Source organism: Prionailurus bengalensis, chromosome A1 (assembly GCF_016509475.1).
Source record: "Prionailurus bengalensis isolate Pbe53 chromosome A1, Fcat_Pben_1.1_paternal_pri, whole genome shotgun sequence".
NCBI lineage: Eukaryota > Metazoa > Chordata > Mammalia > Carnivora > Felidae > Prionailurus > Prionailurus bengalensis.
The window spans coordinates 7,064,747-7,134,903 of NC_057343.1; the positions used below are offsets into that span (position 1 = coordinate 7,064,747).

A 70,157-nucleotide genomic window follows, 5' to 3' on the forward strand; every position below is an offset into this window, starting at 1 on the left:
AAATCAGCTCCCTTAACCTCATCTCCAGTGGGGGAAAGAATGACAAAAGGCTGGAAAAGCCAAGCAGAACCATCATTTCATCCATTCTAGCTGCAAACGGATGAAGGTATTTCTCTTTATATAGGAGCAGGGACCTAGGCAGGAGAGGCGACAGCTGTCCCTACCTGTGCTCAAATCCCTATGCCTCCCGAACGCAGGGGACAGATAAGTGAGATCGTGCATGTAGAGTGCTATAGAAATGGGCCAAAAATTGACCTCAGTGATTGAGAAGAAGAGGGGGGAATGGTATTTCAAAGTCAACCTATAGGACACAGGGAGCCCATGAAGCATGTGAGGGAAAGTTAGAAGATGAAAACGTCACCAGCATGCTAGAAAAGCGATAGTTTCATCTTTTAAAAGTTCAAGGCAAAAATTAATGTTTCCTATGAACTGCTTTAGGGACCGAGAGACGTTCCACCGAGCGAAATGTCACAACACGTCCCGCTGTTGTTTCTGCTGCTTCTTGGCATTAGTGGGAAACACACTGACTTAGCTCGGAAGGACCTGTTGGCATCTACGACGTGCCAGGCCGCGTGCCGGATGGCAAGAAATAAGGCTGGGAGGCTTCTCTTGCAAGGCTTGAGGTGTTGGGACTCTGTCCTGAAGCTAAGGGACACCGTGGCAATCCCTGGCACGCGGGAAGGACCCGTTGGCAGTCATGCGGAGGAAGGATTGGAAAGAGTGAGCCTGGGTGCAGGGCGCACCTGGAGATCGGGTGAGACGATGGTGGGCTGGACCGCGAGGCTGGCAGTGGCGGTGAAGGGAGCGTGAGGAATTCTGCCCCTAATGTAAACCCCAAACCCCTGAATGTGTGCCTCCTCGCCTCTGCCACAGGTGTGTCTGGTGGGGCAGTGCACAGAGCTGGTGGAAGGACTTAGCAAACACAAAAACCTTGCATTGGGCTGTGGGTGGAAACCGCACTGCTCAAGCACCTGTCCCCGTGAGTAATCAGAGGGCAATTAGACGTCGCTTGTCAGATGGAATCTGGCCACTCCAGACTAAAAAGGATTTGAAGTGAGAGGCAGTGATTAAGCCTGGCCTGTGGCGGTACCCCGGTGGGCCAGTCACAGCTGCGGGAACACTGATGGTCAGACGGAAGCTGGAGGAGGGCGAATTAGAGAAGCCAGCTTGGAACGGCATGGTGAGCACACAACCAGGGAGGAGAAGGTACTGGGTTTAACCCCTGAACACTGGATCGCTCCGGGGGGACATGCAAAGAACGGGTGCCGAGAGAGGGCAAGGAATCTGTTGGCACAGCACAGCTGGGAGCAAGGACGAAGCTACAGGTGACAGCCCGGGGGGACCTCTTTGGACTGGCCAATTAGACAATCAGTGACTCCTCAAGGCTCCTTGGGAGATGGCCAGTAGGGCGAGAATGTGGCCGAGGGGTGGAATCTCTCTTGCTCAACCCGAAGGCAAAGCGGAGGGACCTTTACCTAACCGTTGACTTCCAGCTCACTTTGGGTTGACCTTGGCCAATGTAATGGTGGCCAGCCAGCCATTCATTTTTTGTTTGAGCCAACAGTTGAGAACCCAGTGTCAGGTGACGGATGTGTAGCGCTTTGTGGTGTTCACACGGATCGCAGGAATGATGGCGACAAGAGCTAACATTCGCTCCGAGCCATGCGTTTGGCCACATGCTTTATATGCGTTTTCTTGTTTAATCCTCACAACCTGTGAGGTAGGTACTGTGGTCCTTAATTGACTGGTGAAGAAACTGAGGTACGGAGAGGTTAATCAACCTGCCGAGTTCTCCTTACAACAGCCCCGTGAGGGAGGTAGGGCAGGGTCTCCTCTATGTTATAGATGAGGCAAACTCTTCTTTGGGAAGAGTTTTCCAAAGTCGGACTTGAGTGGTTAGTGGTGATTGGGGCCCCACCCAAAGGTCTTTCTCACCACAAGCCTAGAAAAAGAAGAAAGAGAATGTGGTTCTACTTCTTTAAGGTAAAGGTATGTTTCAGGCAGGATGTTCTGGTTCCTTGCCTGAGCCAAAGGGCAATGGCTCTAGCTAACCACCTTGGCCGTGCTGGACCGGTCCAAGAGAACTCAACCCTGGAGATAAGGGTAAAACTGGGATAAAAAGAACCACGCGTTGAAGGTCTTCCAGAGCGGGACACATTTGGGCTATTTTGTCCAGCTATCACCACAACTACATCGATTCTTGTCACACCGCGCAACTGGCTTGGTTAGGAAGAGACTTGTACGATGGCTGGATGCCGTGTCAAGGTCCCCTCTCCGGTCAGGACCCTCTTTGTTCCGATGCTCTCTCCTTGTGTCAGTTCGGGACCACTGAGCCTAGAGTAATCTCGTGCAGTGCAAGATTCCGACTCTGTGTCGGTTATACTGCATCACAAATTACCCCCAGACTCGATGGATTAAACCAACACATAGTGATTACCTTACAATTTCTGTGGGTCGGGAATCTAGGCATAGCTTTACTAGGTTGCCTGCTGCAACCTAGTAGGGGGCCTCTCCCAGGCTGCAGTGAAGGAGTCAGCCAGGGTTAGGGTCTCATCTGAAGGTTTGACCAGAGAAGGATCTGCTTCTATGCCCATATGGTTGTTGCCAAGATTCAGTTCCTCTTCAGTCCTGTTGGACTGCGGGCTTCAGCTCCTACTCGGCTGTTGGCCAGAGGTCACCCTCAACTGTTTGCCGTAGGCTTCTCCAACATGGCAGCGTGTTTCGTCAAAGTGTACAGGCCAAGAAAAGGAGGAGAGCCTGCTGGGAAGACGGGAGTCCCAATATTTTGTAACCTCATCCTATCCCATCACCTTTGTTTTATTCTTTGAGTTAGATTCTTTGAGTTAGAAGCAACCCACAAGGTCCAGTCCGCACTCGAGGAGAGGGGTAATTACCCAAGGACATGAATACCAGGAAGCAGTGATTACTGGGGGCTGTCACAGAGGCCTGCCAACCACAGGTGTATCTTGAGGGTGAAAGGCAGAAGTCAGCAGCAAATGGGGGAAAAAATTAAAGACTGCTATTTTTGGGGTTGCTGAGCCCTGTGCTGAGCACCACACAAGAATTAACTGCCTCATATAATTCTCACAACAACCCTGTGGCATCTATATATTATTATTCCCATTGTACAGATCACACAAAGTTCAGAGGGATTCAACAACTATCTTAAGGTCAAAGAGGAAATGGTAGAGCCAGGATTCAAAGTTGGATCTGCCAAACTACAAAGCCCATCCATCACGGAGTTTCCTTTTTGCCTGTGCATTCAGATGTCTCCTACTTGTCTCCTTGTCTCCGGTCTCATGGCCACCCCCTTGAGCCCGGACCTCCCGCTCTGTTGACAATAATACACCATAGGGTGCGCCTTTCTGACTCCAGGACTCTCCCTTCTAACCCTACTCTCTTTTGCTTCAGTACCATATTTGTTAGTGGTAGAAGGTCTGAGTATTGTTGCAGTAACTGAAGGAGAACCGGGGAGATCTGGAGGAGTTTGGGGGAAGAAAGCTCTGAGCAGAATCCTCTCCCCGTGGTTGGGGCGTGGCCCCGTTTGATCCCCAAATACTCTTCTTCTGACGGGATCGTCGCTGACCATGGCAACTAGAAGGATCAGGGCCTTCCTTGGCCGTAACTGAAGATGGGAAGGCAAAATCAACGTTGATGGGCCATTTAATAAGTGCAGGGGGCGAGAGAAGGGAAGAAGCCATGGGTTCAGTCAGCTGGGGGCATGGCGGTCCCATTCATTGGGACCAGAAGACCCTGGAGGAGGGGCGGGGGAAGAGGAGAGAAGTTGTGAATATGCTGAGTTTGAGGGTCTGTGGGTGTTAGACAGTTTTAAGGGTCTACTGTTCATTTTGCTGGGTATGATAATAGAATGAAGATATAATTACAAAATTATAATAAGCAGGGTGCCTGGGTGGCTCAGTCGGTTAAGGGACTGACTCTTGATTTCGGCTCAGGTCGTGATCTCACGGTTGTGAGACTGAGCCCCACGTGGGGTTCTGTGCTAACCCTGTGGAGCTTGCTTGGGATTCTCTCTCTTACCCTCTCTCTCTGCCCCTCCCCTGCTCTCTCTCTCTCTCTCTCTCTCTCTCTCAAAATAAATGAATACACTTAAAAAAATACTCCAGCAGACTCTTAAATACAGAGAACAAACTGAGGGTTGCTGGAGGGGTTGTGGGTGGGGGGGATGGGCTAAATGGGTAAGGGGCATTAGGGAGGATGCTTTTGGGGATGAGCACTGGGTGTTATACATAGGGCCCGAATCACTGGAATCTACTCCTGAGATCATTATAGCACTGTATGCTAACTAACTTGGATGTAACTTAAAAAATAAACACACACATAAAAATAAAAAAATAAAGGGGCGCCTGGGTGGTGCAGTCGGTTGAGCGTCCGACTTCAGCCAGGTCACGATCTCGCGGTCCGTGAGTTCGAGCCCCGCGTCGGGCTCTGGGCGGATGGCTCGGAGCCTGGAGCCTGTTTTGGATTCTGTGTCTCCCTCTCTCTCTGCCCCTCCCCCGTTCATGCTCTGTCTCTCTCTGTCCCAAAAATAAATTAAAAAAAAAAAATTAAAAAAAAAATAAAAAAATAAAGAGAAAGTCAAAAAAATACTCTAGCCAAAAAAAAAAAAAAAAAAAAAAAAAGCAGGGGGGAGGTTGGGGCTGGGGGCAGTTAGCATGGCAACAAATGAGGTCCATTGGGGTTGTCTGTACCCTTCACTCTATTTTTATGTAGGCTTGTAATTTTGATGATGATGAAGAAAATGATGATGGTGGTGATGGTCAGGGAAAGAGGAGGAAAGGCACAGACTCTTCCTTTAACTTGGCTGTGAAGGGAAGAAGTGAAATCATGCAATGGTTAGGAGAGGCATAAGGACACAAAGGAATTTTGTTCGGTTGGTTGGTTTTGTTGTTTTAAAAAACATTTTTTTTTAGTGTTTTATTTAATTTTAAGGGAGAGAGAGAGAGAGAGAGAGACAGAGTGTGAGCAGAGAGAGCCAGAGACACAGAATTGGACGCAGGCTCCAGGCTCTGAGCTGTCAGCCCAGAGCCCGCCGCGGGGCTCGAACCCACAAACTGCAAGATCAAGACCTGAGCCGAAGTCGGACACCTAACCGACTGAGCCACCCAGGAGCCCTGGTTTTGGTTTCAAAGATGAGATACTGGAGCATGTTGATTGGTGGAGGGAAAGCACTCGTGAAGAGAATGTACAACTCAGCCATTGCCGCAAAATTGCTACCTAATAACTCCTCCCACGACCCAATGGCTCGCAATCATTTACGGTCAAGTTGCATAGACCGGCGGAGGGTCAGCTGATGGTAGGCTGACCCACGCTGGGTTCAGCTGGGATGACTCAGCTTTGTTCCTCACGTCTCCCTTCTCCCTTGCCAGGCTCAAGCAGAAACGTCCTTTGTGGCAATGGCAGAAGCCTGAGACAGCCACACACAAGTTCTCTTGTGGCCCAAGCTTGGAACCCGCACGCTGTCACTCTCAGAAGGCCAAAGCAAGTCTCCCAGCTGAGCTTAGCGACGAGGAGAGAGAAAATGTCTCCAGCCCCCTTCATGGGAGGAGCAAAGCCACGTGGCAAAGAGTGGCGAAAAAGCTGGGGCCAGTGAATGCAATCATGTAGCTAAAACAGGTATATCAGAATTCTGTCTCTGTTACCCTTTTGGCTTGACCTACAAGAGGCATAGTCTCATCCCTTACAGGCTGACGCCGTTTGGGCTTGGGGAAGAGAGCCTGAACGTCAGGTGGGCCTGAGCTTCTCTTTCAGGAATGAGTAGCCGTGGGGAGAGAAGGGGCCAGACCACGTAAGGTCGGGGCTGCTTGGGTTGCGCCAAAGCCTTTGGAAAACTCCAGTTACAGGGGCAGAAACTCAGAGTCTCATCGAAGAGCTGATCTGCAGAGAAGAGTGAAGAGGCATGCAGCCCAGAGACGTGGGGCTGTGAGGGCATGAAGCCTCGGAGAGAAAGGGGGCAGGAAAAAACATGCACACACGGGCACACTTATACATAGGATAGGTGCACACGCAGGCACCCACGTCCACGGGAAACCAGTAGTTTCCCGGACTAGTCTAACAGATGCCCGGAGAGAGGCTAAGGAGGACAGCAGACCCAAGGAGCGATAGACTGAGAAACAGACTGCAGATGACTGTGATTCTTAGGCCTTTTTCTGCAGTCAGTGCGGAGAGATTCCCTTGAACGCTTTCCCTAAATCTCTTTTCACGTCGATTAGTTTGAGTGGGATTATGTTCCTTGTGCAGAAAGATTCCTTGGTGAAGACGTTCATGCCGAACCTTTAAGATTTCACTTTGGGGCGCCTGAGGGGCTCCGTCGGTTGAGCGTCCGGCTTCAGCTCAGGTCATGATCTTGCGGTTCGTGGGTTCGAGCCCCGCGTCGGGCTCTGGGCTGACAGCTCAGAGCCTGGAGCCTGCTTCGGATTCTGTGTCTCCTTCTCTCTCTGCCTCTCCCCTACCCATGCTCTGTCTATTTCAAAAATAAATAAGCATTAAAAAAATTTAAAAAAAATGATTTCATACAATGGCTCATGGCTGTGCTCATTTAACTAACAGATAATGTTAGCACCCAGGGCACACAAGTCACCTTGCTACTGGATATTCAAAATATGATTCGGACTCTGCCCTTATGGAGATTAAATCAAGATGGGGTAACAGGAAATTATATGCCTGAATAGTTAAAGATAACCCAGCACCTTCGAGAACCGTCTACTCAGTGCTACAGAAGGAAAGGGTTGTAGAAGTTCAAAGGCAGAAAATATGGGTGGGGGCTTGAGTTATTAAATAAGGCTTATCTAGAGGAAGTAGGATCTTATCTGGGCTGAGAATTGTGTCCAAGGGAGGAAGGAGCCTGCCGGGGGGGGGGGGGGGCGGGGGGCTGAACTCAGGGCCCCCATTTCCCACCTGAGTGCTGTTACTTGAACTACAGGCATAATAGCTAAGAGGACTCAAAATGCTTTGCAATTACCAGTCTTGCACACTGAAACCCATAAAATCTTAGATGTTTTAGGGAGGTGATGCTGGCAGCCTCATGAGAAGGGGTTTAAGGTGCCTAGGTCCAGAGCACAGAAAAGCTAGACAGAGCATGAGAAGGGGAATGGACAGGACAGGTGTATAAGTCAGCCAGGCCAGTGACGGGCGGACAAAGGAGGACGACCTGGGACTCTGATTTCACAAGCGTGGGCGGAGACCCCAGCTGTCATCATTTCCAAAAGCTCCTGGGTGACTCTAACGTGCAGCCAGGGTTGAGAACCACTGTTCTAAAAAATATATTTTTTTATGTTTATTTATTTTTGAAAGAGAGAGAGAGAAAGGGGTGGGGGGCAGAGAGAGAGAGAGAGAGAGGAACAGACAGAATCCGAAGCAGCTCCAGGCTCTGAGCTGTCAGCCCAGAGCCCGACACGGGGCTCGAACGCATGAACCGTGAGATCATGACTGGAGCCGAAGTCAGACACGTAACTGACTAAGCCACTCAGGCACCCCGAGAACCACTGTTCTAAGATTTCATGAGTGGGAGACAGAATTCTACTACTGTTGCCTGGGAGGGAGAGAGGGAAGGAGGTGTAAACAGAGGGAAATGGTAAGATTGTTTGCTTGGTGTTAAAATAAAAAAAAAAGTGCATTTGTCACTTAGAAATGTGGGACATTGGAAAAAACGCACTGGGGAGCAAACTGCAGAGAGCACGAGGTGGAGCAAAGGATCTGTTCACAGGAAAGAAAGAGACAGAAGAAACAAAGGCATGGCCTGGACCCTGTAGCTGCTTAACATGCAGTGCTGTTGGGAGAACTGAAAGTTGGTGGTAAACGGGGCTAGCACAGGGGCATGTAACAAATGCAACTGTCGGTTCATATAATGTCATTCATTCCCCAAACGGCGGTAATTAACAGTCCACTTGAAAGGCGAGAAAGATTCAAAGAGCTCAGGGAGGTACCCTGCCACGCCCATGCACAGTAGGAGCAGAAAGCCAGATCCAACACAAAGGAAACCATTTGAGACTCTGGGAGTTGTCAGACCGAGGGATGTGTGTGACCTTGTCCCATGGAGCGGGGCTAGAGCGGCAATCAAGAAAAGCAACAGGTGCACCCACTTCCCGGACGCCCTGGTACAGTCCTCAATGACATTCTGAGACAGGCGTTATGATCATCATCTTCACTGTACAGATGACGCGACTGAGCTCAGGAGCGAGTACGATGTGAGGATCCCAGATCAGGGCTGGGCGGCAAGCCCCGGGCTTGTTTTCAAAACTGCGCTTCTCTGCAGAGACCTGTTCATCACCTTCTGATAAGGACCCGCTTAACGATTTGGAATGATGCAAGATGTGAACAAGCCACACCCGGTGGATCATCAGACAACCCATCCTGTCATTGTTACCCTCATCCAAGGACATCCTTAAACAAGTGATCCTGGTAAAACCAAGACACCTCCATTCACTCAAGCCTCTGAAACGGCGCTTCTCAAATTTGAATGTGCACCACACCCCCTGGAGATTGCGCTGATTCAAGTAGGTCTGTGGTTCTGATTTCTCATGATGCTGCCCGTCCGCAAACCACACTCGGAGCAGCAAGGTCTCAGGGCACTGGTTCCCCAAATTTCCTGCACACCGGAATCCCTAGGGAGTTTCCAAAAATTGTGGCTTAGTTGGTCCGGGGTATGTTCTGGGCTCACAATTTGTAAGAGATTCTAAACGTGCCGACAACTTTTGGAACCAAGTAGAAAGCATGCAAGGAAATCTATCCACAAAAAAGACAAACTAATAATGTAATTTAAGTTATGCTTTATAGAGAGTGGTGGCGGGCGGAAAACAGGTCACAAATCAGGGGCGCTGGGGAAGCGGGCCCCTTACAGCCCATCAGGGAAAAGCGCCTCTCGCTGGGGAAGAGGAAGCCGCGGCCGCAGGCACCGCGAGCAAGCTCCACCCAAAGTGGGTGGGCGCGGCCGGCGCGCGGCTCCCCGGAGCATGCGCAAATGCGGCGCCGGCGCGGGGCGGGGCCTGTTGTGCGCGCGCGCGCCGGCGCTCCAGTCCCGCCCCTCCGGGGTCGTGCTCCCGGAAGTCCGGCGGGGTCGCGCGTGGGAGCCTCCGGGAGTGGAAGGAGCGGGGTCCGGCGGCGGCCGCGCGCAGCCGTTCGTCGCCCGCGGCTCGGCACGTGGCTGAGCGCCCGCCGAGGCGTCCTGGAGCCGCAGGCCTCGGTCGCCGAGGCGGTGTCATCCCTGACCATCGCCGACGCCTTCACCGCGGCGGGCGAGAGCCCCGCCCCGCCGCCCTCCGCGCTCAGTAGGAGGTTCATCTGCTCCTTCCCCGACTGCAGCGCCAATTACAACAAGGCGTGGAAGCTAGACGCGCACCTGTGCAAGCACACGGGGGAGGTAACGGGGCCGCCGGCCCGGCCACGGAGGGGTGTGGCGTCCGGGCCCGGGGACTCGGGATGGGGTGGCCCGCCAGCTGGGCTCTGTCCCAGAGGCCCCGGGGCAGCGTGTGGCTGCACAAGCCTGTGCGAGACCTTTGCAGTCTTGGCAGCCTGGATCACAGAGGCGAACCAGCTCTGCCTTAGGTTAGGGAGGAGCCGAGGAGAGGTAGACAAGTTCTGAGACCCAAAGACAGCCTTGCCATGGGCTCCAAGCACCCTGGGCCGCTGCTTCTCGTTTGATCTTGAGGCTTGGTCCGTCACCGTCTCCTGATAATCTGTAAATAGGTGCAGAGGAAGGATTCATTTATTCGCATGCTTTCTACGCCCTCGACCCCCAGCAGACACCTGCCTTAATCCCTGGCCTCCTGGAACTGGAAGGGTGTGGGGGGGTAACGTCTTAGTACTGGAGGTTCTGCAAGCAGCATGCGTTCATTCCTTCACAAATCAGGACCTTTTTAGCTCTGACGAGAGTAGTCGACAAAACAAAAGGCTCCTGCTGTCACCGACCTTGTCCTTGAACGGGGACAAAGGAGTAAGTAAATTGAGGGCTCCTGGAGGATGGTCAGGAAAGGTCTCTTTTGACCTGAATGAGAAGGAAGGGATCCAACCGGGAAGACACAAGGGAAAACAGTCCCGGTGGAAAGAAACTGCAAAAGGACCCGTGATTGTGATCGAGTTGGGGACCGTATAAGAGGAGGTCGGAGAAGCAGGTGTGGTGGGATCATTTGTAGGCCAGGGTGCAAATAGGGTTTGGAGTTTGGGTTTTCTTTTGAGGGCAGTAGGAAGCCTTTGGAAGATGGCAGTTGGGGAAAGGGAAGCTCATGGAGGCCAGGGAACCTGCCCAGTTTCCCAGTGTCAGTTCTCAGCTAAAGCCCTTTACTTCTTAATCCAGGGACCTGCAGCCCCCGCCTTTGCTCCCAAACCTACCTAACTTCCGGGCCGTTCCTTCGTGTGACCTCATGGCTCCCTACCCTCTCTGCCATTGGAAGGTCGACCATTTCCTCCAGCTCTTTTCTTCGCGGACCGTTTACACTGCTTCTTTCTGTCCCGGACTTTACCCGTGCCACCAGCTGTCGTGGCAGTCTTGCCCAGTGACTGGCTCCCCTCGGAGCAGCCGCTGTGTTCTCCTTCCTGTCCTTTCTCTTGCCCATTCCGCCCCTCAGCTTCTGGGTTCTGAAACCAGTATGTCCAGGGAGAGAAGCACGTGGTCACTTTTATGTCCCTCTCTGAGAAACCCTGGGGCAGCGTGAGCCTCCCGTCCCCTCTGTGGATTGCCCCCAGAGCCATGGCCCAGGGGACGGACAGATTGTGTCCTCGGGGCATGGGAGCGGTAGCCCCGCACCCCCCTCCCTCAGCTGCGCCTCTCTCAATGAATTGCACTTTCTTTAAAACAAAAACGACGACAACAAAAAGAATGGCAAATATTGTGCAAAATTCTGTGGATCTTCCCCTGGTAATTCAGTTCTTCTGTCTTCCCGTCTAGTTGTTTTGTTACTAACACTGACATTTGAGGCCTCGGTACCTCCCCCCTGGACTGCCATGGGGCTATGTTTTTCATAGGTAAATAAACCACACTGGTTATTTGGGGGATGTGTTTCGACTTTTCCTGTAGGTTCAGAATGGAGACCCCCTCCTCCCACCTCCTGGGTCCCAAGCGGTGGTCGCAGTGAGGCCGTGAGCGTTTTCCTATGGGTGTGTCAGGCCTCTTAGCACAGACCCTGGGATTGTCCGGGATGAGAGGGAACCCGCGCCTTCCTCTGCCGTAGGCTTTCAGCGGATAAAAGCACGCAGTGGTGGCGATCTGTGCACATCGGCCAACGCTAACAGCACACAAGTCATCTGTAAGGGGCTTGTTGTGGACGCTTGCTGTCCGGTTGGGAGCACGTGAACGGTGCTGTTACCGTGAAGGCCACCCGCTAAGTTCGCGTGTGACTGACAGGGCAGGATCTGCTGCACCGACTTCGGGAGGCAGTTGTGGCCTTTGTGTAACTCAGTGGAAACCATCCCTGGAGGCAGAGTCCCTGCCTGGCTAAAATGTCCCCTACACGTTTTAGGTCTTTAAATGGTACCAGAGATACTAACGGGGGCAGGAGTGACACGTTTTTTTCTTTCCTTCCTGCTAGAGACCGTTTGTTTGTGACCGTGAAGGGTGTGGCAAAGCCTTCGTCAGGGACTACCATCTGACCCGCCACGTCCTGATTCACACGGGGGAAAAGCCATTTGTGTAAGTAGAGAACAGTCTTACGGCCTTTAAAGAGGTTGCTTTTGGCACACAGACCTGGTAAGAAAGTAGATTGTTAACTCGTGAGGCCAGGGATGTGCAGTGTCCTTCATTTGCATTTCCTGGTACAAGAGGAGCCTGGGTTTCGAACGCGTGGAACAGAGGAGGGGTGTGTGGGTCACTCGTGAGAACTTCAGGAGTGAGTCTGTCTGAAGTCCTCTTAAGTTGGCATCCTCTCTCCTCCCTTTAACGTGTGTACTAAGTGGGACACCCTCCTCGAGAAACACTCCGCTCAGACTAGATGGGGTCATGGTTCCCTGGCAGATTCTTGGCCCTGCATTGAACAGGGTCTTTATGAACCAATACGCTGCTGGGAGAGGAGACAGAAGCATAAAGGAGTAGAGCTTTTAATAGCTGATCTTGTATTTCTTCAGATCGAGCCGCTTCACCTCTCCCATACCAGGCTTAATTGTATTGTCCTTGGAGTTGCTGATTATCTCTGAAAAGGGTGGAGGTGTTGCTTGTCTTTTAAATCAGCTTCTTTAAAGTAGTGGGTCTCAAATATAGGGAGTGTGAGAACCACCTGGAGAGCTTGTTAAGAAAAAACAGAGTATTGGATCCCACCCCGGAATTTCTGATTCAGTAGACATGGGGTGGGGCCTGAGAATTTGCATTTCTAGCAAAGGCTCAGGTGATGTTGATGCCGTTGGCCTGGCACCCACACTTTGAGAACCACCGGACAAAATGTTCCGTGAAAACACGGAGTTTTCATTGGAAAAAGAGTAACGACTTTATAGATGCCCAGAGCTACATCCAGGAGACCACGTCGAAAAATAGCTGTATGGCACGTCCTGCAGATGTTAGAATTTGGTATCACAAGTGTGTTCTATGAGACAGCTCCTTGAGCAGTGAGGTTTTCTAATGATCTGAGTTCCCTTCATCCAGGATGACGAATGTGAAGTGTCTCATGTCTCACTAAGGTCCAAACAGTCTGAGGAAGGGGAGCTGTCAGTTGTTGGCACGGGATCGTCTTCACTGCCCTTGTCCATGTGGAGAGCCACCTCCATCTGACCAGCGTGCTGGCCAGCGGGAACGGGACAAAGTCCTGAGGGGGCAGACGTGTTCAGTTCAAGCACACGGCGTATCACCGAAACAGGTGACCCTAAGTGAAGCTTAACGTATTTCAGAATGTGGTTCGACCAGCCCAGCAAAGAGTAACGAAGCGTGGTCTGGAAAATGGGGCCGGGAGAGAGTCTTTGGCCTAGAAGTTTCCCTTCGGGGAATTTATTCTACAGATACACTGGTGGCTGAATTAAATGCCGCTACGAGGTTCTGTGCACAGCATTGGAATCAACCCGTGTGCTCATCAGGAGGGACTGAAAAGTGTATCAACACGGTAGAATCCTAGACAGCCGGAAAAACAAATGCAGGTACCGTCTGTGAAGCCGTGGGTGAGCGTCCAACGGCATAGTCATCAAAAGACCACAGTTCGGAAGAGTGGACAGAGGGCTGCCTTTTTGTGCATAAAAAGGAGGGAGAAGAACGCGGGAAGAATCTGCATTTATATCTGCTTCTATCTGTATAAAGCCGAACAGGTCGCCTGTCCTGGCTGGGAGTAGTGGGGAGTCCCGGGGGGAGGGGGGGGGGAGGAGGCAGGGGTGAGGGGTGGAAGGAAACCTGCACCTGTGTCCCTTTTTGTGCTTCCTGGTTTCTGAATTGAGCTACTGTATGCTCCTTAAAAAACTGGATCTTCAAGAAGAACTGGGGCTGGACAGATTCCCAGGGTGAATTGGAAAGGGAGGGTTCCCTCTGGAACAGGGCAGCTCGGTGTTACTCCCTTCCGGCTCTCTCTCTGGCCTCTTAATTCCACGTGGCCCAAGTCTCTTGAAGTGCAGCCTGAGCTCTGCTTCCTTCGGCCTTCCTGTCCCTCGTTCTTGTTGGTGGCATCCCTGGCCACCCGACGGCCCTCAGCTCAGCGAAGGCGAGGCAGCTTCCCTGGACGCCCGTCCTCGCGGCCGTCCTCTGCAGCCGGTGGGTCGTCAGGTTCTGTCCCTTCTCGTCAGACCCCTGCCCCTCCCCCCGCGGCCGCGGTCGTATTTCAGGCTCTGACCCCGACCTGAATGGTGTTGTCTCTGCTCTAGACGGCTTCCCTTCTTAAAGCTGTGCAGGGTTTAAGTGTTGCTTTTATAACGAAGTCCAGGGTCTTAGCATATTGTGCAAATGACCTTTGCGATCTGGCCTTTTTGTGATCTTGCCCCATCTGCTTGAGTCTCAGACATAAAACCCGGTCCGTGCACCACCCTGCAACTTTGTCCGCGTCTCCTGTGCCCCTGCGCCTGCTCTTTGCTCCCGGTCGGGACATTTCTGGGCCCTGTCCTCTTGCCCCACACTGGTGTTGGGTTAAATGCCTGTGTCAGGATTGAAGTCAAGAGTGACAGAAAACCCAGCACAACAGAGGCTCAAACAACACCGTCTCTGTTTCTCTTGTGTAACAGAAACGCAGACATGGACAGTTGGGGGTGTTCCACAGTCAGTAGGACCTGGGCTCCTTGGAACTTGTCACTGCCGTCCTCATCTTGGGGCTTCGATGTCACGGTCCAAGATGACCTTTGGAGTTCCAGCCATCATAGGCGTTCCAGCCACCAGGATGGGCGAAGGCGCAAAAGAGGCGTGCCCCCTTTTAGACACTTTGTGGTCGTTGAGCCGGATGGGCCAGAAACAGCCGTGTGGCCACCCCTGATTGCAGGGGAGGCTGGGAAAAGTTCTATTTCTGTTGACCGTGTACCCAGCTAAAAGTCAGCCTTCCGTCCCTGGGATCAAAACCACCACCCGTTGGCGTCCGTCGTGTTCTCTGCCGCAGCCTCCCGCACGCTTCCAGTGGGATCTCCCGCTGCCCCCGCTCACGGTCAGCCCCCTGTAGACGGCACAGCACCCGACAGTGTCACCCCGTGTTTCCTGGTCCGTGATGGCTGAGATTAGGGCCGTCATAGAAGTCCTGCTTCGTCCCTCAGGCTGAGGACTCTCACAAGAAGAGCACACATTTAAAACACAACTTCACAAAGAATTTGGATAATTCAAGGGCAAGATATAGAAACACTCATTAAGGGGAACCAGGATGGCTTGGTGATATGCCAGAGAGCGTTATGGTTGGTGGTTTTGCTCTAAATACCCATTTCTACCTCTGAACAGAAGCTAAAAGTAGTGTTTTTGAAGGTTTTTTTTTCCTTTGGAAATGCAATTTACTTTGACATTTCAAGCAAAATGAAGGTTTTCAGATTCTAAATTAAAAAACAATTTCGCTTAAACATGGAGTTAAGCCTGAGCAGGGTTTGGGTTTTGGAAGTAATGTCTTGCACCTTTTGTGTGCCGGCTCATAAAGGACGTGTGATGAACGTGCTTGGTTTCAGAAGCCTGGGTGAAGATGCATCTTGTTCCCTGGTAATCCCGTGAGAGTGAGGCTGACACTTCAGCTTTAACACTTTGGAGTTGGTTAAAGTCTGTTTTATACTGTACTTTGGACAGTAGTTTCTTTAAATTTTTTTTTTTTTTAATTTTTTTTTTCAACGTTTATTTATTTTTGGGACAGAGAGAGACAGAGCATGAATGGGGGAGGGGCAGAAAGAGAGGGAGACACAGAATCGGAAACAGGCTCCAGGCTCCGAGCCATCAGCCCAGAGCCCGACGCGGGGCTCGAACTCACGGACCGCGAGATTGTGACCTGGCTGAAGTCGGACGCTTAACCGACTACGCCACCCAGGCGCCCCTCTTTAAATTTTTTTAATGTTTGTTTATTTTTGAGAGAGAGAGAGACCGAGCACAAGTGGGGGGCGGGGAGAGGGAGACAGAATCCAAGGGAGGCTCCAGGCTCCGAGCTGTTGGTGCAGAGCCCGACGTGGGGCCCGAACCCACGAACCGTGAGATTGTGACCTGAGCTGAAGTCAGACGCTCAACCGACAGCCACCCAGGCCCCCTGGACAGTACTTCTATAAAGGAGGAGGATGTGTACATCTTAAAACTTCTCTTCCCTCGGTTTGTTAATATTTTGATTTATGCAATTTCTTACAGTTGTACAGCTAGTGGCTGTGATCAGAAATTCAACACAAAATCAAACTTGAAGAAACATTTTGAACGCAAACATGAAAATCAGCAAAAACAATATGTAGTAAGTATGAATGATTTTCTGTGCTTAAACTCTCTGCATATTTTTAGGCTTATTGTCTAATGTTCCTAAAGGGCTCATCAACCAGATTTTGTCTGGCAGATCCCTGAATTTAGCCCAACTGCTAGCTATCATAATAATGGCTTATTTTGAAAGCATCCTTTTTTTTTTCTTTTTTTTTTTTTTTTTTGCTAATGAAGTTTATTATGGTAGACTGCCCCAAATGAAACCGTTTTGCTGTTTCCAATGTGTTAAATCTTTAAAGCTTCCTGGCATGGGATTTGACGGTAACTCGGGGGGGAGCAGGCAGCAAGTATAAAATCTTCACGGTGTGTTTCTCCTGAGGGAATTCTCTTGTGAACCACTCTTTGATTTTTTCCAAAATCTAACGAACCTTTATCAAACAGTGCACTTTTGAAGGGTGTGAGAAGGCCTTTAAGAAACACCAGCAGCTGAGGACCCATCAGTGCCAGCACACCAGTGAGCCACTGTTCAAGTAGGTTCTCCACATGGGTGAGGTCTCTTGCATTTCAGGTGGCAGGACGATTGACACGCAGGGGCGCCTGGGGGCTCAGTCCGACTCTCGGTTTCAGCTCAGATCATGATCTCACGGTTCAGGAGTCTGAGCCCTGGGACGGGCTCCGTGCTGAGAGCACAGAGCCTGCTGGGGATTCTGTCTCTCTCTCTCTCTCTCTCTCTCTCTCTCCTCTCCCCTCTCCCCCTCTCCCTCTCTCTCCCTCTCTCCCTCTCTCTCTCTCTCTCTCTCTCCCCTCTCCCCTCTCCCCCTCTCCCTCTCTCTCCCTCTCTCTCTCTCTCTCTCTCCCCCCCCCCTCCCCCTCTCTCTCCTTCCCTCTCTCCCTCCCTCTCTCTCTCTCTCTCTCTCTCTCTCTCTCTCTCTTCCCGCCCCTCCTCAGCTCATGCATGTGCTCTCGCTCTTTCTCAAAATAGATAAAAAGTAAAAAAAAAAAAAAAAAAAAAAGATTGAAATGCAGAGGTGGGATACAAGCGTTCTGAAGCCACGTCTTAACATTTTTCTGTGCAGCGAACGCCCACGTCTATATCGGGGGCACGTCAGAAGTTTAATTTGGCTTTTATTTGCTAAAAGAAATAGCTAACGTGTTCCAGAATAATTTGTGAGATTGGTACAGTTGTGGTTAAGCTTGAAGGGAGCGCTGAGAAGTGGCTTTATTCAGTCGTATGAAATGTCACGGTGCAGACACGAAGCGGTCCCTTCCGACAGAGCCACAGCGATCGGGCCTGTCGGCCTTGCATGCGAGGGGCCTTCAGGAGGGACAGGAACGGCGACGGGACACACGGGGGTGGACTCGGGGAGGGTGCGAAGGAGCACCTGGTGAGGTCTTGAGGAGCACGGGCTGGCGGTGCTCCTGGCCCACGCGGGGCCGGTGGGCAGCCACCGAGGGCTGTCGCACGGAGCTGGGACGTGCCTCTGCACCGGTCGCCAGACGGGTGCACCTGACGCTGCCTGCTCGCCACGCCGGCCCTCGGCCGCGGCGTTAAAACTCGCAGAGACCATGCCCAGTGCCTTAGGGGTTCACCCAAGCCGTGTTTTTGTAGCCAGGAAAACAGTGTATCTTTTCAGAAGCATAAAGATGAAAACTATTTAATTTGATCACATCCTTAAAAAAAAAAAAAAAAAAAAAAAAGGTGCTGGCACTTTTCTCTTAAGTTTATTTTGTCTCCAGGCTGGCCAGTCACCTGAATTTCACCTGTGATTCGGTCTCGGTTTTAAATCTCCTTTTTACGATTGGTTTGGTCGTGGGGAGAGACTCTGGAGCGGAAAAGGACGAAGTTCACGTCGACCCTGAGGGGCTGCCCCCCGGAAACGGATTGGCTCACGCCTCGTGTGTCGTTCACCCAGGTGTGCCCATGAGGGATGTGGGAAACACTTCGCCTCCCGCAGCAGGCTGAAGAGACACGGGAAGGTCCACGAGGGTGCGTACGGGGGCCCCTGTGGCACCAGCTTTGAGTAGACACTAACCGCGCCGCGTGCCGGCTGGCCTAACGCTTTGAGCGGAAAGCGCCTTCTCTTCTGTTCCACGGCCACGCTGAGAAACTCGGCACTGTCCAGGCGGGGGCGGCACGCCGCAGCTCGAGGTGTTAGGCTCTCGACCGGAGGCCCGCCTGTCGCCTGTTCACGCACCGCTCTTGTCGCCGTTGGCAGCGAACGCTTCGTGCCCTGCGCGAGTGCCTGGCGGTGCGTTACACTTCTGAGTGCGGCGCTCCAGCCGAGGTTGGCTTCGCCACCGCCATTTAAACGTCTTCACGACCTGTGTCATTCTTTTCCTTACTGGCGCTCGCAGGGCTTGGGGAACAGTTTGAGGTTCCGGAGCAATCAGGTCGTAACTTCTTTCAGGAAGACAGGATTAAATTACCTGAATCTGTCCTCCGTTTCCACGAGGGATGCTTTTATATCTGTATTCCGATTTTCTGAGTATAGAATATGTTTTTGGGTTGTTGTTTTTTTTTTTTTAAACGAGAGAGTAGTAGGTGAAGCCTGAGAGGTGGCCTCGCTCCTTTTGGTTTCACTCTGGTATCTCGTGGGTGAAACACGGGCTGGCCGTTACCCGGACTGATTCTTCCAGCTGCGGTGCTTTGCACAGTGTCCACTGTCGTCCGCAGCGTTTCCTCTAGGGTCTTATTTTCTCCCTTAGTCGCAGCCCGAGTCTTTTCTGCAGTGCAGAAGCTACCAGATGGTAAGACTTGAGGCGGCCAGGGATGGGCACACAACCACCGAGACTCGGTGTTGGTGGTCTGGCGAACGCAGAGGACCCCAGAGCTCTGAGGAAAACAAGAGGCAGGCACAGAGCAGGGAGGGAAGGGACCGTGAGCCAGCGGCCGGGGAGTGACGGCAGCTGGGAGCCCACGCGCGGTCTACCCAGCTCCCTGACCACAGCGGGAGAGGGCACGGCATCCTTCCGTGGAGTCTGCTGAGGTGAAACCCTACGTGCAGTGAACACCTTGCTGTGCGATCGTTGGGTTTTACTGTAAAACAAACCTTAGTTTTTATTCCCACCTCCAGCGGCTGACGGAACAGAATGGTATTGGGAGGCAGGAGGGCAACTGTATAGGCTTGTAAGTTTCCTTTCCAATGACGAGCGGTGTTTACGCTGAATATTCACAGAAGGCGATGCACCAATCTGCTTTTTCCTACACAGGCTACGTGTGCAAAAAAGAATGTTCCTTCGTGGCAAAAACGTGGACAGAGCTTCTGAAACACATGAGGGAAGCCCATAAAGGTGAGGCAGATGTGCGTGGCGCAGTGTGACATTTGCCCCTACGGTTTTGGAGAGTGAAGTGCTAGGCGTGTGCCTTAAGACAAAGGCGTTCCCGTGACGTTTGTGAAGCTGGTACCTCGGTGGCCCGGCAGACGCGCGGGAGCCGGGGTCCCGGGTCGGGGAGGAGCCGCCGTGCAGTTAGCGGCCGGAAAGGCTCCGGCAGGGGGGGCGGCCTGGGAGGTGGTGCCTTCTGTGCTGGAGGCCGAGGAAGGACACGGGTCTACTTCATCTTGTCCCCTGCCCACGGCCACCAGGCTGAGAACCCCTGCTCCCTGGTGAGGGGACGGAGTGACTCCACGTAATACCAGCACGTGGGAGCATCGAGACCGGCTTCCAAGCAACAGACACTGCAGCCGGTGTTCGCATTTATGATCATCGTGACCTTTTTGGCCCCAAATACCTGCCTTACGAGCTCAGCGTTAATTTTCCCGCGTGGCGATACCCGGGGAAATGGGTTAAGTGTGTGTCTGCTCCACCAGAGGCCATAAGATGTGAAGTCTGCCAGAAAACCTTTAAACGCAAGGATTACCTGAAGCAACATATGAAGACTCACGCCCCGGAGAGGGAGGTGTGCCGGTGTCCCAGGGAAGGCTGTGGTAGGACCTACACGACGGTCTTTAATCTCCAGAGCCACATTCTCTCTTTCCACGAGGAAAGGCGCCCATTCACCTGTGAGCACGCCGGCTGCGGCAAAACGTTCGCAATGAAAGTAAGTACTCGCCCTCACAGACGCGGTCCTCTAGACGGGCGGCCTCCCGGCGGGGTTCCTGGGAGCCCTGGGTCCCAAGACGGTGTCCCGGGGCCTGCCGATGGGGAAAGCTGGGTGACCCGGACCTTCCCCTCTCGCCTCAGCGGGGGTGGTTCTGAAGTCCGCACAACAACCGGATTCGCCCGTGCCAGTGGTTCTCAAAAGTGTGGCCCTTGACCGGGAGCTTCTGCATCACCGGAGAACTTGCTAGAAATGCATATCCTCCCCCCCCCCCCCCCCCCGAATCAGAAACTGGGGATGGGACCTGGTAATTTGTGTTTTAACAAACCTTCCAGGTGATTCTTACGTATCTACATTTGAGAACCAGTGGCCTGTGGTACCACATGCCTATTAGGTGTCCTTTTAGACTCACCATCTAGGGATTGAGAAGTGGGCATCAGGACATGAGGGACCTTAGGACTGGAGTCTAGTCTAGATCTGGGCGAGATGTGAACAGGTGAGCACGTGACACTCACTGGAGGGCCCGTGCGGTTCGGCAGGCTCTCTGGCCGGTACTCTTCCAAGCGTGTGCCGTGCGCCATGGTTAAGACGGAACACACAAGTGAGGCAGGCCCAGCGTGGGTGCAAACCGACAGGAGCTCGGAGCTGATCGCGGTCAGCATCATTATCAAGGGCAGGGAGACCGGTCAGGTGTTCCGTTGGTGTTTGGAAATGCTGCTGCCTAGATTCAGTTACAGGAAGCTTCTTCAGCCTGGAGTAGCTCATCCAGAACTGGCTCCCCCTCCTCCCCCTCAGGAAGCAACTCAGAAGCCACTGGGGGGGCGGGGGGGGGGGAGGGGCGGCGGCGAGACTGTCTAAATTCCGAACCTGAGTCCTCAGGAAAGGTAGTGATGAGGTGTAGGATGTGAGGACGAATTCTGCTCTGGTGGGAGAATCTTTAAGTAGAGGTCGAGTCCCTCAACGGTATGTAACAGAAAGAAGGTCGACAGTTTATTTAAAGAACTCGTAAAGTTCTCATATTAACAGGCACCCAAATGGCAGCGTTTCAAAAACATAACTTTTTCTTTTCCCTTCATCGTAGCAAAGTCTCACTAGGCATGCCGTTGTGCATGACCCTGACAAGAAGAAAATGAACCTCAAAGTAAGTTAACTGGGGCCCGCTGTGGGTTTTAAACCCAAAGTGCCCCAGCCGATGCAGTCTCGGGTACTTTCGGCTCGTCACTGCTGTGTGAGCTGCTCTACTGGGAACGCGATCGCTGGGCTTCACTTTCTTCTAAGGGGGTGCGGGGTGCCTGTTGGGGGGTACAGCTATTAGGTTAGTTGTATAGTTTGATTTTGCGTTCTCATTGTCTCGCTTTCTTATTTCCAAAGGTAAAACCGTCTCGTGAAAAACGGAGTTTGGCCTCTCGTCTCAGTGGATACATTCCTCCTAAAAAGAAACAAGGACAAAGCTCATCTCTGCCTACAAACGGAGAGTCACTGAACTGTACTGAAGGCAGGGTGCTCTCGACGGTCATACTTACCCTCAACTGAACACCAGATTGCTTTGCTTAAAGGACCACAGACCAGCCAGCTCAGTTCTTTCTCCCAGAAGCGTATTTTTCTTTATTAAAATCATGGATGCACAACATCTGATTCTCTGTTGTTTCCATTTTCTTTGTTCAAAGGGTCCTCTTTCTGGGCTCCTTGAGTTTCTCTATATGCATTCTCTTCCTTTTTGCTTAAATGACGAAGAACACACATTACAGCTTTCCCTCCCCTAACAGGTTGTGGGCGGGTTGAGAAGGTAGCTATCCCGGGCATAGTTTGGAGTATTTGGTTACATATCTCCTCCTAGAAGGGGAGAACGGCCAAAGATTAATTTAAAACCAATGTCTTCGACTCTTTCTAGTGCTAATGCTCTAATACCCATACGAATCTGCATTCTTGATTGAGTTGCTGTTATTTAAGTGATTAGCTCAATCAAACTGTGCCTTTCTGGTTAAGCAGTCATTGAAACCTGTACCATAACCAGGCAGTTTTACAAACTCCATGTAACTATACTCCTGTACTAAAAGTCGATAGTTTAAAATCCCCGCTGTCAATGGCCCTGAGGGGCTGTGTTTGGCTCCAACTACCCTCTCGGAAAAGAGAAGTACAGAGCGGTGGGTTTGGGCATGGGCAGAGGACCTCCTTATCCCCACAACTGTCAGTCCTGTGCGGTTCCTAACACTCGCTCAGAGTCATTTGGGAAACACACCCAGTTCCAGAGATCCAGGATCAGCTGGGCTGGGTCCTAGGTCTCGGTGATTCTAACACGAACAAGGGTGGAAACCACTGGACTCATGCTGCCTTTTAGCTGCTGAGTTCTCGGACTCTAAAAGTGAAGTAGATACTCTGTAGACTGACCCTGGGAGTGTAAACTGATACTTTTCACAAAGGCCATTTAACTTTATATGGAAGAATTCTCAGAGGCGTTCATAAATCGTAAATAGACTTTAAAAAAATGAATCTATGTTTTTCTACTTAAATGTTAGATACTGTACAATTTGTCAAAGAGAAGAGTATACATTACTCTTTCACTAGATTACGAAGCGCAGTGTTTTCACATGACGATACTTATGCTTCAGTGGAAAAAATATATGGAGCGGATGTTTGCATTTTGAAAAGCAAATTGGGAAGCTACTGCCGTCACGGTAGAATTCGCCAGCTACTCTGCCTTCACGTTACCCAGACTTTCTACGATTGTTCTTTTAGATCAGCAAACAGAATGAGCAGTTTCTCAGACCTGCTTTCACTTACCATTTTATTTTCTGGCTCTACGTTCTTCCCTTTCTTTATAGTAATTTGAACTCTGTATTTTTTCTCAATCCATTGCTGAATCTGTTTACTCTTTGTGTCCAAATCATGTCGTCCAATCTTTGAAGAAAAAGTTAGCTCCTTTGTCAGGGTAGGGCCTAGTTTAAAACAGAGACTTTTTTAGGACTGTTGACTGGTCCCTTTGGGGGACCTGAGCTGGGTCATGCACACTTCGTGAGATCTGCGGTTGCCACAGGGGCCCGGACGCTCCTCTTCCTGACTTAGTCTGGCAGACTGGTGAACGCTTTTTAAACAAGGAAAATAGACATAAAGATACCAGTTTTTACCTGTCAAGTATCTAGATATGAAATGCTTCCATTTATTAGTACCCTCCTTTGATGACAGTACAAAAGAATGGTCCTTTAAAAGGAACAAGTTTAGCTTTATGATAAACTTAATTGGCCTTATTTTTCTTTCTGACTGGAGCAGCGTTTAGGAAGTACTCTCTTCTCAAAAAATTTTTTTAAATGTTTATTTTTGAGAGAGAGAGAGAGAGAGCATGAGCCGGGGAGGGGCAGAGAGAGAGGAAGACACAGAATCTGAAGCAGGCTCCAGGCTTTGAGCTGTCAGCACAGAGCCCGACGTGGGGCTTGAAACCCCAAACCATGACATCATGACCTGAGCTGAAGTCAGACGCTTATCCGACTGAGCCACTCAGGCGCCCCTGGGAAGTACTCTTCTCATCTGACTCCTTTAGTGGTGCCCTTCTAGTGACAATGGGGTCACCCAGACTGCATCAGACGAGAGCGAGCTCTCTCTGTCCTGTATCCAGCAATGGAAATCCTGACTTAGAAAATTGCAGGGAAGGAACAGATTCCTTAGTAAAAGCTTTGGAAGATTCAGAGTTTTCATACGGGGGAAAAGTTAGGTTTTAATCCACACAACAATCTCCCTGGGAGCACTAACCGCATGTGAAAAAATACAACTTTAAAATAGAAGACAAGACCGGGTATGTTTGTGACCTCAGGCTAAAAGGATTTTGTTAAGGAACGGCTGGGTGACTCAGTTGGTTGAGCATCTGACTTCGGCTCAGGTCACGACCTCACGGTGTGGGAGTTCGAGCCCCGCATCGGGCCCTATGCTCCAGCCTGGAGCCTGGACCCTGCTTCAGAGTCTGTGTCTCCCTCTCTTTCTGCCTCTCTCCTGCTCATGCTCTGTTAAACTCCCTAAAAAATAAACATTAAAAAAAGAAGGATTTTGTTAAGGAAAATAATTGATAATTTCCTATATCAAAGACACTATGGTGTAATTTTGAAAAGGGCAAAAAAAAAAAAAAGAAATCTAACTAGGATAAGGTTTTTTTGCATCACACGGAGAATCTTATAAATTGGCGGGGGTGGGAGGGGGGGACCACGCAAGTAGAGGAAGAGGGCATGTGAACAGGCAGTTCACAGAAGAGGCAACTCAAATGGTGAAATGAAACCCAAAGAAATAATAAGATCGGGTTTCTCACCCATTGGCAGGACAAAAATTAGATGAGAGTACCAAGTATGGGTGAGGATGTAGAGAAAGAGATTTCACATATTGCTGACAATTTGCCCCACAGACTCTGGAGCCACTGACAGACGTGCCTTTGGTCTGGAAACGAGCCAGCTCTGGTCTGGAAATGAAAGGCTGGAAACGAGCCCAATGCCCATGGAAAGGCCCTGACCAATCCATGGTATCTGGTACATTCTGAGGATTCCATTGAGTAATTATAAAAAATTAGCTACAGCTGTTACATAAACCTAGCTCTTGAAGACAGCATAACATAATTGTCATGTGTACAGAATCATGCCACATACCACGGATTTGTATGTCACTGAAGTTTAACAGTACAGACCCACATTCATGTCCACGGCGGCAGGGAGGGAGGACGGCACAGGAAAAGGGAGCACGAGGACTTCGACTTTCCTGTAACGTTTTGTTGCGTTTAACAACCTTTAGTACAACAACGTTAACGCTTGTTCATTTTGGATGGTGGGTAACAGGTGTGTATAGTTTTCGGTATGCTTTCTAATTCCCAAAAGTAATTTTCCTAAAAGACCTCCTTTTAGGAACACCTCCTGGCTTCCTTCAAGCTCCCGCAGCTGGTCCTACGTCGCCACCGGAACAAAATGAATGCCTTTAACACCTTAGCGCTTCAACTATCTCTGCAAAGAGCACCCCCGCCAAAGCTCTCCAAGCTTCTCGGTGCGGTTCAGCGTTTTTTGTGCGATGCAATGTGATGCCCTTACCATCCCGGTTGGCCTCTTCTGAAGACTTTTTGTTTCCCAGCCAACATCCTTGTTGAATGTGGTGCCACAGAACCGAGCCACAGAGAACCGTGTGATTTTCCTAAGACACACAACCTCGCTGTGGCAGCTCTGGGACCCGTCTCCTGCCCCCTGCCCCAGAGTGTTTTCCATAAAACAAGCTTTCGTAACGGTCAGCACTTATTAGGACTCATGAAAAATTTTCACTTGATGTCTAGTTCCTGGCTCCATAAGGCATAAAAGACAAGGCCGTGGCAAGGTGATCGGTAAATGTGTAAATGAGCCTTACTACCAACAGGGTGTGGAAGATGCTCTATGAATCCCTTCGGAGATCAGAAAGGGCTTCCGGCCAACTGGCCAGGCGCCTCCACGTTAGAGATGAGGGGGAAAGACGGGAACAGGGCCCCCACCCCACTGCTTCCGAGGCTCGTTTCATTCCGGCCGCCAGAGGTGCTGCCGCCCCTGGGCCAGGCCAAGAGGAAAAGGGGTCCCGTCGTTCTGGGGTGCCTCCCTATTTCCCCCCCATTTTACACGAGGAAGCGACGCCGACCACAGGGCATCGAGGAAAAAAGACGGGAGGAGGAATGGATGGAAATGAAGCGAGAGCTGGAGAAAGATGCGGGAGATGTGGGGAGGCCGTGAACTACGCCGCTGCTCACACCCCCGCTGTCACCAGGCACCTCGGCAGACGCCCTCTGCGGTCCCCGGGGCTCAGGGCGTGGGCAGCAGGTCACCTACCGGGTTTCGGGTGGGCCTTTCCCAGCTCCCGGAGTCGCAGGCGCTCCTCGTGGATCTGTGCCCCCGTCAGGAGCTGGTACTGCGGGGGCTCCGCGCCGCTGTCCCTTGTCACGAGCCTCAGGTCCCGCTCGTTCATGAGCCTGATCACGTCTGCTCGGTGCATGTTGCCCAAGTCGTTGCCCGCCTCATCCAGCACGTGAATAACCCGCTCGTGAATTTTTCTTCCGACGTTGCTAAGAGCTGGTTCATTCTTCTTTTTCTTCTTCCTCTCGTCCTGGGTGTCTGCAACAGTACCGGAAGCTTTTGCGTGAATCGGGCAGGACAGTCTCGGGCCAGAAGCTCGGAGGGACGGCCGTGCTGGTGCGGTCTGGCGCAGGGTGTATGTACCAGGACATCTAATGCAATTATTTCCAGTCTTTACGGTATGCAACGTTAGCCTCTTTAGAAGAAGAGTGGCCATCCTAAAAAGTAGGGAGAAAGGTTTGTTACCGTGCCATCATTTCATCCCCGTGGTCTGATAACGGTGCACGGAGGGCGTGTGTGGGGCTGCAGGCCTGTGTCATCTGCAAACATTGTGGACCCGTGCACAGGAAATTTCCACCAATGACATGGACTGTCAGGTGACTGTAGTCACACTAGGTCACGGTGGTCCCGGCTCCAGTGCAAGTTACTGTCAGAACAAGCCGTATTTGCACAGTGCTTTCGTTTTCCATCGTTTCCTCCCCCAGTGCTAGCGCATTTGATCTATTTCCCGAGCTGCCTCATTTGATCTATTTCCCAAGCACTACAGTGCTGACTCTGAGAGCAAGTATCATCCTACAGGTTTACTTAGAAGGCAGTACATAACATCCTCGGCGATTCATAAATACCAAGTCATAAACTGTGAATGCAGTCAGCTGTTGAGAACTTATCAGTGTATCTGGAGGTATCCAGAACACAAAAGCGCTATTCTGGGAAAGCTGGGAGCACTCTGGGAGGACTCTCAGAGAGGAAATATCCCGACAGGAATCAAAGTGCCGCCCTCATAAACCGAACGGATGACTCACGAGGTAATAAGGGGTGACGACCAAGCGTTAACTAAGCGTTAGGCACACGGGGTGAAGCTGGTTTACTGCATGGGAATAATCGCTGCTCCTATTAACGGCATTTTGGCTTTTCACTTGCTTCTCTCGCCCACTAAGTGTCTCTCTCCTTCCATTTGCACGTTAGGCCAAGCCCCAAGGTGCGGGCTGGAGGGATGAGAGGACCCACTCGCATCCTCTGGGGTTTGCTGAGTAACACAAGAACTCAGGGAGGGGGCCCTGTCCACGACAAAAGAGGAAAGGACGAGGTGCCTTCAGCAGTGCTTCTCAAAGAATGGTCCCCAGGTCACCTGCAATGAGAGTCACCTGGAGTGTTCCCTAGAACCGGAAACCCCCTCTGGTCGCTAGCTTGGATCTCACTGGGCTGTACGACCACCGATCCTGCCCTCATCACCCCCGCCTCACGCCTCTGGTGGCAAGTGATACGACCAAAAAAAAAAAAAAGACACGGTAAATAGAGTGAAAGTGAAGGGATGCACGCAATCTCACCGTCCTAGCTGGATAACACCCGCCACGGGCTGCCCTGGCTCCGGCCTCTCCCCTGACTCCCCAACTTGTAGAGTTGCCTGCCGCCCCCGACCTGTCCGCTAAGACATCGGACGTCACCCACAGGGAACACCACCGCCCCCGCGCTCTCGCTCCTCCCTCGGTCTTCCCTAGCTCATGGAAAGGCCGCGTGCCCTTCCGGCTGCTCAAGGCCCCAGACAGCAAAGGCGTCCTTCCCTCGCCTTTTTCTCTCAGCGATTCGTCGGTCCGGCTCTGTTCACCCTCTACAAACCTCCGGGATCCAACCCCCCCCCCCCACCTTCCCTATTGCTATCACCCCGCTCCGAAGACAGCATCCTCTCTCACCTGGTGTACGGGTCCTGGCCCCCCGCCGGCACTCGGCTTCTGCCCTTCCCCCCCTGTAACTGATCACCCACGTGACGCCCAGCGGTCCTTTTACAAGGTACACGGCAGATGACGCCCCTCCTCTGCTCGTCACCCTCCACCGGTTTCCATCTCACTCCGGGGGACAAAGCCAAGCCCCTGAAGGGGCCGCCAGCGGCCCCCAGCCACCTCTGCCCGCAGCACCTGCCCCGCCTCCGCGGCGCGGTTCCAGCCTCGATGGCCTGTGAACAGTCTTCCCCCGGGCGCATGTAACGCGGGTAGATCCGCCGCGCAGCCGGCTGCGTGCTTCGCGAACCCGGGGGCTCGGCCCCAGGGTTACTGCTCAGCGAGGCCTCCCTGCCCGCTCTGTAGAATACCGCACCCTCCATCGCTTTCAAAGCCATTGCCTTGCCTTTACAGACGTCCCCTGCCGGACATACTATCTGGTTATTTGCACACATGTTCACAACCAGTCCCATTCTGTTCGCGGCTGCCTTCCGAACGCTAGAGCCCAGAGCCCAGCGCAGCCTGGACGTGCTCAGTGAATGTCTGAGACAAGGGGAACAGCCGGGACGGACCTCTGCGTCACTCCCTAGCACTGTGCTGGGGTCCCCCGGCTTCGCATTCTGGCTGGCACTTCACGTGTCCGCTGACCTTAGTGAGATCTACGGCCAACGCTCCACCCCCGGTGAATGGGATGAATTCCCTTTCGGTCATTACCTGGTTGGGCACTCCCCCCACCCCCGGTCCTTGTGCTAAAGGCTCTAGGACAGGAGCAAATTGGATTTTAAATAGCTGCCATAGCACTGTTTCACCAAAAAGCCAGGTATTTGTTGCTGGAGGAAGCCCCCAAACCCAAAAAGCTGGACAGTCTGAAGAGACCAGAGATGACCTTTTTTCCATTTATTATCAGGAAAACAGCCGCAGCACCAAATTTCACAGTGAGTTAGGACGGCCCCGGCAGTAACAGATGAAAGCTGACGCGTCGTGTGTAATGAATCCTCAATACATTAAAACAGATAATATTAATTCCAAATGTAGGATTTTTGACAACAAGTAAGCAAATAACAGACAAGGCATAGGAAAAAGATGCAAAGACATTTATGAAGACCCTGGCTGTCTGTGGTCGAAGACCCAAGTGATTTTGTCCCCCTATCCTTCTTGCCATTTTTTTTCCTCAATCTTTTACAGGGAAGAAGTATTTCTATTTATGTATTTAGTTTTAATTTTATTTTAAGTAGGCTCCACGCCCAATGGGGGCTTGAACTCACGACCCTGAGATCAAGAGTCACATGCTCTACCCACTGAGCCAGCCAGGAGCCCCTGGAAGAAGTATTTTTTATACTAGTACATTTATTTACAAAATAAAGACTATTTCAGAATAATGATGGGGAATTGTTTTGAAAGCTTTAAAAACACTTTCCAAGAAGAGAAAAGGTAGAGAAATACCGTAGCCACGTTTTTCTTTAAGTTCTTTACCATTACTTACATTTTAGAGAGTTTCAAATTTCCTGGATTTACACAGCAATTAAGCTCCAATACGAGCTCCATTTTGGCTTTACGTCGGCAAAGCTGAACAGGTACACATTCCTTCAAAATAAGCTTTTCATAGATTAAAAACATAAATACGCAGTTAAGAAAAAAGAGCTGCGAGATTACTCAATCTGAACCGCAAATCCCACCTTAGGTTCAAATAATTTAAAAACTTGTCATTAGGAAAAGTTTCAAACATGTCCCGGAAGAATAGTATAATCAAACCCTAAGCATCCCTCACGCAGCCTCATAATTAATAGAATGTGGCCAAACCCGCCTCCTCTCGTCCTGGGCTATTCCCCTCCCCCCACCCCCCTTGCCAGCCACCCATGAACTACTTCAAGGTAAATCCTATCTTGCCAACAAATACTTCAATATGTCATTCAATATGTCGTCTCTAGGAGGTTAGGACTCTTTCATCTGTTTTTAAAATTTATTTTAGAGAGGGGGCGCCCGGGTGGCTCAGTTGGCTGAACGCCCGACCTCAGCTTAGGTCATGATCTCACGGTTCGTGGGTTCGAGCCCTGAGTCGGGGTTTGTGCTGACAGTGCGGAGCCTGGGGCCTGCTTCGGATTCTGTGTCTCCCTCTCTCTGTCTCTCCCCTGCTCATGCTCTATGAGTGGCTCTCTCTCAAAATTAAACATAAAAAAACATTATTTTAGAGACAGAGAGCTCTTGAGCGGCAGGGGTGGGGGTGGGGAGGGGAGAGAATATCTTAAGCAGACTCCATACTCAGGGCAGAGCCCGATGTGGGGCTCGATCCTATGACCCTGGGATCATGACTTGAGCCGAAGTCAAGAGTGGGATGCTTAACTGACCGAGCCACCCAGGCGCCCCTCTTTTATCTTTTTAATAACCATGATAACGCTACCCCAACTAATGATCATTCCTTTAAACATCCAGTTTTCTGATTGCCCCGATAATACTTTAATATCGTTTGTAGACATTTCATTCACGGGTCGGTAGCATGGACAGACTCCCACTGGCCAAATGTGCGGTAATTTCACCATTAAAGAATAATGGCTGAAAGTTATTTCAACACACCGAATACGCAAAAATCTATCAAAAAGAAAGATCGTTTGCCAGAGCCCTGCGTGACTATTACCCTGACTCCTCACTGTGAAAATTGGTCAAGAAAAAGAACGAAGCGTCATCCTACCTCTTTAGGAAGAACTACAATCAGTAATCATCCCCAGTTGGTGAAGGAAAAGCTCTTCGTTAGAGGAGAATGCCAGCTAATAAATGGAGCAGAGAAGTAATTTACAAATCACCATTTTGCCACCTTCAATCAAATCACGGATTCAGGCACGGATGGAGGCAAAATCATGAGGTAAAAAGCTAATGAGGAAACGAGGTATTCATATGGTGCCGAAGGGCAGCGCAAAGATTACCTGCAAATCGAAATGGGGAAAACACACTTTGGCCGTCACCCTGCCTGACCTAAGGCCAGACTCAGCATCCCGCCGGTGGGAAGAAGCCAACATCCTAGGGCATGCCTCCTTGTGCAGTGTGGCACCTGTTCGGTGCCTTCTGCAAAGCAGTCCTGGCTGGAAAAGGTCTAACAGGAACCTGGTCTAGCCTCTACACTTAGCTTCCAGTTTCCAAGGAATACAAGGGCCAGACTCAGAGAGGAACAAATCAGATGACAGCACAAGGAAACAATCGGACAGATCCAGACTGTAGGACAAGACAACTGGCTCGGTGTCTTTAAAAAAAAAGTCAGTGTTATGGGGAATAAAAAGGGGGGGGGGGCTAATCTTGATTTAAAAAGACAGAGGAGACATAATGATAAAATACAGTGTGTTTGAAAAAAGCAACTGAAAAGGTATGTTGAGATATAGGGGACAAACTCTCACCGCTGTTGTTTAAAATAGTGTTGGAAGTTCTAGCATCAGCAATCAGACAACAAAAGGAAATCAGAGGCATCAAAATTGGCAAAGACGAAGTCAAGCTTTCACTTTTTGCAGATGACATGATATTATACATGGAAAACCCGATAGACTCCACCAAAAGTCTGCTAGAACTGATACATGAATTGAGCAAAGTCGCAGGATACAAAATTAATGTACAGAAATCAGTTGCATTTTTATACACCAATAATGAAGCGAAAGAAAGACAAATAAAGAGACTGATCCCATTCACAATTGCACCAAGAATCATAAAATACCTAGGAATAAACCTAACCAAAGATGTAAAAGATCTGTATGCTGAAAACCATAGAAAGCTTATGAAGGAAATTGAGGAAGATACAAAGAAATGGAAAAACATTCTGTGCTCATGGATTGAAAGAATAACTATTGTTAAAATGTCAATACTACCCAAAGCAATCTACACACTCAATGCAATCCCAATCAAAATTGCACCAGCATTCTTCTCAAAGCTAGAACAAGCAATCCTAAAATTCATGTGGAACCACAAAAGGCCCCGAATAGCCAAAGTAATATTGAAGGAGAAAACCAAAGCAGGAGGCATCACAATCCCAGACTTTAGCCTCTACTACAAAGGTGTAATCATCAAGACAGTATGGTGTTGGCACAAAAACAGACATAGACCAATGGAATAGAATAGAGACTCCAGAATTGGACCCACAAATCTATGGCCAACTAATCTTTGACAAAGCAGGAAAGAATATCCCCAACAGAAAAAAGACAGTCTCTTTAACAAATGGTGCTGGGAGAACTGGACAGCAACATGCAGAAGGATGAAACTAGACCCTTTATCTTACACCATTCACAAAAATAAACTCAAAATGGATAAAGGACCTGAATGTGAGACAGGAAACCATCAAAACCCTAGAGGAGAAAGCAGGAAAAAACCTCTCTGACCTCAGCCTCAGCAATTTCTTACTCGACACATCTCCAAAGGCAAGGGAATTAAAAGCAAAAATGAACTACTGGGACTTTGTGAAGATAAAAAGCTTCTGCACTGCAAAGGAAACAATCAACAAAACTAAAAGGCAACCGACGGAATGGGAAAAGATATTTGCAGATGACATATCGGACAAAGGGCTAGTATCCAAACTCTACAAAGAACTCCCCAAACTCCACACCCGAAAAACAAATAATCCAGTGAAGAAATGGGCAGAAGACATGAATAGACACTTCTCCAAAGAAGACATCCAGATGGCACATGAAAAGATGCTCAACGTCACCCATTATCAGGGAAATACAAATCAAAACCATACTGAGATACCACCTCACGCTGGTCAGAGTGGCTAATATGAACAAATCAGGAGACTATAGATGCTGGCAAGGATGTGGAGAAACGGGAACCCTCTTGCACTGTTGGTGGGAATGCAAACTGGTGCAGCCGCTCTGGAAAACAGCGTGGAGGTTCCTCAAAAAATTAAAAATAGATCTACCTTATGACCCAGCAAGAGCACTGCTAGGAATTCACCCAAGAGATATAGGAGTGCTGACGCATAGGGGCACGTGTACCCCAATATTTATAGCAGCACTTTCAACAATAGCCAAATTATGGAAAGAGCCTAAATGTCCATCAACTGACGAATGGATAAAGAAATTGTGGTTTATATATACAATGGAATACTACTTGGCAATGAGAAAGAATGAAATCTGGCCATTTGCACCAATGTGGATAGAACTGGAGAGTGTTATGCTAAGTGAAATAAGTCAGGCAGAGAAAGACAGATACCGTATGTTTTCACTCATATGTGGATCCTGAGAAACTCAACAGAAGACTAGGGGGGAGGGGAAGGGGGGAAAAAAAGTTACAGAGAGGGAAGGAGGCAAACCATAAGAGACTCTTAAACACGGAGAACAAACTGAGGGTTGATGGGGGGGTGGGGAGAGGGGAAAGTGGGTGATGGGCATGGAGGAGGGCACCTGTTGGGATGAGCCCTGGGTGTTGTATGGAAACCAGTCTGACAATAAATTGTAAAAGAAAAAAAGAGAGATACAGGGGACAAGCTGGATATGGATGAGATTCCTGTTGGACCAGATGCTACCAGAGAAGTCCTGTGCATGGTCTCAGGGACAATGCCCTTCTTGGGAGGGGACTTGGTTGTTTGCGGGGTAGAGGACTGCGACATCTGCCACTTACTCTGACAGGATGTGGCGGAAAATATACGTGCAGTATGGCAACACTTGCTGAATCGACGTTATGGTTACACGGGTGTTCTGTTACCAGTCTTACAACCTCTCTGTATAATTTTGTTCATAATTAAAAAGTTTTTAGGGGCACCTGGGTGGCTCAGTCGGTTAAGTGTCCGACTTCAGCTCAGGTCATGATCTCACAGCTTGTGAGTTCGAGCCCCGCGTCGGGCTCTGTGCTGACAGCTTGGAGCCCGGAGCCTGCTTCGGATTCTGTGTCTCCCTCTCTCTCTCTGCCCCTCCCCTGCTAATTCTCTCTTTCTCTCTCAAATAAATAAACATTAAAAAATTTTGAAGAAAGTTTTTAGAAGAGAAGCAACTGTCCACGGGAAGGAAAAAGTCCACCAGTCATGCAATTATGATTGTTCCGGTCTAAACAGGCTACAGATTTCACTATAATTTAATAAGCTGGCACTCTGGCTTTACGCACCTTTAAAAAATGTTCTCTTCATTAGTTTCAGTGCTGTATCTAAATGAAGCCTATGTCTGGGGACTTAACAGACTTAAAAGTCTGAAGTTTTTAATAATGCAGATCGCCTTTATTTCCCCATCTAGTTTTCATCAAAGCAGCCTGAAAGTGTCCCACCGTCGTAAATGGAGATGGTTTTAGTCTGAGGTAGAACTTATACGATGCTGATTAAAAGTTAACATGTTTTGGAGCAGTGTTTCTCAGAAGCCAGAGGCCAACCAGCATCATCTGGGGATGCTTTTTCAACACACGAGGTGTTTCCTTTTTCCTCTCTTGTTAAGAACCCCTGGGTCAGGGGCGCCTGGGTGGCTCAGTCAGTTAAGCAGCCAACTTCAGCTCAGGTCGTGATCTCATGGCTCGTGAGTTCGAGCCCCACGTCGGGCTCTGTGCTGACAGCTCGGAGCCTGGAGCCTGCTTCAGATTCTGTCTCCCTTTCTCTGCCCTTCCTCCGCAAAAAAACAAACAAACACCCGCTGGGTCAGGACCCCCTCAAAACAAGAAGACATAAGGAAATAAGTAATAAAACATTATTATTATTTTTTTTTTGAAGTTTATTTATTTATTTTGAGAGAGACAGAGAGTGTAAGCAGGGGAGGGGCAGAGAGAGGGGGAGAGCCAGAGAATCCGAAACCAGGCTCTGTATGGTTAGCCCCATGCGGGGGCTCCAACTCATGAACCTTGAGATCACAACCCGAGCTGAAATCAGGAGTTGGACAGTGAACACACTGAGCCATCCAGGCGCCCCAAGAATAAAACACGATAATGTTAAGTGGGTTCAAATAGTTTAAGCTATAGGATGTCTGGGGTTATGAGAACAAAGGTTAAGAACCCTTTCAAGGTGGACGTAAAATAGGAAGCCTTGCTCTCATAAGATTTCTCTGATTAAATGTCTCCGATACTCTGTCAAACAAACAGTAGGCTGAATGAGCCAGTGGTCTGAATTGAAATAGAAATGCTTACATTCTCATGACAATATCGGTGCACTTGGTTACTTTCTGCCACAGCTATCCCTTCTGAGACATCCAAAACTATTTTAAAAGCCAATTATCGGGGCGCCTGGGTGGCGCAGTCGGTTAAGCGTCCGACTTCAGCCAGGTCGCGATCTCGCGGTCTGTGAGTTCGAGCCCCGCGTCGGGCTCTGGGCTGATGGCTCAGAGCCTGGAGCCTGTTTTCGACTCTGTGTCTCCCTCTCTCTCTGCCCCTCCCCCGTTCATGCTCTGTCTCTCTCTGTCCCAAAAATAAATAAACGTTGAAAAAAAAAAAAAATTAAAAAAAAAAAAAAAGCCAATTATCTTAAAGTCGTTTACTTACATCACACAATTTTATAGTATGGGTATCCATTTCTGGTCTCATGGTAACTCAGACCTTACTAAGATCATCCTAAACTGGGGGGATCTGCATCTAGTTGTAGTTTTTAATTCGGTAGCTAACTCTACCTCTAGGGGGGAAAAAAAACAACCATATAATTTCTTCTTCTTTTTTTTTTTTATTCCTTATTTACTTGAGACTGGATGGCCCCAAATGTATCCCGCAAGCCCTGGAGGATAAACTGACAAGTGCCCTCAAACCCCTTCACCCCTACTAATTTCGGTCCTCTCTCCACTGCTTGGATCTCTTCAACACCATCACTAACCTGCCTGGGACCATGGGATAAAAATGACAGCTGCATTATTCCAAGTGCACACAACGCGGAGTAGCTTTAGTGCTTGACCCACATATTCCATAAGAAATTGAAACGATTCTAAATATTAAGCCATAAAGCGGGACATTATGAAATAAACATGTGGCTACCATGAAATAAACATGTGGCTACTTCCATACGCTGTGTATTTCTGGTGAGCTTAGGGCTGTCTTATCTTTTCACATTGGTCTGCAGTTGTTTAAAATGAACAATATTCTTTGAGGACTAGTTTCTTCCCATTTTTATTATGAAAATGTTTAAACATACAGAAAAGTTGAAAGACTATACAGTGAACACCCAATACCCATTCATCTAGATGCTACATGTTGCTATCCTTGTTTTATTTATCTATTCCTTCTTCCATCCCTTTGTGTTCGGATACATTTCAAAGTAGATTGCAGACATTGGTACACGTCATCCTCAAATACTTCTGCATGCACACCATGAACTAGGGTTCACTATTTGTTTACGATTCCTTTCACTTTGGGGCAAAATGTACATACAATGACATGTACAAACCTTAACTGTATCTTTTAATCGGTTTTGACAAGTACCAACATCTCTGGAACCAAAACTCCTGCCAACGTGTAGAATATTACCATCACCCCAGAAAGTTCTCTCATGCTTCTTCCAAGTCAGTCCCCGTCCCCAGCCAGGGGCAAAGACTGTCCTCATATTTTTCCACCAGTCTGCCCTAAGATTTCATATAAATGGAACCACGCAGTATGTACTCTTTGTTGAAAGGCATCTCAGCATGTTTTGGGGACTCAGCTGTGTTGTTGCAAGTATCATCAGTTTGTTCCTTTTTATTTCAGAGGATTGTCCCAGTGTATGAACATACTTCGGATTTTAAACCCAGTTTTCTGTTGAGGAACATTTAGACCGTTCCTGGTTTGGGGCTATCATGAGGAAGGTTGCTAGTCATATACAAGAAAAAAAAAAGTGGCCAAGTCATTACTGCTCCAAAGGACAGCTGCATTCCCCTTGATAGATTATTTTGCATTACTTTTGGTGGTATCTTTTCAGGAGGAACTGTCACGAACCTTCTCGGAAAATGATTTAAATATGTGGTTATGATATGTGGATACGATACAGGTTATGATCCTGTCCTGTAAGAGATTAAATTGCTTGCACCCTCACTGATATTTTGCTCATATTCACAAGCTCGTATTTACTGATGTTATTTCCAGAGAGGTTGGATCAAAGTTACATAGAGTCTAGTGAACTAAGTATTTGTGAAATTAACTTCGCCAATCCCTAGGGCTTTAAGAAGCCTCTCACACCTCTCACAGGAGTTTCACAAAGTCCTTGCTTCTGCCTGTCGACCTGCCAACTAGCCATCTGCCCCATTCCAATGGGTTTGAGCTGTACAGCTTTAATCCCAGAGGACTGAAGCATGGTCACTGACCTTGCCCGCCGCTGTCCCTTGGCCCTGGTTTTGCTCTTCCGTAAGGAGAACAAAGTACTCTCCATACTCAGGTTGGCTTTGTAAGAGCTAGAACGTTGATTTGCAACACTGGAAAAAGCCAACACATGTCTCTGGCCAATTTCTTAACCACATTTCTTTAGCTACGACATTTTTCATTTATTTTCTATTTTAGTTATTTTACTGAAATAGCTTAATAACCAACCATCCAGGAAACTTTTTTTTCTTTTAAGCTTTAAATCCAGAGTTACAGACTCAACATTAACGTCGGACTTATTCCTGTACATGAATCTTCTACACGGTCATTTCCTCTTCCACAACCGTCATCTCAGGGACCAGCATCACAGTCCACCCAGAGCCACATCGCTTCCGTTTTTGCTCTCCCTCACTCTCCTAGCTAACCCAACACCAAGTCTCACAAATTTCACTTCCTAACACCACTCAAAATCCATCCACTTCTCTCCATAGCCACTGCCACCAATCTAGTTCAAGACATCTTGAACTTGGACCTCTCTTGTCTGGATTCCCACCAGTCTCCTAACTACACACTTGAACCCTGCAATCCCTTCCCGTCTCTGCGTTGCTCTCACCACACCCCATGCCCTCCTCACCTCAAAACCGCCCCAAATTAGAGGCCAGCATCGTTCATGAGGTCAAAGGCTCTTGCCACGTCTCTAGCATCGTTCTATACCAAACTTCTTCCTCGTCTAAACAACACTGGCGGTGCAGGGTTGAAATGCTCTTCCCTTAAGCTTAGGATAAGCCAGATCATTGTTCAGTGCTCCCTTTCTCTGGGCATTCTTCGGATTACCTTCCAAACTACTCCCATCAGCCACTACTCTCCCTGCTCCCTCATCTGTTTCTGGAGCTCAACATCAAGTGCTTGTACAGTATAGTTTATCTGTCCTTTATGACCCTTACCGCAATTACAATTTTGTGATTTTCTTACTGCTGTTTCTCTCCTTTACTAGACGGCAAGTTCTCGGAGGCTGGGAACGAATCTCAGTTCTCTTTTACGGTATCTTCCGCGGCACAAGAAACAGTCGTTGACTTTACAGACTCCCCTCCACTCTCTGTTCTTAGACGGAGGCCTTCCACGAAAGTGGAACTGAGGCTTTTCAAGTCGGAAAGCTATTTACTTTTTTCAAGAGTCTTAAGCCATGGAGCCTATTAAACAGTAAATCGGAAAAACCGAGATCCCGCAATCGCTCAGCAACCCTCCCCGCCACGGCCTCCTCCGGAGGCTACGGGTTCTAGAAAAGGCATGTGGCCGAAGCCAGGGAATACAGTACAGGACGCGGTCAAGTGTTTCGTCTGCGGCCACGCCCACGCCGGGAAGCGGGGGGGCGGGGGATGGGGGGTCTCTCGGCGCGCCTCTGCCAGAGAAGGGGCGTGGGGACGTGGAGCGTGCGTGCGTGCCCGTACGTGCGCCCCGATGGCGGGGCGGGCCGCCCAGGGGAGCGGGAGGAGGCCGGCGTCCAGCCTCGGTTCCGCGGCGTCCCGGTCCCAAAAACGGCCCTAGAGGCCGGCCGGATCCCCAGCCCCGCGGCAGGGCCTGCGGCGCCCCTCCGCGCTCCGCTCGGCGGCTAGGGCGGCACTGACCTTCCAGGGACACGGCCGAGCGCGAGGCCGCTCCCTCCGCAGGTCTGTGCCTAAGCCCAAGCCCTCCTGCCACAGGCCCCCTCACCCCCTCGGCGCCCCTGGCCTTTAGCTGTACCTGTGCCGGGCCGACGATTGGTAGGTCTGGCGAAGAAGCCGGGGAACGGCCCTCGCGGCGAGGCCCTCTTCGCCCTCCGTAGTGGGCGGGGCTTCGGCCGCGTCTTTTAAAGGAAAGGTGACGTAGGGAGGAGCGCCTTCCAGCCGGCGGGCAGAGGTCCTCCGACAGAAAGTGCGGAGGGCGAGGGGCGGGTCCTGCGCCTCCTCTCTTTTAATTTAACGTTGACTAAAATATTTCGTCAGTGTTCTTGTAGTTACCGTGATTTAAGGAGCACTGCCCCCGGTTTGCAGGTGAGCAAACAGATCCGGGAAATAAAAGACCGTCTTAGGTTCCCGAGCGCTGGGTCCCAGGAGACAGATCCGGAGATGGGGCCGGGCGTGTGAGATTCAATGGATGTAACTGGGAGAGCTTCCGGCAGGCCGTCGGTTTTACGAAGGCAAAAACGGGCCGGTGGTGGTGAAGTGGTTCGTCCGGAGTTCGTGGGGCGGTCCCAAAACTCGGGTGCAGTCGGGTGCTCCCGGGTGTCACCTGCTTGTCCGCGAGGCTGCTCTGTGGGTGTCAATTTCCTGCCCTCTCACCTCGTCTTCGATCGGAAATTCCTCAGCGCCCAGTGGAAATCTGACGTCGTGACTTAGTGAAGCTGCATCATTAGGGAATTTACCGTATTGCGAGCAAACCACGTTTAGAGGTTGTTATAGCCCCCCCCCCCCCCAACACATTGCTCTGTTCTCGTTAAATGACTTCTTGAATCCGATTTTACCTGCTTTATTGCAGATCAAAACACGAGTTCAGCTTTAAGTAGCTCCTTGAGAGCAGAGGCCCAAGTTTCTGTCCCAGTGTCTGGCATCTTACGTGCTATTTTGTTGAAATAGTGAAGTGGGAAACCCAGAAACAGCGTGTAGGTGGCCCGAAGTCCACGGTTAGTATTTGCATGTTGGCCATTTCCAAGTTACACCAGAAGAGTTAGAGATTCATGTTACTCTACCAAAATTATTCCATAATACCAAGATATGAATTTGTTTAGTGTAGATATGGGGATAGAGTAACTATGGGATACCGTGGGTAGGTGCTCAACAATTATGCATATGCCCATTTATAGAATTTACCTGCCAGGCACCGTTCTAGGCATTTTACTTCTCTCAAATCACTTAATCCTCAATACAAGCATCTCACCCTGTTCCAGGGATGAGTGAACTGAAGCATAAAGAGGTTCAGCCAAGGTCATGTACCAGTAGCAGAGTCAAACGTCTGGCTCTTGACCTTGGCTCAGGTCATGATCTCACGGTTGGTGGGTCTGAGCCCCACAGCGGCACAGAATCTGCTTGAAATTCTCTCCCACTTTCTCTGCCTCTCCCCTGCTCATGGGCTCTATCTCCCTTTCAAAGTAAATAAACTAAAATAAATAAATAAAGGAATGCAGGCAGCCTGAAGCCAGAGTTGGTAGTCTTTTTTTTTTTTTTAATTTTTTTTCAACGTTTTTTATTTTATTTTTGGGACAGAGAGAGACAGAGCATGAACGGGGGAGGGGCAGAGAGAGAGGGAGACACAGAATCGGAAACAGGCTCCAGGCTCTGAGCCATCAGCCCAGAGCCTGACGCGGGACTCGAACTCATGGACCGCGAGATCGTGACCTGGCTGAAGTCGGACGCTTAACCGACTGCGCCACCCAGGCGCCCCCAGAGTTGGTAGTCTTAATACTAAATATTCCTTCCACTGCTAGACTCAACTAAGGAAGCAGGGGGGTTACAAGTCTGTGAAGGTATTTGTGAAATACGTAAGATTAAAGGGCTTTAGTGCCCAAATTAAGGACTTGAAATTTGGTAAGGTTGCAATTTGAATGAATTCACACGAAGTAATCGTTAGGTAACTGGAGCTACCTGCCAGGACCCCATTGGTATCCCCTCTTTGAAGGCTGTGTGTCCGGTGTAGACGATTCGAGAAGTTTCCTAGACTGTCGTCATCAGTTATCTCAAGGAGGAGGCGCTTTAGTGTTCCTGGAAGCAGATGAGCCGGAAAATACACACATTGCAGACATGCCCTCAGAGAGAAGCTTTTTTGTTTGTTTTGTTCTAAATCTCTTCCCTTGAACTGGGCCTTGACCTCCAGGTGAAATGAGATGCGGCAGCTTTTAAAAAGTCATTGGGAGTCTTGGATTCAGCTCCGTGGTGGCAGATTTTGGAGACCCTGGAATAAAGATAGTAAAGCAGGTAACTGGCTCGCTTGGGTCCCCTTCCTGTATTTATGGCCTCTAGGGCTCTCAGGAACTTACACACATTCTCAGTTGCTATTGTTTCTACCCATAATTTACAAAAACAAAAACCAAAACCAAAACCCAAACAGAAGTACTAAAACTCAAATCCAGGGGACTCTAAAACGTTTGCATTTTCCTCCACAAGTAATTTCCCGGTTAATTCCCACGGTTGGTCCCCAAATGACACGGTTTCTCACACCATGTGTACGTTGGTGTTTTGCTCTGAGAAAGGATTAGAGGGAAATTCCGCCCCTCGCCTTGAAAATCCCCTCTCTCCACAGGCATGGTGGGAATCTTTGGAACAGAGAAGCCCCTGGAGACAGTCTCGGCCTGAGGTCACTGGGGCGCAATGTACCCGCCCCACAAAGTAATTATTCTGCGGGCGATTTCTTCAAAAAGTGATTAACACTCGACTCTGTCGTGATGCCGCAGTCACTACAGACAATAACTTTAAGAGGCTGATCTTCCACTAATGAAATCCTGTGTTTACTCTGAGGTCACACAGGTGACTCAGAGCCTGCGCGGCTTCACACATTCAGCGTATGCTTCGACACCTAGTTGTTAACGGATCACGGCTAGCTTGTGTATCCCCTCCAACATTACATCGTAAGCTCTCATCAGGACAGTCATCAGACTGTCTCATCAGACAGCAAATAGGGGAATTGAAGTCCATCGTGTGTGAGATCCTACGTAGTCCCTACTAAATCTGGCTGATGGCAGTTGTCTTAAGTGGCGGCAACTTTCTCATTACGGTGCCTTCTTAACCGCTAAGAGGGTCCACGCTTTGCTTAATCTGTGTTTATAAGCTTGTCAAGAGGGGCACGGAAGGCAAGGTGCACAAGGGGGTGTGGCTGAGTGTGAGCTAACGCGTCAAAGACACCTTGAAGATACCCTCGGCCCAGTACCATGTGCCCATTATCACAACACACGAAGGCTGGAAACCTTCTCACCGGAGCTCTACTGGTGACCCCCAGGGGGAACTGTGATTCATCTATTCCAGGCGTGTAAACGTTCACACACTTAGAAAACTCCGAGGCAGGGAGATTCAGCCTTCCGTAGGAGCTCATTTCACTGTTTTGAAAGACCGAGGGAATGAATATCTTCCTTCAACCTAAATCCATCACGGGGCTGCGTGTGCCGATTCCCCAGAAGAGCCGGAGACCATCTGGTGACCGCATCTGTGTGAAAACCCTTTCCGTCCTCCCCAACTGTTGCTAGATTCAGAATACGTTGACCACGTGCAAAGTTTCCCGTAACATTAGACTCCAGACCAGTCATTCCTCTTGTCAGAAAATGATGGCACCAATTATCAAAACATGATGGCGGTCGCGAGCAAGGGAGATAAATTCATCTACAATGAATGACCTGTTGTAATAAAGTTTTGGAAAGCTTTCAGGTCTGCCGAATAAAAGAGAGGTCTATCGCGAAGATCCATCTATCTTCTGTGAAAAGTCTTGTGCCACTGAACGAAGCAGAAAATAGCCTCGAGAGTCCCCACTGGAAAAACGAGACCCTTCATGAACGTAATTCCCATTACCGTCATGGGACGTGATGCTAAAGTGCCAACAGCTGGCATGGGAAACTTTGCAGAAGGTACAATGCCTGCTGGGTAAATCCAAGCACAACAGGACCAAGTTCTTAGCATTTTACATTTTAAATAACACCCACCAATGTTTGCCGACACGTGAGATTTTCTAGCTAGGCTCTTTAAGGAAGGCAACTACAAGGTTAGTAACGAGATTTGTCCTCTCACTTTGAGAAGCTCGTCAGATGTGAAGTTGTAACATGCTCACCGGGTCGGGCAGATTTCCACTGTACGTTTCATTGTTTGCCTGCCCCCCCCCACCCCCTCCCTTAAAGTTGCTAGGTTCTGCTGCAAAGATTTTCGGGGCTGTTTTGTTGGCAGCTTAGGACGCATCCGTGACCTTACCAAAGTGGAAGTGAAAGCTCTCAGTATTTCTTCTTTCTTTCTTTCTTTCTTTTTTGCAACAGTAAATCTATTAATTTTACAGTCAGTTGAACAGCAATAGGTTAATTTGTTTAAAGTCTGCGTTCACAAAGAAAACCTGGACCGCAGTGGCTTGAATGCCTGAAACTGCAGCGTAGTGGCTGAAGGGTAGACACTCTTACAGCGCGCTCGGGACGGACGCTGGCGGTCCACTGTCACCTGCTTCTCCGCACAGGTGCTGACCCCTCGGTTGATCCGGGGCCTCCTGGCGGGGTAGCGGGAAGGCTGGGCCTTTTGTGTGCTACAGAGAACGCTTTTCCAAGGACTGGGCCCGTTGTCTCCAGCAGCCACAGGAAGCAGAAGAAAGAAGAGGTTAAGGGCCACCGTGAGGGTCAGGATGGGTTAAATTTAGTTAACATCGGAGGTTATAGCTTTTAACAAGAGCTTCAAGAAAACTTATTCGAAGATGCAATTTGTCTCTTCTTTGTCAACGGTTATTATTATTTTTTTTTTGCCCTATTGATAGTGACAGCCTAACAAAGTTTTTATACGCTGGAGGTTTTCATCCTTTATAGAGAAGAAAGGACTGTGTTCCTAAAGAGAGGTGCAGGTGGGGGACTTTATAAAGCTTCCGTGATTTTCAAATTGGGAGGCTTTAGAATAGGCTCCCTGCTTGGCTAAGTCAAAAATAATCTGTGAGGGATGTTGAAAAAAAAAATCCCCATTAGAAATGGAGGAATGCTTCAGCAGTCAGATGCAGGGGCTCAAGTTTCTAGAAGCTTCTTTGTGTGTGTTTACTTTCAACCACCCCAGCCTAGTTTTCCCAGTTGTTTTTTTCAAAGTTACCAAAGAGGCCCCCTCTTAAGTTTCCACATGTGTGTTTCTTTCCATTTCGAGCATAACACCGGGCACCACTAGTTGTGTGTTATTTCTCCGTGCAAGCAAAGGAGGTAGCCATAGTTTTCTGCATATGTCCTTCATGCCGTTTTCATTCTAGTACTCCGTATTTTCTCTCCATGGACTGAAATCTTCCGGAAATCGGTCTTTGGGAAGAGAGTCCTGTCAACTCTAGCCTTTCAATTGGAAACACACACCTTTCAATAGGTATGATTTACCTAGAACTGATGTTGAGGGTCTTGTGACACGTGAAGGCTTCAGGTATTATCTAACTGCATTTCTACGATAAGAGGCTCGACTTCTTTTTGGTGAGTTTTATACATTCACGGGGCTGAGGTTTTAGAATACTGAACCTGGGTTGCCAGAGCCACGGTTTTGCTCTGATGGTCGGAAGGGTAAGTGTAATCAAATAATCTAAGTGCTGTACTGTAATATGCATTTGACAACATGTTTGCCTTAGGCACAGTGAGGACTCATTTAATTATTATTCGGGAAATACGATGTTTTGCATGAGAGAATCTTCCAGGTACCTAAGCATACCTTCCAGAAACACACAGAACTTCTAACCACTTTGAATAAAAGCGTCTTATATAATGTATTACAGCATTTTGTATCCTGAAACATGGTATGATGAGTTTCTTAAAGAACAAGGGCATCATTATGACCATCCATTGTTATATGGTGCTGTATAATATAGTCGTGTCTATATCAAGTGCCACTGTACCAAACTGCAGTCGTTTTGAACTTGAAACTTTTGCTTGTCATAGGTTTTCTCACTCCTCTCTTGCCATAACACTGTCAGTGTCCCCTTATTGTTGGTACCCTGCTACCTAGCTTTATAGTTCTCCCTACCTTCTCACATTCCGCTCAAAGTCAAGTTCTGTCTCACCTGGCCTAATGCAGGGGTTGTTTAAGGAGACTGCTGCTCTCCAAATGTCCTTGTTCCAAATCAGCCCTCACACTGCAGCCGGGCTAACCTTGTTTGAGTAAAGCTTCAGCGCCACCCCCCCCCCATTTCCTTCTGGTGGGTTCCCTCATCCACCTGCTCAATTGGATTGTGAGCGTCTGCTCTAGCATTTACCACCCTCTTCGATATATCTGTTACCTACTGGAGTTGACAGGTCAGTCAGTTTGCCTGCTTTGCCCAGGCCCCTTCCTCCGCCCCTGAAAGGAGAGCCATCCAGACCCAAATTCCTGCCCTCGTTCCCTCTTCCTGTCCACACCTGGTTGCACTAGGGGAGAAGACTGACCTACAAGAATCTAGTCCACAGACTGTGACAACTTACACCTTCCAACCAGGAAATTTGCTGGGTGTCAAAGGGTACTTCTGGCAGAGACAGATACTAATTGGATATTCATCCTGCCTTTTCCCGGGTTCCAGCGGGCACATGGCTGCACGGGGTAAGGAGGGTATGTGCAGCCTCCCTGACAGCTGTGGCCACGTGACCAAGGTCTGGCCAGTGGAATCTGTGTATACCTGCTCATATGTAACTTCTTCCCCGTAGCTGCAGGGGGGAGTCCTAGTTTATGCCTGCCATCCCAGCATAAACCTCTTTCACTCTGACCTGGCACATCCCATGGTCATCCTAAATAAGCAGCTGTGGTACGTGCCATTTCCAGAAAGTGTCCTCAGAAGGAGAGTGTGCTCTCCTCTCCTTCTTCCTTTCTGTCGGCTGAAAGGTGGACATGATGGCTGGAGCTTGGATGGCATCTGGAGTGGGGGGGGCTCGTTGCAATGGAAACCACGCCTGGCAGAGCAATGAGCTAGGAGGAGCCTGGGCCCCGACACCCCAGCACGCCGTGCCTCTGGATTTACTGACCGTGCGAGAGACACAAGCTTTTATATTGTTCCTGACAACACATGACTGGGACAAAAAGTCTCACAAAGTTGTTTGTTTCACAAGTCAGGCTCATGCCACGCGCATGCTGGTGTTCTTCACGCAGATGGGCTGGTCTGCAGAGAGAGGCAGGAGGGTGAAACAGACATGCAGGAAGAACCACGCAGAAAAGCAGGAGAGAGTGGGGCTCCGTGGAAAATGGGGTAGGAGCCTTCATTTCTAACTTCCCAATTCCAGTCCCCGTGGAGTCCACTGGTCTGCATTTCCCATCTGCAGATACCTCTTAGGTGGATTTTCTGACAATAACGTTCCGTTCAGTGCAACCAGACATGTTTGTAGCTTGACCCTCCCTCCTCCACCACCACCGCCGACTTGCTGGTCCCGAACCGCATTTTGTGCTGTCCTGCCTCTGTGCCTGTTCGTGCCCTACTTTCTGCCTGGAGTACAGAGCCACGTTTCCAGCCCTAGCCCAAATGCTCCCTCTTCCATGAAGCCTTCCCTTAGCCCAACTGGGTGACCCCTGTCGTCTTACGTATGTTTATTCTGTAGCATTCATTTTTCTCTGCCTCCGCATACAGTTGCTTGAATACTTGGCATTTCCTGCCCTTGACCTTGTCAGCCCCTAAGAGGCAGGGACACACCCTTGCCGAGGTTGTTCTAGCGCCAGCCTAAGGCCCGCATCCCTTTAGTGTGCATTAAATATTTGCTGAATAGTTGCGGGCTGTCAAATACACAACGGAGCCTTTTCAAACAGTCTCTGGAATCAGAGAAAGCAGACTCTCTTGGATAAGGTGTGTGAGCTTTGGTGCAGGACTTCGTGTCTCGTAGCGGCTTCCCTTCCCTTTTTCTCTGGCTCCGAGTGAGAGTACTTAATAAGAGACTGCTAGGTGTTTTATTATGGTTGTAGGAGGAGCCTTTCTAAACCACTATGGGAAGCACAAAAGAAGGAGGCATCTTTTGTTGAAACAAACTTCCGTGCTTGCTACTGTAGTGATTTACCGTTCCTGAATTAGAAGCGGAGAAAGGCTGGGGGCGCCTGGGTGGCTTAGTAGGTTAAGCGCCTGACTCTTGATTACGGCTCAGGTCATGATCTCATGGTTTGTGGGTTCGGGCCCCGCGTCGGGCTCTGCGCTGGCACGGCAGAGCCTGCTTGGGATTCTCTCTCTCTCCCTCTTTCTCTCTGCCCTCCCCAACTTGTGCTCCGTCTCTTTCTAAATAAATAAACAAGCAAACAAACAAGCTGAAAAAAAGAAGCATAGAAAGTCTAAACAATCTGTGAAAAATATCATAAAAGGATAGTAACCACTGTCTTAAAGAGGAGTAACAACTGGGGCTTTGAGTTTCCTTGTATTAATTACTACATTAGGGGTTCTATCATTATAGCCTACACCCCATATAATCATCATCATTACTTTCAAAAGGATTATTAAATGATCTCACATGTGTAACGTTGGGTTCCCCTTGCTTCCTCTAAGGCAGAAAGTTCACAGCACAGTAGAAAACCCAGTCTAACGATTTCTTTAATTTTCTGTACGTAATTGATGCCTTTTATGACTGACTTGGCCAAAGGTTTTGGTAGTAACGCTCACGGTGAAAAAAACCAAACCTGACATCATAAAATGGACCCATGTGTAATTATAACTGCAACTTTATTATAGTCTAGAAGTGATGCCTCATAAATATGAGGCATGCAACAGAATAATGTGGGATAATGGAGATAAAGGTATGTGTGCCTCACATTTCTGATATGTCACTTAGTGACTATAATTGATAGCCTCTGGCATTCATAGTATCCCTTTCACACTCAACCATCATGTCCTGCTGGGTGCATGTCAGTTTATATTAATAATAGCGTAAGTCGTAGAAGTTGGCACTGAATTCACTTATTTAATATTTTTTACAAATTAACATGGATTCGAAGTTACTCTTCTTATAATTGGCTTCTAGCTCACTTGCTTTCTTTTTTAATTTTTTCAAATTTTTTTTTAATGTTTATTACGTTTTGAGACAGAGCATCAGCAGGGGGAGGGGCAGAGAGAGGGAGACACAGACTCTGAAGCAGGCTCCAGGCCCTGAGCCATCAGCACAGAGCCCAACGCGGGGCTCAAACTCACGGACTGGGAAATCATGACCTGCGCCGAAGTTGGATGCCCAGCCGACTGAACCACCCAGGCACCCCGTCACTTGCTTTCTTGAATGGGGGAGAGCTGCTGAGTTACAGGTGGGGTGACAGCAGCTGCATCATAGCCCCAATCTGGGGAGGCCAGGCCCTCCTTGCTTCCTGGACACCCCGAGTGTGGCCAGAAGGCTTACACACGAGCCTCAGGCAAGAGTGATGGCCAGAAGGAACGGCTCTAACGGGCTAAGTAACACGTTCATGTTGTTAATGCAACAAAGCCAGAGAAAGAAACACAGGGCAACGAAGAATTTGACGTGTGGAAGGACGTGTGAAGAGTCACACGGCCACCCATCGGTTGCCAAAAAAGCTGAGCAGCACGAGTGCAAACCCGGACCAGTGACTTAACGTTCTGCTAGTTTGGCCACCATGTGCCTTTGCTCAAGTTATGTACCCTGTAAAGTTGTGTTTCGTCGTCGGCCACATAGGGATAGCAAAAGTATTTTCCATGTGGGCTTGCTGACGTTCAAAAAATACCCACGACACGCGTGCAAACACGCTCGGTTCCTGGCACTTAGGAGTGCTTGGCAAATGTTAGCTAGTAAAGTCATACACAGAAAACATACCTATGAAAAGTGTGTTATTCGCAGAAAAGACACAGACAAGCCTTTTAGGAACAGCAGTCGGTGAGATTGTGTTGGCTGAATCTGCCCCGATCCCAAACCAATCTTTTTCTATCACCTTTTAATTTTTTTAGTTTTTTAAAATGAAAAAAAAATTTTTTTACTCTCTTATTTTTTTACTCAGAATGTGATATAACACTGGATGATAAAGGCAATCTTCCTTATCTTCCTTCATTTTAATCCATTCTTCTTAATACCTGTAGCATTGCGTAATTTTTTTAGGCTTTCTCTGATTGAGTGAACCTTGATTACAAGTAGTCTATGGATTTGTATACCTTTTGTATTTCATACCGTTTCAAGGAAACAGAGTTGATGACTTCAAAATAGAAGTGTGATTCCCACCCCCCCCCCCGAAAAAAAAGCATTCATAAAGCCTTAAATGTTGACCTTGGATGAATTTAAGGATTCAAAAATTCAGGGAGAAATACAAATCAAAACCACAATGAGCTCCCTTTTCTTACCCCCTGGAATGGCTAGAATCAAAAAGAAAACGGTATCAAGTGTTGGCAAGGATATGGAGAGACTGGTACCCTTCTAAGTTGCCGCTGGGAATGCAAAAGGGTGCGACTACTTTGGAAAACAGTTTAAAAGTTCCTTTAGAAGTTAAACATAGACTTACAACAGGATCCAAAAATTCCATTGGTTAGGTGTCTAACCAGGAAAAATTAAAACACACGTCCGCACAAAGACTTGTATGTGAGTGTTCGTAGCAGCATTATCCACGATAGTCCAAATGTGGAAATAACCCGAATACCCATCAACTGAAGAATGGTTAAACAGAATGTGGCATATCCATACAATGGAATAGTATTGAGCCGTTAAAAGGAACAAAGGACTGGCCTGTGCTACCACATGGATGAACCTCAGACACGTTATGGTCAGTGAAAGAAGCCAGACAAAGAAAAACACTTACCACTTTCCTATTTATATGAATTGCCCCCAAACAGCAAATATTCAGAGACCAAAAGTCGAGTAATGGTTGCCTAGGGCAGGGAGTGAGGATAGGGAATCATTATCGCTAGAAAACGGTTTTGATTTTTTCTAGGGTGATGGAAATGGTCTAAACTTAGATTGTGGTGCCGGTTGCCTAACTCTGTACATTTGCTAAAGCTCATTGAATTGTACACTTAAAATAGGTCAGTTGGATGGTATGTAAGTATGATGGTATGTATCAGTACTATATATCAATAAAGGTATTTAAAAAAAAAAAACAAAAGAAAATACTGATTTAATAATAAAGTAACACAAAGACTTCTAGGAAAATCTTATGTAATAAGATTGTCATTTTACCAAATCTCTATTCTCAGTATGGCATTTACTTTGTCTCGATCAACTGTGAAATACTTCCTGCGGAATTCAATATGAACGGCGTTTCTATTTTCTAAAGTCACTCTTGTGCAGAAGCACTGCTTATATTTGTTCCAATTTCTGTGTAGGTTGGTAGGTAGAGATGTATTTTCCCCAGTGTGTCAGTATCTCGTGGGATTGAGGGCGCTCAGATTTTTACTTGGCCTTAGTAATTAAAAAAAAAAAATACAATCATAACGGTAAAGTATCGTGTTGGCCACGGCTGATAGACTCTTAGATTAAATGCAGACCGAAACACAGCTAAATTTCGCGTTAGGCTGTCTATGAGTCGATTTCGGTGTCTGATATGTTGTAATTTCAGCCCGTGTGTAAATGGAATTTCTTTTACAAATTAACCGGTATGAACTTACCGGTATATATATAACCGGGATAAAGCTTACCGGTCCATTACTCCAAACAGGAAAGCTTATTATTCCATTATTCTAATAAGAATAGAGGTTTCTTATTTTTACCAATGGTCTGAAATAGTCTCACGAGAGGAGGCCGGGTCAGAGCTGACCCTTCATGTCCAAAGTGCTTGAGTGTCTGAGATGTCCTGTAGAAGCTGGAGGTGGAGAATAGGCTTCTAGAGTCCAGGATTTCAATTCTGTCGTTCAACTCTTTAAGGAAAGTCTTGTCTTGCCGGTTTAAGGGTTTCAGTCACAAAATAGTGTTACTATCGAATTATTTTTATACGCCCTGAAGATACGATACCCAACAGGAGTCGGGCTCCTGCGGAAAGGACCCCAACGGGGTGGTGCATTCTGTCCTTCATTCTGTGACAGGGGACCCCTGGGTTTCCTGAGGGGGGCAGCACACACAACCATTAGGAAAGCTGCAGAGCAGAAATCTGTGCGGAGTTTGTGGCACCGAAGGCGGCGGAAAGGATTTGCCAGTCAAGCACTAGCAGTGAGAAAAAGGTCCCGGGGCCAAGTGAGGACAGGACAGGTTGGAATCGAGCCCGGGAAGTGGCTTCCCAGAGCCGGGTACCTGGAGCTGGTGTACAGACGGCTGAGACCAGGGGCACGCCCTCGGAGGCAGCCTGGCGCTGTGTGGAGTTCTCGGGCTGCCTAATTTTCAGCCTCGGTGCCTTCTTGGGAGTGATGCTGTAACAGTCAGTAACCTAGCTGACCGGCCAAGGGCTGGTATCACGGCAGGGGGCCGGGGGTCGGGGGTGGGGAGAGACAGTGAGGTGCTCAGCCAGCAAGAAGTGGCTGTCGTCTCCCGTCCTGCTCCTCTGGCTGTCCCAGCCGCGCTCTCCCCAGGGACCCTTGGGCTCTTGACCTGCCTCCACGACAAGGGCTGGGTCAGAGATGCTTTGCAAATTCTCCCTTAATCATCCTTTTCAAGAATGACTCCTCTCTGGTCTTACGGACGGAGGGATTCTACCTTGGTTTTGAGAAGGACAATTCTGGGTCAGAAAACTGAGCCTCAACACCCAGGAGTCCTAGCTTGAATGAAGGCTCCCCACAGCTCCCACTTGGCCCCCGCCTGAGGGCTGAATGCCTTCAGGTCACGTGTCAGCAATAATGGCATAATATGTACCAAAACGCACACATATGTACTCACATCTGCAGCTAAAATCAAATTGTGGGATGCTATTTATTAATAATGCTTTAATGGTAATTTATTACTAGTATTGAACTGATTTTACGACTAAATCTTTTGCTTAAAGTGAATTATAATCTCAGGACTTCCTTCCCCTCTCACAAACACTGCTGGGAAGGCCATACCGCAAAGCAGTCAGCACGAGGTGATCTTTATATCACTACTTACTCGATGCTGAAAATTCCCCGTGTTCAGTGCGGAGGACTTCCAGCGAGGGCCAGGGGGCCTGGATGTGTTTCCTAACTCCGTATTTTATCTGCTGTGCTTCCTGGAGCAGTTGATTGTGATCCTTTGGACCCTTGCTTCTTCATCTGTCAAATGGGCTCATGATGTCACAGACTCGCAAGGATCCAACAAGACCTACCAAGATATGTTTGAAACGAGAAAGCAATCCGCAAAGGTGAGATATTATTAATCTCCTGATCCAGGTGTTTGTTCCCTGGAAATGCTTCTCTCTGAGTCTTTTCTCGCTTCTGGGTGTGACAGCAGGAGGAGAGCCACTGTGTAAACCAGTCCTACTCAAAGTACGGCCTGTGGACCAGCAGCCTCTGGGATGTTAGGAATGGGATTTCAGGGCCCCTTCTCAATCTACGGATTCAGAAACTGTGGGCCTGGGGACCAACAGCCTTGACTTGACGAAACAAGTTCTCCGGGTGATTTTGGCATGCGCGGAAGTTTGAGAAGCACCAGTGTGGACGGTTTTTTCCTTCCTTCACTCATTCATTCATTCATTCATTTGTTCATTCAAATACTTAGGGAATATCTCGAGAAAGGATCAGTCGCCATCTTGGGAGGATAAGCCACAATCACCATCCTTAAAGAGAGAATATTTTTCTTTTCTTTTTTCTTTTTTAACGTTTTATTTATTTTTGAGACAGGGAGAGACAGAGCATGAACGGGGGAGGGTCAGAGAGAGAGGGAGACACAGAATCCGAAGCAGGCTCCAGGCTCTGAGCTGTCAGCACAGAGCCCGACGTGGGGCTCGAACCCACGGACTGTGAGATCATGACCTGAGCCGAAGTGGCCCACCTACTTTGCAGTGCCTGCTACTGCCTGCCCACCCCGGGACACGGACAAGCTCAGATGAGGGGCTCCGATTCCCGCTTTCTTAGAAGGGGGAGCCCCGAGCAGTTCTCCTGGCTCGGCGTGTCCCCACCAAAGCGGAAAAGAGCCTGGGCTTCAAGCCTGGCCAGCTGTCAGCTGTCACGTTGGCCAGCGTGTTGAACTCGTCTGTCTCTGCTCGCTCCTCTGCCCGGTGGACATAAAGAAGTTTAACGCGTAGCTGCAACGTTGCCTAAGTATTAGATGTCCGCCCGAGAAGGGAGCCTGAAGCAGGACGGCAGCCGAGGTGGCAGTGGCTGGGGCCGGGAGGGGGGCGCAGCCACGTGTGGTGGTCCCTGACGTGGCCTCGCCACCGGGGCCACGGATCCTCTCCCTGTCGTCCCGCCGTCTTTCCCCCGTAACGTGTCTCACCTTCTCTCTGCCCTTGTACATCCCGGGAGAATTTCAGATCAGCATGGGGGAGGGGGATTGGTTAATCGTGGGAACTCTTCTTTTTTTGTTTCAAGTTTATTTATTTTGAGAGAAAGAGAGAGAGAGAGAGAGAGGGAGGGAGGTCACATGTACGCATGCGTGTGTACATGGCGGGGGCGGGGGGGGGGGGATGAAGAGGGAGAGGGAGACAGAATCCCCATCAGGCTCTGCGCCGTCAGTGTGGGCTGATGTGGGGCTCCCATTCACAAACTGTGAGATCACGACCTGAGCCAAAACCTGAGATCACGACCTGTGAGATCACGACCTGAGGAAGCTTCACTCGCTGAGCCACCCAGGCACCTGCTTCTCATGACATCCTTAAGCCTCTGCTGACTTCCTAAAAGTAGGGCTGACACCAGAGCTCTCTGCGAAGTCCCCCCATTCCTTCCAGAAGTTCTCACCGGAGAGCCCGGGACGGGACGGTGGCCTGCTGCTGGAGACCTTCTGGAACTGTAGTTGAGCTTTTCCTCCTCCCGCTCTTTTGTTTGGAGGTGGGAGGTGGGAGGAAGCTGGCGAAAAGGAGGTGTGAAATGTGGAGGGAACAGCGCAGCAGAGGGCGGGGACGGGGCCCGGCTGATGAGACAGAATTATGTTTCCAGAAGCACCGAGCCTCATTTGAAATAGGGATTCCTCCCTGGAGGTCACAGCCCAGCCTTTGTTGTGCTTTCAGAGGGGCTATTTATACATTTTTGGTCTCCGTTTCAGAGTTGCCTCCTCTGTTGGTGACACTCCAGCTTTGCTGAAGTGGTGTTTAAAAAAGGAAGTAATTACTAACTGCACACCCAGATGTGGGGATCAGAACGAATTCGGAACAAAAGCTTTCACATGAGCTTTCTACTCCCACTGCTTCAGGGGGAAGCTGGGGTCCTTTTCATTTCTAGCTAAAGCAAGGTTCTTGGAATAAATTACATAAGGACTTCTGCGCCCTGGGAATCCGTCCATGTCTTGGGGTTTGGGTCCACACTCTGACTCTTGTCTGTGATGCTTTATCCCTCATCCCTCCCACATAACTGGGGGTGGGGGGGAGCTGAGGGGAAAGGTGTAGATGGAAATGTTTGAGCTTAAAAGCAATCTTTAGGGGCGCCTTGAGTGGCTCAGTCGGTTGAGCGTCCGACTTCTGCTCAGGTCATGATCTCGTGGTCCGTGAGTTCGAGCCCCGCGTCGAGCTCTGTGCCGACAGCTCGGAGCCTGGAGCCTGCTTCGGATTCTGTGTCTCCCTCTCTCTCTGCCCCTGCCCCACTCATGCTCTCTCTCTCTCAAAAATAAATAAAGATAAAAAAATTAATATTTAAAAGCAATCTTTCCTGCTCACACGTCTGAGTTCTCTGCCTTCCTCCCCATGCCTCGCTCAACAGTTTATTTGCCAGAAGCCTGGAGATTTCACACCAAGTTCTCAGGACATGCCCAGGTGCTTGCTGACTGCGGCTGAATGGAAGGCCCCAAACGAGACCAGCAGAAGAACCATCCAGCTGAGCCCTGGTCAGCCCTCAGAACCACGAGAAATAATGACATGCTGGTCATTTTAAGCCACTAAGTTATGCGGGTTAGATTAATATTAAGGAAGTGGAGGGCCGCCTGGGTGGCTCAGTCGGTTAAGCATCCGACTTCCGCTCAGGTCATGATCTTACGGTTTGTGAGTTCGAGCCCCGCGTTGAGCTCTGTGCTGACAGCTCAGAGCCTGGATCCTGCTTCAGATTCTGTGTCTCCCTCTCTCTCTGCCCCTCCCTGCTCACGCTCTCTCTCTGTCTCAATAATAAATAAACGTTAAAAAAATTTTTTTTTAAAAAAGGAGCAAAAAACTGTATGCCTGAAAAGTGTTCATTGTCGCATGATTTTTGGAAAACTTACAAATAACGTAATGGGGCAAGAATTAATGACAGCAAAAATCAATGATTGTACTACATTATGATACATGGGAATATTAACTTGCTTTTTGAAGCGATACAAGGGAATCCTTCCCCTGTAATTCAGTTGGAACCAGAGATTTTAAAAAATACGTTTTCAGGGGCGCCTGGGTGGCACAGTCGGTTAAGCGTCCGACTTCAGCCAGGTCACGATCTCGCGGTCCGTGAGTTCGAGCCCCGCGTCGGGCTCTGGGCTGATGGCTCAGAGCCTGGAGCCTGTTTCCGATTCTGTGTCTCCCTCTCTCTCTGCCCATCCCCCGTTCATGCTCTATCTCTCTCTGTCCCAAAAATAAATAAACGTTGAAAAAAAAAATTAAAAAAAAAAAACGTATTTCAAATCCAGTATTTATTTTTACTTAAAAAATACAGTTACATTTCTTAAAAAAAAATTTTTTTTTAAATTTTTTTTTTCAACGTTTATTTATTTTTGGGACAGAGAGAGACAGAGCATGAACGGGGGAGGGGCAGAGAGAGAGGGAGACACAGAATCAGAAACAGGCTACAGGCTCTGAGCCATCAGCCCAGAGCCCGACGCGGGGCTCGAACTCACGGACCGCGAGATCGTGACCTGGCTGAAGTCGGACGCTTAACCGACTGCGCCACCCAGGCGCCCCTAAAAAATTTTTTTAATGTTTGTTTATTTTTGAGAGAGAGAGAGAGAGAGAGAGTGAGCAGGGGAGGGGCAGAGAGAGACACACACACACAGAATCCGAAGCAGGCTCCTGGCTCCGAGCCATCAGCACCGAGCCCGATGCGGGACTCGAACCCACAAACTGTGAGATCGTGACACGAGTCGAAGTCCGACGCTCAACCGACTGAGCCACCCAGCTGCCCCCAGTTACTTTTCTTTTCTTCCCAGCCTTTCCTGTGGAGTCCAAGCCTTTTTCTGAGCACGAGTCACTGCCTCGAGAGCCACATTGTCCTGTGTGCAGCCACGTTCACTCCACATGTGCTATGAGCAGCTAAAGCCATCTGGGGAGGAACAGGAATGCGGAATAATCTAGATCCCTCCCACGCCAGGTGTTTATAGTTATCTCACTACATCGATTTCAATAGCCTTTATTTTTAGCGACTCACTTTTACGGAGATTTTCAACTTGGGTTTTATTGCCTTTTCTGCAGACGTTATTTCAACAGTTGTATGTAATCTTTATTTAAACCGTGTGATTATAACATCAGGTGTGGCTGGCAAGGACGGGATTGGGGACAAACCAGCTGCCTCTTGTCATGGTCTCTGCAACATGGTGGAGGCAACTCTAGGGTCCGCATCTGAGATTCTCGAGGAAGAGCTGATGTCCCCGGGTGAGGTCACTGGGTCCAGTGGCATTGGCACACCCCCCCCCCCGGGGGCTTGCTGCAAATGCAGGCCATTGGGCTGTCCCCCAGACCTGCAGAATCGGAACGTGTGTTGGGGTGTGAGAAAGTCTGCTCAGGACTCACCTGGCGGGAGGGTCCTACCCCCCCTTGCTCTCCTGGGGAGCAAAGCACAGCCCTTTGGGCGGGGGCCACAGCATCATCCTTCCACGGTGGTCACCAGACCTTCCAGAGTGGCTGTCTCTGGACAGCCGGATGCCCAAACGCACATTAACCACCGGTGTCTCTGTGGGAACCCCAGCCCCCAGGGACGGCCACACCGTGGGTCGGGGAGACCTCAGAGGTGAACGCTGCCTTGTTTACTAGAAACAAGACGCTCCTTCTGAAGTGGCCGCTCTTGGGCTTAAGCTGGGAGCCCGGCTTTGTGGGCACAGAACCCAGGAGCTGAGACAGTCTTTTCACAAGAGAAGACACTCCGATTACCTGGTGGAAAGAGCTTTCGATCTCATCTGAAGAAGGATCCTCTACGTAAGATCGCTACTACTGGTGATATCTGCTCCTTTCGAGTCAGTTTCCTACGCCCCAGTTTTGTGACGCGGAGTTCTGTAGTGCATTGTGATTTAGGACGACGGTCCTCAAAACCCACTTGAACACAAGAAGCCCCTCTTAACCTGTACGTAAAGCTAGAATCCCTCCCCCAATAATGGCAAATGATAATAATATTAATCACAATTCTTATTCTTCTAATTCTTATGTCGAGCCATCACGCTCGAAGTCCACTGTGTACGGGTGCCGGGTCCCTTCCACGACATTTCTCATCCTTATGAGGGGCCTGCCAGATGCTCTTTGGTCTCCGTTTTCCAGACGAGGAATCGGGGTTCAGACGTCACAACACCAAAAGCAATGGCCTCAGAATTCTAAGCCCACCTCCGTCCAGTTCCCAAGCCAGCCACTACCCCACACCCCACACCCTCTCCTGGCAAAGTCAGCATCCGTGTGGAGACAGGAATTCGCCTGGAACATGGAGGAAGCAAAGTCCTTCTGGAGATGCTCAGGATGTCCCAGCTGGGGGAAGTGACTCAATTGAGGGTTTTCCAGCGTCGGGGTGTAGGGACAACCAGCTGGCTTGGGGCGGGGAGTGCAGGACCCCTGGCCACAGATGAGAAACCGCAGCCCCCAATGTGACTTGACCTGCGCGTGGTCACAGAACGGGGTGGTGAGGGACTCAAGCCCCCAGACTCCTCTCTCTCCTCAGCAAAATCGCTCCCTCACTCCCCCGGTGCGCGGAAAACTGCCTCTGATTGCTCACTTTTCTGCTAAATCTGGTGATTAAGCCCTGCATTCTTCATGACCTTGGCCCTTGAGACACACATGCTTTGGTTTCTGAAATGGAAAGGCAGGCACGGACTCCTGGAGGCTGTGCGTTTCTGCTGGTTCATCCACCCCTGAAACAAAGAGAGCCTTGTGGCTTTGTTTGAATGGGGAGGGGTGCAGTTCTAAAAGGAATATGCTTGTTTGTGAGTCCGAACATTAGTCTTCTATAAGAACAGGCCTCATAGATGTACTCACCCCCCCTTCCCCCTTACATAACTGCCTCAATGCCCAGAGGCCAGCCTCAGTGCTCCCCACTGGAAGAGCCTGGGGAAGGGGCCACCATCAGGACATGCCCCAGACCTTGATCTGGTAAAGTTAAGGGGGAGGGCCCTGGGGCGCGTCTTCCTCCTGGAAGGAGACCCAGGAAGGCCTGGTGAAGGGTGGGGAAGCCAAATCTCCCCACGCCCACCGTGCACTGGGTCCTGCCCAGCATCCTTCGGCCATTTTTCCCATTTACGTCGGCAAAGCTCGACCCCTGCAGAGAGGACGTGCCCCAGGTGACCCGTGGGGGATGGTGGCCACAGGCTTGATTCCATCCTCGAAGGTTTCTGACTCAGATGTCGCACGACTGTGGGCTTCACATTGCAGGCAGCACCCCCCGCCCCCCCCCCCCCCCCACCGGTGGATCTGTACAGAAGCCCACCACAGTCCTCATCAAGACAAACACGAGGCAGACATTCTGGAAAACTCCCCTGGTGAGTTTTGGGCGGAGAGGTTTCCGGCCAGGGGGATCCCTGAAGTAGCACCTGTGACCTGAACGACTGAAAAGCTGCATAGCTGTCCCATCGTCCTTCTAATCTGCTCTCCCTTGGGCACTTGGAATGTTCTTTTGTTTGTCTGTGGTAAAGTCCACAGTACCCGAAACTTCCCATTTAGCCACATTAAACGCACAGTTCAGTGGTGTTAGACACGTTCACCCACGTGGCCACCACGCATCTCCAGCACTGTTTTGTCTGCCCAAACTGAAACTCTGTTCCCATGAAACAAGGACTCCCCAGCCCCTTCCCTCCCCAGCCCCTGGCCGGCAACATCTTCCTTTCTGTCTCTACGAATTGACTGCTTTGGGTATCTCAGATACGTATTTGTCCCTTTGTGACGGATTTATTCCCCTTAGCGTCACGTCCCCAAGGTTCACCCAGGTGGCAGATGTCAGGTTTTCTTTCCTCTTTACGACTGAGAAACACGCCACTGTGTGGAGGTACCACGTTTTGTGGACCTGCTCGTCCGTCAGTGGACATTTGGGTGGTGTTAGAATGTTCGTCCTGAAGTGCTAATCTGCTTACATTCCTGAAAGGTGGGACAACCTCCCAAATCTTTAACAAGCTGGCGAGGCTGTGCTCCCTCTCCAGAACTGTCTCACTGACCCCGCGTCCCTGGGACATCACTCCTGGGGCCCGCTGCTGAGCTCACTTCCTCCAGGTGCTGGCGGGGTCTCTGCCTGGGCGGCCGTTCCCGCCCTCCTCCCCTGGACCACGCAGCCTGCAGTCTCTGCCATAACGTCACCGCCCCTGGGGTCCCATCCAAACCAGGAGGGCAGCTCTCCTCTCGCAGGGCGCCTTCCGGTTTCCGCTTGGTGCCATGTGCACCTGTCATCACGCATCTGGATCCGTGTGAGACTGGTTTCTGCTGCTAGACTGCAAGGTAGGGTTTTGTTTACCTCTGTCTTCCGGGCGCTTTGTGGCTCGCCCGGCAGGCGGTAGGTACTCAGCACGTGAGAACGGAATGAAGGAAGGACCCTGGGAGGGAGCCCTGAGGCACGCGGGCTGCCGCAGACCTGACCGGTAGCTTGGATGACCTTGAGCTTTGACCTTTGGATGACCTTTGAGCTTTGAGCTTTAGCTTCCTCCCCTGCAGCAGCATGAATGTGGCAGCTGTGTTGGGAGAATCAAGGCCACAAAGCGCCCGCCAGCTGCCCCCGGAGGAGGCGCCCGGCCGTGGCATTGCCCTTCTTGTCTCTTACCAGAAACCCAGTCTAAGGGCCCGGACACGTTTGCTTCTATAAGCACCCCCAAATCATCCTAGCTCGCATGAGCGAGAGGATGGCGGGAAGGCTCTGAAACTCTGGGCACCTTAGGAGGTCCAGAGGCCCCCCTTTGCGAGTCCTGAACCCCCTGCCTGGTCTCCATCATCGATTCCGTTGCTGGACGCTATTCCCAGCCTTGGATGCTGATGTCAGCCGGGACGGGGGTGGAGAAGTAGAGGGTGGGAGGGAGGCTGGAAACCTCCCTGGAGTTTGGTACCTCGGCATTGAACTACTGCCGCCCTGAGGAAGGCTCCCCGTGACTGGGGGAGGCAGCCAGCGGTTGGCGACACCCTTCCCTGTTCCCCCCTGCCCCGCGTTGGGCAGGCTGGGCCCGAGCCCAGAACTTCCCTGGGCTCCGCGGGCTCACTGGGCGTTACTAGAGCAAACATTAGTGCAAACACACAGACGACCGCGGAGCGATTGCACGGATCGCCCACGCTGGTGTGGGGCCTTGTGAGCGCTGGCTGGGGGACAGGAACGGCCAAGTCGTTTTTCTAGATTCAGACGCCCCCTCCCCCCCCTTTCGGGGCGGACAAAGGAAGGCCCATTATGTGGGACATCTCCACTGGGACTTCCTCTCCAAGCATCGGCTGGGTCAGGTTCCTTCTATGCAAATCGTTTCGAGCATTTATCCTGCTTTTCATTAACATAATATCTCCCGGGTCATCCCCCTGGCCTCCCTCTGAAACATTTCACGGAAAAGAAAAGCTCTCGGTGGGGGGAGGGGGATCCCCGCATCTTTGTCAAGGAGGTGGGATTTTTATTCACCTCTCCTCTGGCTGCTGCACATTGCTGTTTGCACTATCCACATCTAAGAGGCTTTATTTATTTATTTTTTTTCAATTAAAAACAAAACCCACACGAGATGAAGCTGAGATTAACTCCAACTGGATTAAGAAGCCCCGGGATCCCAAGGGAGTTCTCTGGACTCTGTCTGTAGCACACTGGGCGCACTGCTGTGCTTACTACCCGGGAGATGGGCCAGGTACTAGGTAGAACACAAAAATAAATCGCGTCGAGGACGCGCTCGTGGCAAAAGACCCTTCTTACTGAGGACCCGTGCCTTCCAGATGGGGGTGTATTCTGCTTGGGAGAGGCCGGAGGCACGGTTTCCACCCCTGCCTTCTCTTCTGGGACAGCATGCTTTATCTCTATGCCAGGTAAGAACGAGGCAGACGAGGGGGGGGGGGCGCGGGGGCGGGCACCCCCATAGCGCTATTCCACTTCCCCCAAATGCCGTGCCTTCCGTTTGTCACTTGATCTGCACGCACACACGGGCCACTCTTGCGGATTCTGTCTGTGCTGCCGGGCAGTCTGTCTCCAGACCCATTCTTTCGCTGTACCAGCACAATCCCAGCCCTTAGGAGGGAGCGAGCGCTCAATCGGTGTTCGTTACATTGAGTAAATTTCACGCACTGGGCGGGGGGGGGGCGGATTTTCCGGCTTCGAGGAGTCTTTGTTTCCCAAGCGATAAAAGCGAGGGCACAGAACCGTATACAAGCGATAAGCACACATGCTTGTGCACACGGGCCATCAAAGAAAAAAAGGCTACACGTGGTCACCATAGTATTAAAGAGGTTCCCTCTGAATAGCTGGAATTATAATTGGTTCTTACTTTCCCTTTTACATTCTTTCAAAACACCTATAGGAGACCGTATTACTAAGCAGGAAAAAAAAACCACCCCATTTTATTTCCTCTATAAAAGTTCTGGAAACTGGCTAATTCTTAAGTCATCCTCAGGCAACATTTTCAGAGGAATTAATGAAGAGCCAGCTCAGAACAAGGCCTCGGAGAAGCAGAACGTGACACCAGTATCCGAGGTTGGGAGGGAGGGTCAGTGGGGACAGGGAAGAAATGTCACAGCGCTCTTTCTGATGTCTTCCTGGGTCTCTCACGCACAGCCCTCTGCGGTGTCCTGGGTCTGCCTCTGAGAGCAGCTGGAATGACTCCCCTCTTGGGCGCGAAGGCGACCATTTAGCTTTATTACCAGTCGGGCTCCAACTAGGAAAGGGGACACATCTCCAAGTGTTGAAAACAGAGGGAAATAAAGAATAAGAAACTGGTTTCCCCGGTGAAGGGGGGTCAGTGGCAAACTGTGGAGTCACTGAGAGGTCAGCACCAGCAAAAAGTCGTCACCACCTCCAGGCGGCAGGGACAAAGGGAGTGGTGGAGGGGCGTGGAAGGCGAGGGAGGAGAATGCTGGCTTCTCCCGTCCCTTCTCCAGTCCTCTGCCAAGGCCTCCCAAGCCAAACCCTACTGGAAGCAGGTGAACCTGATGCTGGTGGGATTCAGCCCCAGCGACGCTGAGGGGAGCAGGGGAGGGGGGAGGAAAGGGCCCGAGGGCAGAGAGGCCACAGAGTGGCACCCTATCTGTCCTTGGGCCCAAGGAACCCCACCCACCCCCACCTCCCCACCTGTTAGCAGCATGTACCTGAACCAGGCCAGGTAAGTATTTCCTGGTCTACATAACCTACCAAGTTGCAAAGACGGAAACACCGAGTCAGCGTAAAAGGACCTTCTAGATGTTTTATCAATGAGGGCACGGTGGTTGTAGGATTCTCATCACTGGTTACCCTGGCTTCTACTGAGAATGGCTCCAGGGCCAGAGGGTCAGAGGATGGGCTTTAGAAGGATGAAGCTGGTTTGAAAACTAGCCCACACCCGGACAGAATGAGGGCTTTTCTCTCCGTTTCCCAAAGTCCCAAACTGAATGTCCCCCCACTTAGCAGCAGCTGGAAGCGTTGGGAGAGCAGGCCCCCCGCTCAGGAGGGGGTACGTGGGGGCAGGAAACCAAGACAGAGAGAACATTCCCCTGAGGGCAAACAGGTCCAAGGGACAAGAGAGGAAGCCTGGGGCCTGGTCTTGTTTTGAGGTCACAGTGACCTTCCCCGTACTGTCGATGATCAGATTATTTTTCACCCCCTCTAAGGGCGAAGCATCCCTTTGTAATACCTCCCTGAGAGGTAAAAATGTAGACGGAAGATCCTATCTTGGGTGCCGAGGCAAGAAGTAAAGGAAAGAAGGAGAAAGATGCCTCCTCTCACCCCTGCTGCAAACCGTGTGGAAAACAGGGTGTTTGGGGGCCTCGGCCCTGAAGTTTTTGGGTGAAAAGGAAGCCAGTGTCACTGGCAGGACTATATTCAGCAGGAGAACATAAAACCACCCACATCGCTACAAGTGAGAGCTAATTTCTAATTAACTTCTTGCTTGTATTTATTTTCATTTCCTCGTATGATGTTACTTTTGATAGATAAATATAATAAAAGTGATCATACATATGGACCGTTTTATATTCTGCTTTTTAAAATTAACGTATATTTTTAATCTTTAAGTGTTCTCTTAAAACATTGTATGAATAGGTTTATAGTAGTCCATTTAATGGTTGTTCAAAAATGCAGATGTAGATTGCAAGGCTTACTCTACACAGAATAAAAATACGGTCACACCTCTTCTGTATTCTTTTGGGGGGGGGGGGTGGGGGGGTAGAGAGAGAGGGAAAGAGAGAATCTCAAGCAGGTTCTATGTCAGCGTGGAGCCTAATGGGGGCTAGAACCCATTCGCCAACCGTGAGATGCTGACCTAAGCCCAAATCAAGAGTTGGGGTCTTAACTGCCTTAACTGACTGAGCCACCCAGGAGCCCCTCTATCTTCTTTTTTAAGTTAATTGCTAGAACACCCTAGGCCTTTTATGCAGACAGTCCTTTGCGTCCCTCTCAAGATTCCCTGCCTGTCTACCTCCCCCCCCCCCCCCCAAGCTCTGCAAGAACACTTGATCCTTCCCCACGCCAAGAGAGGAAAGGACTCCAGATATGCAGCCAACAGAACTGGGGACCCAGTTCGCCAGCTCTGCAGTTCCTCGGGCCTGCCACAAGGCGTCGCTGTTGAAGGGTAGTCCTGTACCCTCCAGCCGGCTGTAACCTTCCGCCCAGGACATCCTGGTCCAGCCCCTTAGAGTTTATATTCCCACTCTTCAGCCACTGTTCTGCGAGTCACAGCCACCGGGAAAGACGTATGGGTCTTGGGGCACTTCCTAGACGAGCCACATACCGCCTGAAATCAGCTCCTCTACCAATACTCAGGCTTCTGTTACGAACTTGGAACATGAGCCTTGAGTCTCTTCCTTCAGGATAACTTTATTCCGGGGTGTTGCTCATTTTCTTGCCACGAGATTTGAGTCGCCCCCCTCCACCCCCACCGTCTGTTATTGATAGGTACGCCAATGTCCCATTTGGGGGAGCAGTGGCTGAGTCGTTGAACCCTGGGCTTCTTAGGCAAACAGACTGGCTTCCTCCCCAGCCAACAGCTCTGCAGCTCAAGGAGCGTGTCACCTCTTGCTAAACCATTTGGAAAGACAAAATGTTTCGTTTCCTCCTTTCTTCGGGAACACGGGCGCCTCCTTGCCCTGTGTCTATTGGAGACTGTTGCATTGACACAGATTTCTGCAGTTTGAGGATCTGCTTCAGGGTGATTTTCTCTACCTGCCCTGAAATGTCTTTTTCCACATTAAAATCCCATCCTCCAGACGGCCGTGACCGAACTATTGTCCTATGGCTGGACGCTCGGTTGTGGCCATATTTTAAAAACTACGATAAATAATGCTGATTTGAGGTTTAAAGATGGAAAATGGTCATGTGTTTATCTCCACTCTCTCTCACTACCTTATTGGAATACATAACAGCACAAAAAAAGTAAACGATGGGGGAAAATGTGTGGCACAGGTAGATACTGGGAAAACATACCGTAGGTAGAAATGTTGAGAAATTCTGATGTGATAATAAAGACACTAAGAGCTCTGTGGTCTTCCTACGTACCCAGTGCTGCGCAATGCCTGTCCACGCATCGTGTCATTTTATAGGCATAGCAAGCCTGAGAGACGGTCAGGGCGGGGGGGGGGTGGAAATCTATACTAGAAGGAACTGGGGTGACCGGAAGGTCAAGCCACACTCAGCCTTCTGTTTCACACCGGGAAAGAAAAGCGGAGCTCTCCCAAGGAACCACTGGACCGTGTCCCCCACCAGCCCAAGCTTAGTCCAGTCGTGGGACAGAGGTGAGGGTGGGAGGAGGGCTTGGAGGGCAAAGGTGTCAGGACCACTCCCAGCCCCTCCCCACTCCCCCCGCCACCAAAGGAGGCAGCCTTCTGATGAGGGAGGTGCACTTGGAGGGCACAGCTAGGAAGTTGCGGCTGCCCCACAAAGACAGAGCTCAGCTCGGAAGAACTCCAAGGGCAGAGCCTCCCCAGGTCTCCTTCCCCAGGCCTCCCCAACCATGAGGGGGTTGTGGAAGCCTCCTCATCCAGGCCAGACTCCAGCAGGACAGGGGCTGGACTCGGGAGCTGTCTGGGAAGCACCGGGCCGTGTGTTTCCCCCCCGGGTTTCTTGCAGGGGAGGAGGCGGCCACTTCTACAGCCCATTCCTCCCTCCAGCAGGTGCCTGCACCTACTGCCACACTATTTTACTTGCCCAGATCAGGGGAACTCCTCTTCCTGGCCTACGCCTTTTTCTTTATTCCCATGAGCCACGGGGTGAAGATTTCAGATTCCATAGGCCAGCAAGAGGCTCTTCCTGTTTTTGTTCTTATGCTTCTTTATTTTCAATCCAAAGCAATACTACGCAGCCGTCTGCCATCACCCACCCTGGCACTGCTCTCTGCTGGAGAGAGAGCCTCCAGGATGCACAGATCCTGATCAGCTGCCTTTCAGGGGCGGAGCAAAGGCTTTGCTGGCAACCAAATGATGGCCTCAAAGTGGGGGAGATGCTTTTACCCCTTTTATAACCTGTCCCAGGGCATAAGTGATCATTAGTGGCGAGATCCAGCCCTAACACCACTGCCCAGTCGGGGCACCTGTAGTGGACATACCCCTTCCGTTCTTTGGTAGCAACATCACACAGCTGTCTGATGCCGCTTTTGAGCAGGAACTTTACAATCATGGCGTGTGCCATCTGTTTGAATAACATACACATAAGCCTGGGTGTAGTGTGGCTGTTAGTTACTTTTTGTAAGTTTCTTCTTTCCTGCAAAATAGAAAGTTACTATTCTGAGTGGAGGGCTTTCAGGCTTGTTAGTTATATTTTGTAAGTTTCATCTCTTACCGCGAAATAGAAAGTGGCTATTTTGAGCCGAGGGATTTCAGGCTTGCAAACAGGAGCTCTGCAAGCATATTAAGAACAAAAACCGGAGCAAAATCTGCTCTGTGCCACCTGCAGCTACGCGTGATATGAGTTGTTGGGGGAAGCGAGGGGTCCCGTTGGGGAAGCGGACGGGTGCTGAGGGAGGTCTGGACACTTGCGTATCATGGCACGTGATCTATGGCAGCTGACAAAAACAACAACAACAAAAAGTCATTGGTTATTTGGGAACACTCAGCACCTTGAAGGAAGGGAAGCCTTCAAGCAATCAAAATAAAGGCCGGCCTCCATATCTAACACAGTTGATTGAGGAAGCAAGAGGTAAAAAAACTTTAAGCTATTATTACACCCTCTGAATATTCAGGCAGATTTTCCTTCAGTAAAGCCAGAGCTTTATTGGCACAGCATCTTGGAAAAGAGCCATTCGGTAATAAGACAGAAACACATTTTGGAAATTAAAACACTGAAATGGAAACACTGTGTGGTAGAGCCACACAAGGAAATACTGCTGAGCAATAAAAAGGAAGGAACTGTCGTGGGACTACAGTAGTGGTCCAAACATCCAGCATGGATGAATTTCAAAGGTATTAGGTTGAACTGACGAAGCTAGACCCAAAGAGTTCACGTGGTACGGGTTCGTGTATGTGAAAGTCTTCAATAGGGGCAATTAAGCTATGGTGGTAGAAACCATCAATGGGCTTCTGGAGAGGGTCGTGAGTTGACTGGGAAGAGGCGCGAGGAACTTTCTGGGGTGATGGAAGTGTTTTCTATAAATCTCTATTGAATGGTTCCACCGGTTGTATGCATGCACTTGCTGCAATTGACCTGTGCCCTTAAAAAGCGTGTGTTTTGTGGTATGACTATTACACAGCAATTTAAAAAAGATGTGAAAACCAACATGAATGGACGCCGTCTCAAAAACAAAAAAAAATCTACTGAATGGACACATGGACCTCTAATTCAACTGAAAATTGAATCTGTGAATTAGAGAAAAGTGTTAGAAATCATACTCCTAGGAAGGAATAAAAAGATGAATCCAGAGTGACCAATACGTGAATAATAGGAATTTCGCGAGGAGAGAATAGAATGAATAGGAGAAAAAGAATCCGTGAAAATATATAATACCTTTTTTCCCCGAGTGCAAAGAAAGGGCTAATGGAGTGCCAAGTCGGAAAAAAATAAAAAACAAACAAAAAACCCTAAGACATTGTCTGGTGAAATTTCTCAATTCCAAGGTCAAATGGATACATTTATAAGCTTCAAGACAGAAGAAGGAGCACCTGAGTGGCTCTGTTGGTTGGGTACCTGACTCTTGATTTCAGTCCAGGTCATGATCCCAGGGTTGTGGGATCGAGCCCCGAGTTGGGCTCCATGCTGAGCATGCAGTCTGCTTGGGGTTCTTTCTCTCTCCCTCTGCTCCTCTCCCCTACTTGCTCTCTCTCTCTCTCTCTCTTTCTAAAAAAAAAATAATAGAAAAAGACAGAAGACAAAAAACAAACAAACAGAATAATTAAGAAGAGAACCAAAGAAAAGAGAACCGAACGTCTTGCCTACAACACCACATGCTGGAAGACCATGGAATGATGTTCCCGGATCCCGAGAAGAGAGAACTGCGAGCTGGAATCCCACATCTGCCCGACTCATCCTTCACGTGTGAGGGTAAAGGGTGGCGTGGTCACAATGTCACCGTCTCTCCTCTGTTAAAACATAGACATTAAAGAACCTCTGGGAAGTAGGAGACAATGGACCAGAATAAATACTTCAGAAAAGATGGAGAGAAGAAACAGTGAGAAACAATAGAGGCTGTAGATGAATTTAAACCATTAACGGTAACAAGATTGTTAAGTGTAGTCGATTTTTAAAAGTGTTCTTAAAATATGCGGCGCCTGGGTTGAGCGTCTGACTTCAGCTCGGGTCATAGTCTCGCAGTTCATGGGTTCGAGCCCCGCATCGGGCTCTGTGCTGATGGCTCGGAGCCTGGAGCCTGCTTCGGATTCTGTGTCTCCCTCTCTCTCCCCCCCTCCCCTGCTCATGCTCTGCCTCTCTCTGTCTCTCAAAAATAATAATAATGTTTAAAAAAAAAGTATTCTTAAAATAGAAGAGGCATAATGTAAAAATTAATGTTAGCATAAACTCAGACATTTAGATGATTTTGACCACAGCTGAAATCCTGGGGAAGGGAGGAAGAGAAAAAATGTAAAAGTGTACTAAATATTGCAGCTTTTTTGAAACCGGGGGAGCTACACATATTTTTAAATTCTTAATAGTGATGAAAATGCATATTCATATATGTTTGTTAGAAATAGGACTTAAAAGAAAACCCTTCTGGGGTGCCTGGGTGGCCCAGTTGGTAAAGCATCTCACTCTTGTTTGCAGCTCAGGTCACAATCTCAAGTGTTGTGAGTTTGAGCCCCGTGTCGGGCTCTGTGCTGACAGCTCGGAGCCTGCTTGGGATTCTCTCTCTCTCTCTCTCTCTCTCTCTCCTTGCTCTCTACCCCTCCCCCCACTTGCATGGTCTCTGTCTCTCTCAAAATAAAAGTAAATAAACATTAAAAAAAAAAACCTCCTGGGGCGCCTGGGTGGTGCAGTCGGTTAAGCGTCCGACTTCAGCCAGGTCACGATCTCACGGTCCGCGAGTTCGAGCCCCGCGTCAGGCTCTGGGCTGATGGCTCAGAGCCTGGAGCCTGTTTCCGATTCTGTGTCTCCCTCTCTCTCTGCCCCTCCCCCATTCATGCTCTGTCTCTCTCTGTCTCAAAAATAAATAATAATAATAAACGTTGAAAAAAAATTTTTAAATAAAAAAAAAAAACCTCCCCAAAACTACGGGATGGAGGGAAGTCTGCATTACACATTTTTTTATATTTAAATAATTACTTACAACAAGCCTGCATTATTTCTGCAAAAATACTTTTGATTTGTTTTCTCTTATGGTTCTTTTAAAGATGTTTAATGGGTTGTTAATTATAAAAGTAACACATGCCCTCAGAAATACGTGGATTTCTTTTGTCTCAGGGAAGAGGCGTAAAGGTATTTTCATTAAAAATATTGTGAAAACCACTCTTCAGGTGTATGCATCAAGTTTTGAATGCATCTCTGATTCTTTCATCAGGAGAAATTTCTTGAAGTGTTATTAATGAGGTCAAATGGCAGAAGCAGTTTTAAAGCTCTTGGAAGGTCTTTCAGAGAAGTTGTGTCAGTGTGTGTTTTCATCGGCAGTGTATAATAACCATCCCATCGTGTCTTCACCAATACTTGTATTTTAACTTAAAAAATGTAGCCAACTTGTAGAAAAGTATTTGAGGGCAGCATTTCATTAATGATGAACTGAAAGGTTTTGTCTATACGCTCATTTTTGGCTCTTAATTCCATTTATTTAAAACAATAAAACGTATATAGAATGGGGTGTGGGGTTTTTTTTGGCTATTTACTCATTTTTCTAATCGAGACTTCATATTTTTCTTGTTGATTTTTATGAGCTCTTTATATGTGAAAGATAGTAATTCTTTCTCCTACTTAATTTAAGTATTTTCCCAGTTTCCAATTTGCTTTTTCAACTGTGATTTTTGGCCTGCGTTCAAAACCTTTTTAAAAATGCTTTACTTTATGCTTAAATAAGTTTTTTCCCCCAGCTTTATTGCCATAAAATGTATGTAAATTTAAGATGTACAACGTGATGATTTGACACACACATATATTGTAAATGATAAAACCCCAATAAGGTTAGTGAAATCTCCATCCTCCCACATAATTACCATTATTAAATTTTATGTGGTGATAATATTTAAGATCTACTCTCTTAAATTTCAAGTATATACTACCATATTGTTCATTACAGTCCCCATTAAATAAATTCTTACCCATTTAGAGATCAGGTATGTATATTTTCTCATGTTGGTTTATATTTTACTGTGTGTTCCATGTGAAATTTAGTCTACATTGTCAGGTGAGAATGTAACTTTCTGCCTCCAAATAACTATTAACTTGCAAAACACTGAGCTGAAATCCTGGCCCAGGCAGAAATTCCTGTATGACCTCAAGCCGTGATTAAATGACATAATATATGCAAAATTCCATACAAGCAGCCTGTTGTCAAGAACCGTGAAGAGTCTGAGAATTTACCCTGCTTTCTGCTAATAAGTTACCTGCCACACTTTCAAGGATGCTGATAGAAGACACAAGACTCCTGTATCAGAGACAAAGGACTTGTTACTCAGCAGCAGGAGCAGCCCATATTTGCAGCAGTCCCCTGTCCCCAAGTCCCATGGCAGTGAATGGTAGGCACAGAAGGTTGCCTGTACACACAGTGGGTTGCATTCTAGAAAAGGAACCCTGAGCTTAGGGAATCCAAAACTTCTATAATGTTCAGGAAGCATGCCTGCCCTTTGCCTTAAGGGATCCCTCCGTCTTCCAAGGCTCTTTGCTATATGGTCATCCTTAAAAAGATGGTCTGGAAGAAAGGACAGTTAGTGCCTCTTCTGCAAGACATTCAGAGAAGTAGGAGACCCAAGGAGAATTGTCTCTCCCAGCACCTGCGTATAGAAAATGTGCAATAAAGACAATCAGGTTGCTATCACCTACTGGTACATGTTGTGTTTATTGTATATACTTTGGCCTGTCTCTGGGCTCTTTATTCTCTTTTATTCTTTTATCTGTAACACTTCGATGTAGCTAATCTTATATTCTATGAGAAAAAC

At 49.2% G+C, this 70,157-nt stretch overlaps 2 protein-coding genes and 1 long non-coding RNA gene across 7 annotated transcripts; 2 read left to right on the forward strand and 1 right to left on the reverse strand.

Moving 5' to 3' along the window:
- The first annotated feature begins 8,977 nt into the window (after positions 1–8,977).
- GTF3A (general transcription factor IIIA) lies at positions 8,978–21,432 on the forward strand. The gene is made up of 9 exons (XM_043597115.1): positions 8,978–9,376; positions 11,541–11,641; positions 15,704–15,800; positions 16,205–16,293; positions 17,677–17,750; positions 18,974–19,054; positions 19,573–19,802; positions 20,884–20,943; positions 21,174–21,432. Exons 1-9 carry the CDS (start codon positions 8,978–8,980, stop codon positions 21,333–21,335), a joined length of 1,293 nt encoding a protein of 430 aa, XP_043453050.1. The 3' UTR covers positions 21,336–21,432.
- On the reverse strand, positions 21,377–38,628 carry MTIF3 (mitochondrial translational initiation factor 3). Of its 5 annotated transcripts, none has more exons than XM_043575797.1 (6): positions 38,503–38,602; positions 30,257–30,332; positions 29,054–29,154; positions 25,613–26,073; positions 22,584–22,738; positions 21,377–21,635 (listed from the first exon to the last, which is right to left on the reverse strand). In XM_043575797.1, the coding sequence occupies exons 3-6, from the start codon at positions 29,113–29,115 to the stop codon at positions 21,417–21,419; spliced, it is 897 nt and encodes a 298-aa protein (XP_043431732.1). In that variant the 5' UTR covers positions 29,116–29,154; positions 30,257–30,332; positions 38,503–38,602; the 3' UTR covers positions 21,377–21,416. The 5 variants fall into 5 exon arrangements, with proteins under 5 accessions (XP_043431732.1, XP_043431724.1, XP_043431750.1 ...); XM_043575789.1 differs by having other exon boundaries at positions 29,054–29,166; XM_043575815.1 differs by lacking the exon at positions 29,054–29,154 and having other exon boundaries at positions 38,503–38,603.
- A 1,568-nt stretch (positions 38,629–40,196) lies between these two features.
- LOC122480923 lies at positions 40,197–44,196 on the forward strand. The gene is made up of 2 exons (XR_006296706.1): positions 40,197–40,709; positions 41,035–44,196. It is a non-coding gene; the product is annotated as an uncharacterized LOC122480923 (long non-coding RNA).
- Positions 44,197–70,157: the final 25,961 nt, after the last annotated feature.

Bases quoted from the DNA above. Each gene is read 5' to 3' on its own strand.
- GTF3A (XM_043597115.1), top strand. From the start codon at position 8,978: ATGCGGCGCCGGCGCGGGGCGGGGCCTGTTGTGCGCGCGCGCGCCGGC. The intron at 15,801-16,204 runs GTAAGTATGAAT...TTTATCAAACAG, and splicing joins ATCAGCAAAAACAATATGTA to TGCACTTTTGAAGGGTGTGA. The intron at 20,944-21,173 runs GTAAGTTAACTG...TTATTTCCAAAG, and splicing joins AGAAGAAAATGAACCTCAAA to GTAAAACCGTCTCGTGAAAA.
- MTIF3 (XM_043575797.1), bottom strand. From the start codon at position 29,115: ATGGAGCTCGTATTGGAGCTTAATTGCTGTGTAAATCCAGGAAATTTG. The intron at 26,074-29,053 runs GTAAGTAATGGT...CCTACTTTTTAG, and splicing joins AATTTGAAACTCTCTAAAAT to GATGGCCACTCTTCTTCTAA. The intron at 22,739-25,612 runs GTAGGTGACCTG...GTTTTAAACTAG, and splicing joins AAAGGCCCACCCGAAACCCG to GCCCTACCCTGACAAAGGAG.